A 58,742-nucleotide genomic window follows, 5' to 3' on the forward strand; every position below is an offset into this window, starting at 1 on the left:
CCATTATATAATTTTAGTCCAAGATGTATTAATTATATGTATGTACCCTAGCTTTCTTGGGGCAGTAAGTGATAAATACGGCAAGGTAAATGGTCTCAATCACGCAACCGAATGCATTGATGGTGATAAGAAGCATTTCTCCGGTCTTCACATAGGCATAAAAGATCCAAAGCATTGCACTGAAGAGTGCAGCCACATATGGAATTGATTGGAACCCTTCGGTTGATTTCTTCTTACAAACTCTATAAAATGTCGGTCTGTAACATATGTATTAATATTTTTATTAGTAAAGATCAATGTCTGAAGATTAATTATATAGTTTATGAACCGAAAAGTTGATTGAATGAACATTTAGACTTACAGTGGTGCCAGAAAGCACACGAAGGAGGCGATGTTACCTGCAACATTTACAAGAAAATAAGGAACGAATTTAAAAGAATGTCACATCTTCTGTAACCTTAATTCATATGAAGTAGCGGGAAAGAAGAGAATGCAAATGATCAAGTTTCTGTGTAGATACCTAGAACCCCAAAGGCGAAACTTAGATGACTGTGGGACGACATGGTTTTGGAATTTCTCTCTCTCTCTCTCTCTCTCTCTCTGATTTTTCGTCCCTTGTCTGAAGGGAGAGAAGGAAGGTGAGAAAAGAAAAAAACTATGTAGCTCTAGCTTAATTTCTGTGTCACACAACTACCACGAGTATAGAGGATGATAGAACCCCCTATATATAAGGTTGTGGCTAGCTCATGCATGATGGAGTGGGGATGGACAAGTAACAAGTTTGCATGGAGATTATGAAACTATGAATAATTGTTTTCCAATACATAGCTTTGAAAGCCACACAAAAGCCAAAACCAAATTTGATACTGTGGAAAAAAATAATCATATCTTATATTATATTATTTAAGGTTATCTTTTTATATTTTGAAAATCAAAGTATTTAAAATAAAATATATTTAATTATTCTTTAATAATTATGTAAGTTTTTAAAAACTAGGAAACTTCTAGAAAAATTATTCAATCTTTTTACGAAGTAAAATTAATAACTTCCTAAAATAATTATTTTAAAAAAAAAATAGGCCTTTAATGTATACTACTTCATGCGCGAGATTAAAAGCGTTATTAAATCAAGAAATAATAACGATGAATCTATATAAGTAAATGAAAAATAACAATGATCTATACGATGCCAACTCAATATATTATTATTATTGTAAGTGTAGGTGCAATGTCGTTCTACAATTAATACTTGGGCCAACCGTTTACTCAAAATCGCTTACGTACCTAATATGTCTCTTTTGAAGTTTTTCTTTTCTTTTCTTTTCACAGCCTTAAACACCACCCTCCCCCCTTCCTAGCGAGACACATCACCATTATTTCGATTCTTCAACACTCAAAAAACATTCTTTTTAGACATTTTTTCAAGGAATCCAAATTTTATTTTCATTGTTCTTGTTCAAATAATGTTAATAAACAGAGAATTATGCTTCTCTTAATTGATAACAAAAAATTTGTTTAATGATATTTTATAACAACGGGATAAAAATGAAAATATAAGAAAGGTAATAAAAAATTTGATATCTACTATTTTTTTTATTGGTAATAATCTCCCTTTTAATTTATATATTTGTGTTACTTCGATGTAGACCAGGCCGCCAAACTGCCCTAGCCGAATCACCTGCACTATTAATCAAAAGGTGACTCATTAGGTCAACAAAATTTCATGATTTAGAGATGAAAACAGGACACCTGTAAAAAATGAGATTAGATTTATTCACTATTGCTTTACATGTTTGTGATTCATTTTTTAAAAATTTGTTTGCTGAATGGTTTATGATTCATATATATCATACATATCTTGATCAAACTGTTTTTGTTATTGCGCTCTATCTCATAGCTTTTGACTGTGCACGCGTGAACAGTGGAATTCAAAGTCCTTCTGATGATTAAACCAAGTGGCACCCTCTCATCCGATGATAGTTATATGTATCTACTAGTTTGATAATATATTATGGAGGAAACTCACTTGCTTTGAAGCTGCTTTGTTCGACAGTACACAAAGGATTGTGTCCGGATGAATAAAAAATTTCAAAGAAGAAAAAAGTGATATTTTTTTAAAGGAAGGAAATAGAAAGATATTTAAAAGGTATGATAGTGCATGCTGTTAGTTACATGATAAAAAGAATCGACTTTAATTTTTATATATTGTTAGTTTAAGAATTTACAGTAACAACTAATTAGAGATTATAAGGATATATGATTTTTAAGATAATTGTATAAGAAAAAAAAAGTATATTACACATGACAGTTTTAGTAATTAGATGTTAATGTAAAACTTTTTGTGTATAGTTAATTGATTGATTATTTGAAGTTATATATAAAATTGACTTAATGGTTAAATGGATTAAATGGAAAGATCATGAATTTAAATTTATCTCACTAACAAAATTTAACAAATTAACAACTAATATATTTATTGATAAAAAAATGACAAATTATTTATTCTAAGAAATAAAAAATAATTATTTGTTTAACATATTTGTTTAAATAATTATGATGATATATAGAAACAGTACATATTATTTTTATGTTGCAGCATGTACCTCATGATACACGATAACAGAAGAACCCCCTGAAAATCCAATTTATAAATTGCACTTGGTGACGGGTAACTTTAGTAGGTATAATTGGACTCCAAAGTGGTGGGTACAAAAACAAGTCTTAAAATGAGGTATAACAAGGTGGATAACATTTTAAGATTTAATAAATATATCGATCGGTGTTGTTATTGGTAGTTAAGGGGATTTTTTTATGTTAAATTTCACATGATTCTATTCTTAAGAAATGAATAAATTACTCGATCTAACATACTTTTTCATTTTACACTTCCTATATAATATATCTTTTATTTTTAAAAGCTATATAATTTTTTATTATTTTTGTAATGTACTACTAAAGCCTTTATTTTTACATAGATTTTAACAAAAATGTTTTTACTATAGATTTTGATTCATTACACAAAACTCTTTCTGTTTTAAAAATATATTACGATTAATCTCTGTTTAATAGAAAAACTTTGAAATTAGTAATGTAATATTCAATAATTTCAACATCTTCAAGATAACAAAAACTATTTCAAGATTTATTTAGATTTGCATTCAACCATTAAAAATAATCTTAATTATATGTTTTGAAGATACAAAGTTATTAATTATTTTTGCATGTTATTCCAACTATATTTTTCTTATTTGAATATTTAATAATTTTAAATGTCCCTATAGTATAAAAATTAAGTTGCAACGCATTTATAAAATAAAGGGGAATTTTTAATGTTTAAAAAATAGAAAAGGTTTTTGTATAATGAGCCAAAATCTATAATAAGGATATTTTTATTAAATTCACGTAAAAATAAATGTTTTAAATTTAAGCGTCGCATTTTCGTAAATAAGAAAGATTTTGTGTAGTTTTCTTAAAAATAGAAAAATTAATGTGTTGTAACAAGCAAAAAATAGAAACAAAGTTAAAATAATTCACTGGAAAAAATTTAGTTAGTTTATCTTTTAATAAATATTTATAAACTTTATAAAATTCTATTTATTTAATTCTTCTGAAAAAAAATAAATGCTATATTATTAGTCGATCAATTACTAGTGCTTAATTAGCATATCATGTAAAAATTTAACACGCAAAGATTCTTTCCCAACAATTAATCCATATCTTAGCGAATCCCCCATGATTAGCATTAATTGCGTTTCACCGCAGATTTCAATAATTTATTCAGATTAAAATTATAAGACTGGGATATTTTGGGCTAAGAGGCCAACCCTATCCTGCTGGTGTTCGTGCACGTACGGGTTATTATTATTATTTTTTCAGATAAACGTACGTATGGGTTATTATTATTTTTTTAGAATGTCTAAATTCTGTTTAAAAATCTTAAACATCATCACATTTTTATTAACATCGTTTAGAAAATAAAGTACTTACAAAACATTAATAACTGTGTTATATTTTTAATAATGAATTTCATAAAAAAAATATTTAAAAAACTATTGAGAGATTAATATTTAAAAAAATTAAACATTAACTCTGAGGGAAAAAATAAAGTTGATAGCATCTATGATAAAAAGGTATTCTCAAAACATTGCCAATTTGGTAGTGATTTTAGAATGTTTGAACGAAACTTGTACTGATAACAAAAGTAGATTAAATGGAATATAACCCAACTCTAGAAACAAAGGGAGAAACATTATTAATAATGATTTGGAAGGTTAATAATTTATCTTTTTCCATAATTTATGATAAAACATTATACCATTATTTAATTCATGTAACCGGTATTACTCATTGATCGAGAAATCATTTGTGGGTTGTTGTTTAATTCATTTGTATTACTTAATGTATTTAGATAAAAACAAATTATCAAATCATTGTCACTTTTAAAATATAATACTTCTAATAAAACTAATGTAATATTTTTCATGCGTGGTAACTGTAATACTAATATATATGTTATGGTGTCGCGTTCAAACTTCAGAGACTCGAAACAATTATTGATTAACAGTCTCTATGGCTCAGCTGGATTCAACACAGCGTCCCGAACTAACTCCACTTTAGAAAGTTGTCAGAGTTCAAAGGTTTTACCTTACACTTTTTGTAGAGAAAGTGTGTTTAAAATGATGTTAACAGCCACAAACAAGGAAGTCTCCGTCTAATAATGATCAATATATGGTGAACTTATGTTAAATGTGTTCCATGGGGCTTGTTTTAAAGAACAAATATTAGACGTCAAAATATATTTTTGGTTTATTATGGACATTTGTGGGATTGTTTCATCGTCATGTGCATGCATGTGTTTTATAATTCGTACGGAAATTTATATTCCTTTACGCCAACTACCTACGTACGTGTTCATTCAAACCAGCAATTACCAAATTAATTTTGAACAATACTAATTTAGTAAAATTGATTTTAGCTAAAAACAAAGTAAAGTAAAATATTTTTGTCTAAAAACTCGTTTAAAATAATTTGTTTTTACATTTCCAAATTCTTTCTTTTAATCCTCATTGATCCGATACAAACATAAAGGCAAATTATTTTTCAGATTTTCCTGTTTTACCCATGCAAATTCTATTAATAAAAACAATATAATTTGATAAGTAAAATGTACTTCTACCCACCAATCATGCACTACGGATGATTTGGGCCAAAAAAAAAAAAAAACAGCTAAAGAAAACGAGTTTCGTATCGTGTTGGGTCCTTATTATTTTTCTGAGTGGTAAATTACCTGACGATATTATTTATAATTAAAATTCATACGTGTACATACTCATGTGGTTAGAACTGCTAAGATGGTTCCATCATATTTTTGCATCACTAACCATATATGATTGAATGATTTTTTTTATGTCTACACATAACTGAATATATAATAATTGTTGTGAATGATTTTGGCTTTTCTAATTATGTGGCTAATAAGTCTGAGAACGTTGTCTTGCATGGTTTCTTTTTCTGTTGCTGAATATATCGTAGGAGTGTGTACGTGGAGGGACACCTGGAACAAGCTGGAGATTACTGAAATAGTGTCACCATTCGATGACTTGATTGAATTGAACATTGACCAATGCCGTCGTGCTAGCTAATGCTCGAACTCTCGTCATCTCTCCAACATGCACCATGTTTTGGAATTACAAAGAATGCGACACTTTTCTGAATATGAATGAATGGAAAAATTGGCTATTTTTTTTTTTGGATTCTTGTCCACGTTTGGAGACAGATCAGGGGCTAATGGCAATAGATACCATATATGGTGAGATTTTTTTTTCTCTTTCTCAATCGGGTGTTAGTTCGTGCACGTTCATTGATTAGAGGTTTGCGCTATGATTAATTGGGAGGAAATAAAAGAGAAATAGGTTATCATTTTTTATTGTCTAATTCGAAAGATAAGAAAGAAAAACCACGTCATTATTTTTTTCTCTTTCCGTGAATAGAAAATGAAAATGAGAGAAAATTTAATTTAAAACGATGAATTTGTCTATTTATTTACCATTGTATTAAAAAGATCAATATAGAAATTCTTTAATGCAAACATATTTCCTCACATTTTTTAACCAAATTAAAAATTAATGTTTATCAATTTTCCTCTCTTCAAATAATAAAAGAAGAAACGAAACTATACTTTTCTATTTATTTTTTCTTGTTTTTCTATTTATCTTCTTTTGTCACGTTTTCTTTAATTATATGTATCTAACTAGCTAGAGTGGCGGTATATAATTAGGAGGGCAGTCAAGCTATTCAGTACGAATTATGTTGTACGAATTCGTAAAAAGGCTTATTGTACTATTAATCATTTCTTCATCAGGTGAAACTCTTTTTAAAATGATGACGCCAAAATTAAACACCTAATAATATGCTATAATTATTATCAATTGTGAATTCTATTTCTAAATTATTTGTTAAAATTTTCCTAAATAATTTTATTTTTAATAACTATATTAATTATCATTTACAAGCTAAATATTATAAGTTTTTTCTATTAAACGGTTGTATCTGTATGATATTTTTTTATGATGATGTGACCGCTAATAATTATTATATGTCATTTATCTAATCGTCACTTGTCATTTATATTTTTAGTTATTTTAAATTTAAACCATTATCAATTGTCAATTCTATTCTAAATTATTTGTTAAAATTTTTCTAAATAATTTTATTTTTAATAGCTATATTAATTATCATTTAGAAGCTAAACATTATAGGCTATTTTTCTCTTAATTTTTCTCTCTTATAAATTAATTACTACTATTATCGAATATAATAAATAGTATTTTATTAAACAGTTTTTTTTTCAAACAAAATAAGGTTGTTCAATTTTTAAATTTTTGTATTTCTTTTATTCTTCTTTATCATTGTACAATTGAAGTGAGACTAAATATTTATTTTTGTTTTTGAATTTGTTAGGTTTTAACAATTAAGACTAAAGATAAAAAATTAAAATTTTGTCTTTGAATTTATAAGAAGTGAGACAAATTAATTTTACCATTAATTTTCCCCATTAACTTAAATGGGCTATTCATGCATGACACTTTTCTAATAATGATGTGACAGTTAACTATTGTCATATGTTATCCATTTGGTTGTTACATGTCAAAAAGTTAATTTTGATTTGGTCTTCAAATTTAATCACTTATTGATATTTTGGTTCCTAAACTTAACACGTATTGTCAACTTTGTCTCTAAAAGTACTTCTAAATTTTCAATTAAATCTCATATTACATGAAATTATTAGCATAAATATTATCATATTTTGATCTCACTTCTATTTTTTTGTAATTCTGTCATTTAAATTATATTATAAATATGAAACTAATTTATGAGTGATTACATCATCATAGTAAGTGTTAAATCTAGGACATTACTAACAAGATTATATAAGGTTTCAAACCAAATATTTTATGTAAATTAAGTTATTATCTTATATATTATTAATATGTATAGAATGTTAGATTAATTAATTAATTAATCTATTTTATTAAAAAATATTAATGATGAAAAGATACTTAAAATAAACTTGACCCATTATAACGATTGAATATAAGGGAACATGAAAAATAAAAGTGTTAAAATGATTTTCTTATATATTCTTTTGCAAATTTTACATCGTTGTTCAACTATTGAGTATTAGAGAACATGACTCATTATAAATTAAAAACATGACCTAAAAAATTGAGCATAAAATATAATTTATCCAATATATTCTTAATGAATAAGGTACTTGTCGCCTGTCTTGTTGGAGTATACAATATATACTATCTACAAAATTAAGTATAAAATATAGTTTACTCATTATATTAGTTATGTTACAGTATACAAAATAAAAAAATACAATAAAAGGTGAAAAACAAAGATATCTAATTTAGTCTTAAATTTTGGTCGAATAAAATAATTCACTTTGTATCTCTGCTTTTTAATTTCCTACTTAATTAAATAAATATATTGACTTTTAAAAATAAATTATTTGTTAGTATTTAAACATTTACACAATATACATTTTTAATTTGATTCTTATGAAAACTAATTTAATTTTCTTATGTTTATTTCATTTCAATTCAGTTATATTATTGTGTGTCACTGTCATAATATTATTTGTTAGAATTTTAACTTAATAAATTATAATAAATAAATTAATTAATAGTGATGTCAAATATAAAATATAACACTTCTGATTTCTATATTTGACAATTATTTTTCATTTAATTTTCATCACCATAAATAATTGTTATAACTATAGACAAATGTCATATATACTATCGCTATGATAACTCTTATATGAAGTGTGACACTTAATTAAAAATTTAAAAATACTTTCATGGACCAAAATGATAATATATAGTTAAGTTTAGAAATCAAAATGTCACTAAGTAGTTAAGTTCTGTAATTAAAATGACAATAAATTGTTAAATTCAAAGACTAAATCAAAAAGTTAATTTTTTGACACGTGATAGTGATGTAGATAATGACACATGGTAACGGTCAATTGTCACATCATTGCCTGCTAGGTAGACACAATCGTTTCAATTAATGAAAAAAACTAATGATAGAATTAATTTATTTCATATTTTATAAATTTAAAGAAAATTTTAATTTTTCATCTTTCACATACCTAACCGTTAGCGCATAACAAATTTAATGATAAAAATATTAATCTCTTGAAGTGAATTATCTATATCACACTCCCTCCATTAATAAGACATAGTTGACTAAATTACACTTATTAAGAAAACTAGTTGATTTAAGTATTGACATTAAATTTATTTTTAAATGTAATATTTTTTTCAAAGTAGCATTTAATTATAGATTAAAATAAATAAGAATATATTAAGTCAAAAATTAAGTAATTCACAATAAAGATAAAATAAAGTGTTATAATAAGGGGAAAATCTGTTAATTATATCTTATAAATAAAGACCGATTGAGTAATATGATCTATGTATATAATTTGATCACTTTCAATTTTTCATAGTCAATTAAAAGTGAAATTAGAATTATTTAATTATAAAATTTTCATAAAAAGATCCGTGGCTATAAAAATAAAAAAAATAGAATAATAATGAAATTGATGTATGGTGAAGTTACATTCATCTTCCAAATAACTCTTGGAAATTCTAGAGATAGCGTTGGCTACCCATTGCTGTCTTTTGACTCACATTGAAACTTAATTGCGTTGAGTGGTGCTTGTGTACGTCAAAGATCTAGTAACTTGGTCTTTCTTTCTTTCACTACCAAGAAACAAAGTACGGTGTTTAAATCAGCTGATAAATTTGGGTGCTTACTGTTATAATTATTGGGTTGGCATTTGTGGCGAACATTAGATATCATCTCATGACTCCGAATCTATATCTGTTTCCACAATGATAGGAGGGGGACCCACATCTTAACATGAACCTCTTCTTAATGTCAACCATGCAAATGCTTTTCATACAATTAATTAATTGGTTAATTGCATCATTTTTTACTGCTCCCTCTCGTAACTGTGTACCTATTAACTAATACCCTTGTAACATTATTGTCACGTACACGTAGGACTGAGCTCGATTCAATCTTATTTTGACATATTCATCTTAAATAATAATTAAAAATAGAATTCATCGCTTATATATGAAATTTTATATTTTTTTATTTTCATAAAAATGACAGATAATAAATGTACGAGTGATGGATTACATCAATATAATATTTAAGACTGAACTATTAAAATATAAATAGAATACTGATAAGTAACCTTTAACACCTTACACAAACAAAATTAAAAGTGAAAAAAAAATGAAAAGTTACTGCTAATTCCGAATTTTAAACTCGACTCAAACCTAATTGCTGGACCATCCCAATTTGACTGGAAACTGTCTCATAGTTTATTCAATTTAATAGTTGGATCAAATGTGTTTATAATTTCACATTGATGTCATCAAACTAGCCATAAACTAGATTGACCTATGTGATTTAATTTCCTTCCAGCGGAGCCCAAAGAAGAATCGTTTCACAACAGTCAAAGGTCTGTTACACGCTGCAGTCTGTCTCCCATTGTTTCAGTCTTCTGACAAACTCAGTACTGAATTACTGATCACACAATGTAGAAACGAGTTTCATCATTGTTTAGTATATGAAATCAATGTTTTACCAATTTGATGAGTTTGTTTTATTTTGTTTTTTAACTCATCAGGAATTAAAATTTCTCAAAATATTAAAATTTACTATATTTATTTAAGAGATCAAATCTTTAATTGTATATATAAAAAATAAAGTTATCTGTGAACTACACTATATCATATTGATTATCCATGTATTTAATCAATGATCCATTGATATAATATTAACTCTTTCTAATTTAATTACTAGTTTGATTTCTATAAAAAAATATATATTTATTAATCTCTTAACTTTACATATGCATTTAAGATACTAGTTAACTTGACTTTAAGTATAATTACTCCTAACATAATTCATGATAACACTTCAATATCATGAAATAATTGGAAGCCACCTGGACCATTCACAAGTTGCCGCTTCGCAATTCCTGCGATCAACAACTTGAACTCGTGTCCATTTTCGTTCTCGTATATAGAATCAAGTAACCAATAGGATGTATCTGCTAGCTAACCCAAAGTACTATAACTTGATGCATTAACCAAAACCATTGAAATGCAATAGACCAATTTAGATACTACTACAGTAGGTAGTATATTCATTATTACTAAAAAATTGCGAAGACATGGATTGCTTGACGTAGGAAGAATAACGAGGGTTTTGCAAAGTCCTATATTACAGAGTTAATAATAGGGTTAGCTAGGTGCCTTTATGAGTGAGTTAATGTGGGTGTTGTTTGAGAGAGATCAGAGAGTGTTGGTAAACATCAATGCCCTAAATGTGAGGCTATGAAATAGATTACTTTGGCGGAGGGTTAAGGCAATTTACTATCACCTCCAATTCATCCACTTGAAACCAATTCATTTAAGGGCAATGCAATGTGACACATATTTTTTGGATTCTTTTTCTTGCAGATAGCCTTTGCTTAATGGAAGTTTATAAAAGAGTCTCATTCAGAGGGAATTAATTAATGAGAAGGTCCCATGAACCTGTCATGCCATGTGCGCAAAGATTTACTATATGATGAAATATCAATAGATCTTATCTAATTATCGTGTACCTGACGAGGCTACGGTAGCAACAAATTAAGACCTATCGAAAACAAAATGTAATACAATGAAGTCCAAACCACATAGACTCATGTCTCATGGTATTCATGGACAGGTCAGCCTTGAAATTTCAGAAGAAAATTCCACGTGACTGTAGAGTTCCGGCATAATAATGGCAAAGACAATTCCAGAATTTTTTTCTGAATTGTTCTTTTCTTCAATTGGAATTAGGTAACGACCATGATTATATACATCAATATATACTTCCATTCCATTTCAGTTTTCCTATTTTTCATAATTTAGATCCATTGCAGAGAACAAGAGAGAATTTTTTTTTTTTTTTTTGCGTGGTGTAGGTTATGATTCGGAAAATTTTTGCTTTGATCATGAAATCATTCTCATTCCGTTGTTTTTCTCTTGGTGTCTAGTTGGGCGTATTGAAATTGGATCATTTCGTAGTACGTTTATTGTAGTGGGCCATCCTTTTTCTCTCTCTTTGGATTTTCTGTTCACTTCTCAGGCCGACCTCGTTCTATCCACATCTGTTGGCCCAAACAACAAAAACAAGAACATAAATAATGAAATAAAATTCTGGAGCAAAAAATAAAATCAACTTGACAATTTGAAAAAAGAAATTATAGTTGCACCAATATCCTTTGAATTAATAATTGCAGTTGAAATTGAAAAGGAAATCTCAGTCGGCCCATTTTTTTAAAAAAATAATATTTGAAATAGATTAAATAAATTTACACTAACAAGTTGTTAATTTCAATACATAATTCATTATCTTTAATCATTCAAATTTTATGGATAAAAAAAATTAAACGTCAATGAAAGAACAAACCTTATCATACTATAAATACTTTTGACTTGAACAAGATAACTTATAGAAAATATGTGGTCAAGGATTTGAAAGAAAGAAAAAAACACACACACACACACAATTTTTAGAGAGAGAATGTTTTTCTCGCTAATTCTTCGTCAATTAGTGAAACATTCATGAAGGAAAAATCACCTACTAATCCATCACAAATTGGTGAAGAATTAGCTAAGAAACATTTTTCCCTTGCTATTCCCATGCAAGCATAGAAAATTATTTAGTGAAGGAATTTTTCCCTCACAAATCCTTTGCTAATGGAAACATGATAATTGAAAACAAAAAAATTTAAAGTTAGTGAGGGCTTGTTTTCCTCTTGATTCCATTGTTGTTTTGTAAAAGTAGTATCCCATGCAAAACCCTTGCAAGATAGATCACCAAATTGAGTTTAACGAGGGACATTTTCTTTTCAAATCTGACACAAGTTTGTGAAGGATAATTAATTTGTCTTGTAAACCCCTCGTACATGTAGAATCTAAAAATTGTAATTTATCAAGGGGATATTTTCCCTTGCAATTCCTTCTCTATTCAATTATGACAAAAAAATAATTAAAGTTTAAAATGAATTTAAATCATTTAGTTGATAACATAATTTAGGAGATGAATTGAAATTTTAAAATAAGTTAAAGTATAACATAAATTTATATGTGTATCTATTAGTGATATGAAAATTTAAAAGTGGAGTGGTATTTCTTAACGGTTACTTAACGTGTGCAACATTGTACACAATAAGAAAAATTAATTACTTATGTTTACATAATTTAGATCAATATATTATTAATGATTCTTTCAAAATTTAATATATTTTTCTTATTTAGATCAATAGAATCACTTTCAATCAAAATAAATCATCTCTCTTATTTATTAAAAAGATTCATTTTTTCATTAAAAAAAAAAGATAATATATCTTTCTTATTTGTTAAATATATTCAATTCCACAAAAAAGGTATTGTTATTTTTATTTCTTATAATATAATTTATTCTCTTTAATAGCATTCTTACTATGTTCCGATAGATTTATTTTATTGAGTGCGTTGAAGTCAAATATTCCTACTTGAGTATGGTATCATTTTTATTTTTTTTGGATATGATTATGATATCCATTGATCCATAGTGATTAGTGACTAGTGATGAGTAACGTGATACATTATTGATGGAAAAATATATTTATTATGTTGATTAAAAAAATTCAGAAAGAGAAAAATAGGAATTGAATTTATTTAACAAATGAAAAAGAGATATTATCTTTTTATTGGAAGGCTAACCAGTAACATATTGTTTGAAAGATACTTTACATAGACAACTAATACATCTCTACATTTTACCACGTCATGTAACACTGTTTTAATTAAATAACAACTAATTAAAAACTTTAATTGCGTCATGTTCTCTACTTTTCACGCTCTCGACTCAAGGCACTGTTGTTGCCTCTGCCCTAATTCGCTGGGAGAGGGAATCATGAGAAAACCGACACTCGACAACGTTGTTGGGCATGTGACCAACACATGCATGAGACTGAGTCGTTATCTCTGTCCTTTTGAGGTTGTGACGTCGAAGTTGGGCATGCCGTGAAGATTTTCTTCTTTGGAAATCAATCAAAAATGTTTTGGGCTTCTGTCGTTCGAATGTTATATTGAAAGCAATGTTTCACTTTCGGCATTGGATCAGGGGAAACATCTATCTTTTTGGCATAAGCATGGCTGAAAGAAGCTAAGGCCCTCTATGTACAAAGGTCTTCTATATTGATATCCAAGACATTTGTTTTAGGATAAATGATGTTTTCCAACATGGGGCATCTCAAATTCCTTCAACGCTGAAACAACGCAATCTCAATATTAATCCACATGTCCCTGACATGATTATTTGGAGTGAGAACATAAATGGAGTTTGCACTACTAAGTCGGGTTCTGCAGCACCAAACTCATCATGGTCAAGTTTTTTAAGAGTCGTTTCCAAACATCTCGTTCCTTGATCCCACTGCTTCTGACTCTTCTCTCTTTTTCTTTTTGTTTTTCCATTATTTTCGTTTTAATCACTACTGATATCATTTGAGCTGCTAAAAACCTTGCACAGTTTGCTTTGTTGCCACTTCTTTTTATTTCATTTAGTGTTTTGTTTGTTTGTTTTTCTTTCGTTCTTTCATTCTATAAATATTATTACTTCATATATATATCCTCCCATGCTCAATTGGCGTGCCATTCTGTACTGCTTGCTTAGGTTGCCATTTTATTTTCTTTTAACTGTTTTATGATTTCAATATTTTATTTTATGTACGGGTACGTACTTTTGTTTGGTGAATATATTTTACTTTGTTTTTTCTTCTCTCATAAAATCATAAAAAAGTTACAGTGACATAAAAATATTTCAAACTTTCACATAAATTATCTGAATTCCTTTTCTTAAAAAAATTGTTAATGTGAAATAGAAGTTTGATTTGATATAAAAAAGGTAAAATATGTTTTTAATTCTTAAATTATTTATTATTTTTGTTTTTAGTCCCTCAATTTAACATTGAGGGATCATGATAAATTATTTTTTGGTTTAATTTTTTTTCTCTATCATTAAGTTTTTCCAGTGGTGACAATCAATTGTTACAATTTTTTTCTAGAGGTTAAAATTCCGCAAAAATAATTTACAGCATCATTCAAAATTTGGTTTGGTTACCATTTTCAAGCAGCCAAAAATTGCTTTGTTTACTTCAATATCAAAGGCAAGTGTATCATCTATTAAATTAATCTAATATGAAAGAAGAATTTAAACCACTTTATAAGTTTATTAAAAGGATGAAAACAAAAGATGATAAACATTAGAAATAGAAAAAAATAGAAATCGAAAAAAAGAAAAAGCAAACCTAGGTTTTATGTTTTTAAGAGAGAAAAATGAGTTTAGATCGAGGAGGGATGAATCGGCACCACCGCCACGGACTCCTCAATCACCACCGTCATGGTCGTTGCCTACATCAGTTGACCTAGCAGATCATTCTCGCAAACACTCATATCTAACTCCTTTGTCCTCAAATTTCAGTCCCATGAGATCTGGAAAACATGAAGCAGGGTCCTTTCCTTCTTCCTCTTCTTCTGTGAGGTCGTCACGCTCCGCCGCCTCAGACTCCACGATGTCACCGGAGAAGAGATCCTCAAGTAGCCATCGCTTGTTTGTAATGCCAATCTTCCACTAACCCATTTTCTATCATTCTCTCCCTTGCTTCTTTTTTTTTTTTTTCTTTCTAATTCTCAATCCCATCATCAACGTACCCAAATTTCTTCAATTAGCCACAATCTCATCTAATTTTTTTCTTGGGATTGCAACGAAAGTGAAACTGTCAGGTCATTCCACCACTTCAACCATTTTTATTTTGTTTTTATCATTGTTATCATTCTTGTTGTGAGTTGAAAAACAAAACATATCTAGTTATGAGAAAGCAGTTACTTTCGGATGTTTTCTTTTTGGTTCTTTTCTCTTTCAATATCTTAAAAAGAATCAGACTTTTTTTTTTTACACATTTCCATAAAATTCTGAATATACGTATAATAAAATAAAATAGGAAATAATTAAAATTTGTAAGCTGTTTTGCATAGAGGATTGAGGTTAAATTTGAAACTTTTAGTGCTATTGTTATGGAAGTAATTTCTGATGATTTTTAGTGGTGCTAGAAAATGATAATTAGAATGATTCTGTACGTAATTTCTAATAGTTAAAAATCATTAGAAAAATGTTACAAATTGATTATCACACCATCATTTGATAGAAAAATTTAAGGATATAAACAAAAATGAAACAAAAAAATGGTTTGAGGATCAAGACCAGTCAATATTTAGTTGAAGGACAAAAAATAAAAACGGTAAATAATTTAGGGACTAAAAACACATTTTATTTTATATCTTTTTTACCTTCCAAAATTTTGGAGATAAGTTATGACAACTTTGTGTATTCAAATTTCTCCCTTAATCAATTTCAATCATAATTAATGTAAAAATTTCCTACACAAATAATACATAATTCATAACTATTAAAATCTTTTTACTTTTTTAATCATAATGATAACCAAAATGATTATTAGAGGAATGATTAATTGGATGTTACATCTTCTTAATCCTAAAATTTTAGAACACAAGACATGATGACTTGATGTTTTAATTTTAAAACTTATCTCTAAATTGAAACTATTAAATCAAATTTAAATTACTAAAAAAATCACAATTAAAAAAAACATAAAACTAATAACAAAATTAAAAATATCAATACACAAATATTTTCTACAAAAGAACTATGTAACTTTGATTTTTCCATTGGACCTAGAGATACATAGAAGCAAGGATCACTCACCTCCTCTTTCCATTCCATCAAATCAAACTAATTCTCTCCTTTCCTCTTCTAAACTCAAATCACCCTATGGCCGATGAAGTCAAAGCCAAAGGCAACGTAACTTACTCCAACAACGACTATGCCACCGCCATCCGCTAGTATTCTGACATGGGATAAGGGCCAGAGCCATGGCAAATGCAAGATGGTCGTGACGTAGTTGTCGAAGGAGTAAGTTGCATTGCCTTTGGTTTTTACTTCGCCGGCCATATGGTGGTTTAAGTTTAGGAGAAGGAAGGAAATGAATTAGTTTTATTTGATGGAATGGAAAAGGGACACAAGGAGAAAAAAGGCTTAAAGGAAACAAAAAGTGTTTTAGATACTAGAGAGTTTTGAGATGCAAGAAGAGAGAATGCTCTCCAGTCATGACTCCTAATCGCCCCCTTCTTCATTTGTCTTTATTCACGACTTTTACTCTTTTCTTCTCTCTTCACTACCAAGTTAACCTTATAAGTTCTTATATTGTTATTACAAATTGCTACATATGATAAGTTTATCCATTTTAACAATAACTTATTAAAAGTCATATTGCCTTCATTTTCAATTGGTTGATAGTATAAAAGCTTTTACCGTAATAGTATTTAAAAATTAAGAGATAAAATATATTTTTTGTCTCTATAAAATTTTAAAAGTTCAGTTTTAGTCCCTCTAAATTTTTCTTTCCCATTTTTGGTCTCTCTAATTTTGAAATGAACCACTTTTAATACCCCAATTGATTTAAAAAGTGCTTTAATAGAGACAAAAGTTGATTCAGATACAGTCTAAAGGACAAAAAATGATAGAGTTTAAAATTAAAAGGAATAAAAATGGACAAAAGATTTTAGAGAACTAGAACTTAACTATTAAAATTTTAGAGGAATTAAAAAATATTTTAGTCAATATTAAACTTTATCCTTATTCTATTACAACATTCTCCCCCCGGTACATAAAAGATGATAGTTAATTCGTTATTCTTTGTTTAGTTTATTTATTATTTTCTTTATTATTTAGTATTTTACTCTCCTTTTAATGATATAAGTTTAAAAAATAACAATTATATTATTTAATAACGATAAAAAAAAGATAAAACTATTTTATTTATGAAAATAACGAAAAGCTAAAACCCTATGATTTAAAAATCGAACCAAACCAGTTGGTTGGACCGAGAATTTTGTGAACCAATCTAGAATTTAGTTTGAATAAACCACTTGAGAAAGAGAAAAATGGTAAAAAAAAACTAAAAAAATGAGTCAAAAACAAGTAAAACTTATAAAAATTAGAGAAAAAAAAAACTCACTACATGCTCTTAATAGGACATTGTTTTTTTTATTTATTTAGATGTAAACTTTGATATTATTATATGTACTACATTAATAAAACTTAGATCTAAGTATTATAATATATTTCATTTAGACATTTGTATATATTTTGAATGTGAAGAATCAATAAAACAATAATTTAATTTTTATTTTTAATGTTATAAAGATATGATTTATAATATATTTAATTATTACTGCTATTATTTTACTACGCCACGATTAAACAATTCTTAACCATTTGCTAATTTGTTTTGAAATGAGTAGAGTTTTGTGTTTTGTAGTATTAATTGACTGGCGGTTCAACAAGGACGGTGGATCTGCCAAATTATTGGTGGGTTCGCAATCTAACAAGTAAGCCACATTGTTTCAAGAAAGTCAACTAATTAACCTATCCAACCCAACTAACACAACTGTTCCTTTTGGCAGTTGCAATAAATCACATTTTTTTCCAAATTAAATAAAATAAAGATGACACACAAAAAAACCGACTTTGACCTTTCCTTTTTTTTATAGGCGAAAATAAAATATAATATTAAATTTATAATAACTTATGTATCATCCTAAATCAAAAGGTAGACTTTTATCTTGTTCTTTGAATTAACATAGTAATAATCGTGATTATTCATTCAATCATTCACATGCAAATCTCAAAACCAATGCTTGCAGTGCAGCCTCTGGTGCCGGCGAACTCCAACTGCGGCGGTTGCCGGAGATACTCCTCTGGTCAGAACTTACTGTGCTTGGAAAGGCAATAATGTAAGTTTACGTGATATTCTATCACTGTTTCTATTCCACCACCAGTTTTAAGCTCAATTACCCTTTTTAAGTTTCTTCTACCTGTGTACAAATTCAATTCTGAATTGATTTATGTGTGTGCTTGTGCCTGGATTCTTATTCTATTAGACCATGTTTTAGTAATAAACTAAAGGGTATTATTGATTGTCAAGTTTCCCTTGGTGTGTTGATAATTTAGATATTTACTTTTGAGGGTCTCATAACTAGAAAACTCACATCTTAAAACTTACTTTTCTATTATATTCAAAGATAAGCTTTTGTACTGTTTGAATGCAGTTAAGTGTTATTATTTGTGTCTTGAATTTTTGTGGCTGCTGAATTTTTTTTCAGGAATTTTGTCTTAGGGGGAGGCTTATATTTGGACCTGATGGGAAATCTATATTTTTGACAATATTTCTTATCGTTGCCCCTGTTGCTGTTTTCTCTGCTTTTGTGGCGAGGAATTTGTTGGATGATTTTCCTCATCACTGGGGATATTCAATATTGATCGTTGTTATTCTTCACAGTGTTTGTAAGTCCTTCTATTCTGTAACCGTGATTTGTTTAATATGCCCACTCATTAATTGTTCTTGTCCCCTAATAGAAGAGGTTTTCCATGGCCTAGCTTTTCCATTTAAGTTTTGCAGAATCATAATGTTTCTGGTTTTACATGTGAAGCGCTATTGCTATATATCTTGCTTCGAGATGCAAATTGTTGAAGGGAAAACCTTGCACAATTTCACAATTTTTGGTAACTGTTTTTAGACTTAGACCTCATAGGCCTACCTAAACTTTAACCTACAAAATACAGAAGCAGAACTTCAAGACTTTCACATTTAGAAATAGCTTCTCTCTTGAAAATCCTACAACGAATCTTGGATGACTTGACATTTAGAAATAGGCTTGAAACCATCCAGAAAGACTCATTTTGCCATCTTCATCCATTAGTACTATGTTTACATTACCACTATCACACTGTATATTTTACAAAGCCTGCATCGGATTATTGTAGTGCTTGCCATCATGAGAATTTTTGTTCTAACCTTGTCGATTAACTTGTCATCATTGGACATTGTCATTTATAGCTATTTCAAATATTTTATACAAGAGAATGGCTGAAGAGGCCTAATGAACTAATCATTGCTTAATTTTATATTGGAATTGCAGCGTTGAATTCCAATTGTTATCACGTATGGTTCTGACATTGACAGCTTCCATATTTTCTCTATATAAATAATATTTATAGGCATTATATCTGGATTATGCTAAGAGTCCTAAATGATTTTATAAACTTTGTGAATTTCTTATATTAAAATTATACTGCTGCCCTGTCACATAAATACCAATTGCTGACAGAATTTGGTATTTATTTGTGAGGTAGACGGAAGGAGGGTGGGAATTGGAAGGAAAAGGAATGGGAGGCCGGAGGAGGCAGCCAATTTGAAGTGAAGCAAAACCTGTTGGGTTCTGATATAATCATAGTTGAATAAAGTTATACCAACTTAAAAGGGCAGTAGAAAATCCAAGTGGTTGGATAAGTTGGGATGCTCATGGTTTGATTATTTAAATAACCATAATTAATAAATAACTAGATTATAAATGGTTATAATAATTATAACTATAATCATATCTAATTTTATATAACTAATTATAATTTGATATAATTGATTATTATTTTTAAAGATCGATTTAATACAACTAGTTATAACTAGTTATAATTATGGATGAATAAAATTAAGTTATTTGAAATGACTATTTTTATAAAACTAGTTAAAGTTTCATAATTATAATTATTTTTTAAATAAAAATAAATTATTTAAAATAATTATTTTTATAAAATTGATTATGATTTTATAATTACTTTTTTATATAACTAGTTATTGTTAGTTATGGTTATTTTTTTCAAAACTAGTTTTTTTTAAACACCCCTATACCAGGTGGTGATGGGTTGGAGTCCCTTAATTAAGCAAGTAGTGAAGGGTTCAAGAATAATAATAGACTTGAATAGTTTACCTTTAAGTGTCTTTAGATCTTTTGAAAGAAATTATTCTTAATAATTTTAATATAATGTTCTATGGTCCAAATAATAATAGACTTGAATCAAGGAAGGAGTCAAGAATTTGAATTTTGTATATAAAAAAAAAATCTTATTAGAAGAAAAAAAAAACCACCTTTAACTTTAAGTCTCTTCGAATCTCATAAAAAATATCAGTCTTAATAATATTTAAGATAATATTTTACTCCTTCCAATCATACGCATAAAAAAGAAAAAAGAAATAGTAGAAAACAACTAAGGGTAACATAAGATGGCCTAAATCTTTTTAAGAGCATTCTACCCGTAATCCTAACCAAGGTGAGATATCTTTATACATCCCCCTTATGTCCAAGATCGGATATTTTGGTGCTTTCGGAATAGACATTTGCAAATAGCCCAACATTAAAAATAGATGGATAAATTACTATATTAAAAACGGACCTAGCTGGTTGGCTTAACCCATTCTTAAAAACTAGTTCAAAGAAGAAGAATTACCCAAGTCCTTTAAGAAGTCTTTTGACCATATTTTTAATTAACGTGGGAAGTCTTAACAAAGAGGATTACATAACTTATTTTTTTCAGCTGAGCAACCATTTCATACATGGTCGACCTAACATTTCATTTAAGCAATAATATTATATTGTAGAAGAAATCGTTGCATGACATAAAAGATGGTCCAAAATTGTACAGTCATTCTCATTACTCTCTGGAACAAGATTGTGGAACTACTCTAATGAGACTCTGCTTTTATTAAAACATGTAATGTAATTCGGATTTGATTTATTTATTAGCATGAATAGTGAAAATATTACTTTTTATGTAGTTTGCCATGTATAGTGAAGGAATAGGGTTATGGATCAAAACCAAATTAAAAAAGAGAATTAAAATAAGAGATAATTTGTGGTGTCTATTTAGTGAATTCTATAGAATTGGCTTTTAGAGAAAAAAATGATTAAGCAGTTGTACCAATATAGTTCCTTGTTTGCAACTCTGGTACATAATTTTACACAGTATTCTAATCTAGTGCAATGCTTCTGATTTTGATGTAGATTACATTTTGAATACAATTATTCTAATCTTTTTCATTCACCCCTGTACTCCTAAAGTCTTAAAAACGTATTCCCAGGTTCTGATCACCCTTCTACTGACCTCAGGAAGAGATCCTGGCATAGTGCCCCGTAATGCTAATCCTCCAATTCTGGATGAATATGAAGGGGGTGCCAATGTCAACAATGAACAAACCCTACGGCCACATTTGCCGCGAGCAAAGGAAGTAGTTGTCAATGAAGTATCTGTGAAGATAAAATATTGACACCTGCATGCTGTATAGATCTCCCCGTTGTTCTCATTGTTCAGTATGTGATAACTGCGTGGAGCGATTTGATCTTCACTGCCCTTGGGTTGGTCATTGCATTGGATTGGTAAGGGACTAATGTTTACATATCCCAATCTCACAGTCTTTTTCTATCATTATATTATGATCTAGAAGAACAATTCTTGTGTTTTTCCTTTTAATGTTCATTTTATCTATAATGTTCATTCTTTGGTCTGTGTTTCTGTTTTTCATTGCAACTATTGCATAAAAATAGATATGAATAGATTCAAAATTGCTATTGAAAAGGGGTATGCAATTAAATGAATATACTACTTGTAGAGATGTCTTTAGTACTTGGAGGCAGAAAGCCGAGAATATTGTAGTACGTTGATGGAAAGCATCAAGTAGTTCTTAAAACTACATGTGATTTACAAACAACAGAAATTGCTACCGAACTAGGGATAGAAACGGCTCATAGATTGTAGAATCATCATAGCTTCAGCTCCCTCTAAGTTTTGTGTTTCTATTTAAATTCTTACTATTGCTTTGTATCATATTCCTGAATACACTTTTCTTCTAGTTTGTAAAAAATTAGCAATGGAGTGTTCTTTACATGTAAGCTGGTATTGTCTGATTTCATACATGTATAGTTAATAATACACAATTATATTTGTAGTCGATATGATCAAGAAGTTGCTAATTCAGAATTATTTTTTGCTTCTTTGCTTTTATGTATGGTGGCAGAGAAATTACAGATTCTACTACATGTTTGTTTTCTCTGCAACCCTTCTTTGTTTATATGTTCATGGCTTTTGCTGGGTCTACATTAAGAGAATCATGGACTCAGAGGAGATATCAATTTGGAAAGCAATGATCAAAACTCCTGCTTCCATTGCACTAATAATATACTCCTTCATTTCTGTCTGGTTTGTTGGTGGCCTCACTGTTTTCCACACATATCTAATTAGCAAAAACCAGGTTCGGACATCATTTAACTAACAACCCCTTTTAGTTTTTACTTTTTTTCTGGTTGTTTCCGAATAATTCTGATCACCTCCTGCGTTCCACATTTGGAAACCTTAATATAATGAAGAGTGCTAGTAACACACTCTCTATCACACTCCTTATAACATACTCTTTACAATTGGTTAAAACTTATTAGAAACTACAAAATGATAAGTGAAACTCGTTAAATAAGATGTGAGACCCACAAAATTAATATTTTTCAACAAATTTCAGCCAATAACAAAGAGTGTGATAAAAAATGAATTGCTAGCATTTCTCTAACATAATATATGTAATGGTATGCATGCTTTATCTATGAAAAACTAATGTGCATTTCTAGTACAGTTTTCTTACACACTTAATGACTGTTCCTTTTGTTTCATATGCAGTCTACTTATGAAAATTTTAGATACCGGTATGATCAACAATCCAACCCTTATAACAAAGGAGTAGCTGCAAACTTCAGAGAAATATTTTGCTCCTGCATTCCTCCATCCAAGAACAACGTCAGGTCCAAGATTCCAATTCCAAAGGAACCATCAGATTCATCTAGAAGAAGAGTTGTTAAATCCCTGAGCCCTATGATGAGAAAAACAGCAGGAGACCTTTAACTAGGGACCACCCGAGTGTACAATGAATTTGAGGAAGAGGAGGAGGAAAGTGATTATGCAGATGAGTTTACCAATGATGAGGAACATGGAAAGGGCAGTGGAATAGGTGATAATATGTCTGTGGATTTGAGCAGGATGCTTCACACAGAAGGGGGGCAAACAGAAGTTGCTTCATTTCTAAGGCTCTCGTTGTGGGACAGAAGCAGCAAAGAAAATGGGACATAAGTCCTGATGTTTAAGACAGGATTACCAGTGATGGTAGTAGTGAGTCTAGTGGCAACTCAACAGAAGGGACTCCATAATGTTAATGTCAGAAAAATTCAAAATGTAAATTATAAGAGAAATATTATTTGTATAACTAAAAGAGAGAAAGAAAAAAAATTGAGATGTAATAAATGATGTGATGGAGAAAGATAAATATAAAAAATAATGTGTGAATGATTGTATGTCACATCTCAAATTAAAACTACAAGAATTTTGGGTGGAAAAATGGGAGGTAATGCATGTGTTTTGGTTAAATATGAGATTTAACTGGACCTTGTAGCATTGATTGATTGTTAGGTATTGGATTATTTGGAGTTAATGTGGTGATATAATATAGTTCTTTTGAAAGTGGAAGTTGTGTACAATTGAAGAATAATAGAAGTAGTGGAAAGTGATCCTGCCAAGTTCCAACATGTGCATTTTATTTTATTTTTTATTTTTTTTGCTTTTTTCTTTTATTATTTGAGAATTTCATTGATAGCATAACTTGATATCATTGTGTTTGTTAGTTTGGTTTACTTTATTTTATGTTTTAATTATGTAAGCAACATAAGTCTTATTTCATAACTCTTTGTTTGGATACGATGAATTATGATGAAAAATATTAAAGAGAAAAATGAAGAAGAAATAAAATATTTTTATTCTTTGGATGGTAGAATTACGAAGGAAACAAGAGGTGATTAGAATTCAAAAACTCGTAGACCTTAATACTACTAACTATATTAATTAGTTTATATAATCTTGATAAATTAGTTAATTAGATTTTATAAAAATAATTGAATGAAATGTGTGATTTGAAAGCCACACATAATCATGATTTCAATCAATCTCTATCCAGCAAAAAAAATCTCAATCAATTTCTACGAAACAAGTAGCTTATTGTTTCAATTTATCAAAAAAAGTTTATATATATATATATATATATACTTACAAAGATAACAAAGTTTGTCTATAGAGGTTATAGTCTATTGCCACCTACATGAAAATGGATTCAGTGTAGTCACACCACCATGCATTATTTATAACTGTTGAATGAAGATCGAACGGTTAAATTTTGAATGTATTTTAAGTTGATTGACCAAGATAAAATATGAATCTTCATCTAATGATTTTGCGTAATAATCTGTAAATTATAATAACATTTTGGGTCATGTTCATGCTACAAATTATAAAAGGTATGCCTTATTAGTCTCCCTGCCAAACGTTTGACCTCCACATCGCACTAAGCTCAAATGGTCATACAAAAAGCACGAAATTGAAAGACAGAACCCTCGGTTTCAACAATTTTCCAGATTCATGTCCAAGTTTTTTCTCATAGCAGAGAATCCTCCAATTGACAAATACAAAATAGCAGAGAAAGAATGCCATTTTCCAAATGCTGGAAATGGATATTAAAATTCATGCAATCCTTCTTCAAAACTTCTTCTCCTTGTGCCTCTCCTCCACCGCCACCAGTGGAGCTGTGCAACGATGCTCTGTTCGAAATCTTTCTGCGGCTTCCTCCAGAAGTGCTACCACGTTTCAGCACCCTCAACAAACAATCCAATGAAATCATCAACAGCCCTTTGTTCCAAACAACGTATTGGACACAAACGCTTGGCCTCCCTCGTCTTTGTGGTATTGTGTATTTCCAGCGTAAGTTGACCAAACGGAGGAGCGTGCCTTAACAATCGAATATTATTAAAAAGGTTGGACTTGAACAAGAGTTTGTTCCATGATGATTCAAAGGTCCCTCAATTTCGATTTCCTTCCGGTTCCAGTCCAGTTCCTACACTGGGCTCCTCCAATGGGCATGTCCCATGCTTCAGTACTATTACATGGAACCGAATGTTGTCAAGATTTATAAGCAAAGTGTTAATATCCAGGGAATACAACGAAATTGCTATTCAAGCAGTAGGAAGCAAAGTTTTGCGGGCTGCGAGGTAGGAAGAGAAAGTGTTTGATTGCTCGATTATTGTAGTATACGATTCAGAAGTTTCATTTATGGAATTTACCATTTTGATCAAACTACACCACTTTGAAGATTCATAAAAATCAATAAAATTCGATTGCACTGAAAAACCAAATAAGAGTTCGCCACACGGCATAATCAGGATCTTTGACCCCTTTCGCACGAAAAGGGAAAAAGGAAACACCAATTTCAGTTCACTAATTTTCTATTTTACAGGTTTCATGAACTACTTTTAACCCAGTGCTTGATAACAAAAATAATATCATGACTGCATTTGCGGAACCACCCAAACTCCTCATTTATCTGTGAAGCAACAAAACTACTGTAGAAGCCTAACAAGATTTTCTAATTTAAATTTCATCATGATATAAACTTTCTATAATTTAAAAGTATATGCATGTAGTATAAATTATTTGTTTTTGCTTGCTTGACTGACAATTTGAAATTGCAAAAAGCTATAGATTTCAGTCACATAAGCTATACGTTATCCGCCATAACCATAGGCACAGCATTATTTGTCTCTAAATTTCAGGAACGCCAAAAAGCAAACTAAATATTTTGACCCAACAGTCTCAACAAATATATATTAATCCAAAGAAAAAAAAGCTGCCAAATAATAAGATTCCAATATGAATGATCATGCAAAAGAGAAATTCAATATTACATTTGTTAACTGACAAAGCGCGTTGATATCCCTCGATCTTCATTGCATACTCTGAAACCTTTTCATGATAAGCATGCTCATTTCCAAGTAACGGTGAGCACAGTTTGAAAGACAATTAGATTCACTGGAACTGAATTTATTCCCAGGTGTACCCGTGATGCATTTATCCCAGCATTCACTCGTTAGCTTTGCCACCATTTCATTAACCATGGCTCTTTGCTGTTCTTCCTGCAATTTGGATGCATAATTAAGGGCATTATACTTCAATGGGGTGCAGGGAAAAAAATTTGTTTATACTGAAAGCAGGAGAAAAAAAAAACTAAGAGAAGGGATTGCCTACTAATAAGTGGTACGTACAGGAGTACCATTATAATCCTCCAAGCAATAACAATAATAATAATAATAAACTGACTGTGGCCAACTAATGAAACTTAAGCATCATGATCCTCACAAAAACGAAGGAAGGATAGAAGTACTAAATCAGATTTGTTTAAAACTTTCATTATTGTAAGGTATACATACAACAATAGCGAAAATAAAAATTAAACACAGAGCAGAACTAGGGGTGGTAAATGGAGGGATAGGATAAATCCTAATAATTCATATCCTAATGGATTGGATTAAAATAATCCATTAAAAAATATTTCATGGATCCGATCCAATTTGATCCATTTAATAAAAAAAATCCATTCAATCCATCTACGAATATAAAATTTAAACTTAATTATTTTTAATAAAAATTTAAAACTTAATTGTTTTGGCTAACCTCGATCGAGATTAATTTTTTGTCAACATCGGTCGGGACTATTTTTCATTTAACGTTGATCGATGTTTTTTTGTTTGACATCAACTAAGTTTTTTTGCCGATGTCGACTTGTGCTATTTTTCCACTGGTGTCAGCCATAAATATTTTTTTGGTCATGGTCGGCTAGGTTTTTCTGGTTAATGTTGGTCGTTAATGTTTTTGGGCGGACATTAGTTAGGGTTTTATGGTCGACAACAGCCAAAACTATTTTTTGGCCGACATCAGCTAGGTTTTATTGCTGACATTAGCCAGGACTTGGTTTTGCTGGCATCGACTAAGATTTTCTTATTGACGTCAGCTAAGGCTATTTTTAGGCCGACATCAGACCAAGGCTATGTTTTTGGCCGATGTCGACTAGGTTTTTTTTTTCCGGCATTGGTCGGGATTATTTTTTGCTGGCATCAACTGGGTTTTTGCGGTCGACATCCACTGAGGCTACTTTTTTACCCACATCGACTGATGATGATTTTTGGCACACAACATTTTTTGGTTGATATTGACTAGGATTTTTTTGGTCGGGATTGACCAAGGCTATTTTTTTACTAACATCAACTAGGGTTTATTTGATTGATTGTCAGATGAGACAATTTTATGGTCGACATAGGGTTTTTTTGGACGATGTCAGTCAGTGATATTTTTTAGTCAACTTCAACCAAAAAATAACTCCAACTAACGTTGATAAAAAAAACATTGGTTGATGTCAGCCATTAAAAAGCCTTAACCGACATCAACAAAAAAAAAACCTAGTTGATGACAACAAAAAATAGACATGATCGATGTCAACCAAAAACCCTAACCAATGTCAGCAAAAAAATAACCATGATCCATGTCTACCAAAAACCCTAGTCAACGTCGGCCAAAAAATGGCCTCGCAAGACATCTACCGAAATAAAACCCTAGCTGGCATCATCCAAAAATAGCCTCGACCAATGTCGATCGAAAAATTCATCAACCGACATTGGCCCAAAAAAGCTCTAGAAGACGTCAACTAAAAAATATCCCTGACCAAAGAAGATCGAAAGAATCCTAGGCGGCATCTTCCGAAAAATAGCATCGATTGATGTCAATTGAAAAACATCATTAATTGATGTTAGCCAAAAAACTTTGGACGACATAGGCCAAAAAATAGTCCCAAACAAAGTTGGCTAAATAATATCCTAGCAGACATCGTCTAAAAAATAGCATTGGTTGACGTCGACTAAAAAACATCATCAGCCAAAGTCGACAAAAAAAACTCTGGACGACATCGGCCAAAAAATAACATAGACCAAAATCAGCCAAAAAAACCTAACCAACATCGCCCGAACGATAGCATCGACCAACGTTGGCTGAAAAAACATCAGCAGCCAAAGTCAGCCAAAAAATAGTCTTACCCAAAGTCGACCAAAAAAACCATAGCTAACATCGTCTGAAAAATAGCATCAGTTGACGTCAATTGAAAAACATCATCAGCCAATGTCTATCGAAAAATAACCTCAATCAAAGTCAGCTGAAAAATAATCTTGACCAATATCAAGCAAAAAACATTATCGGCCAAAAAATTTAGGCCAATGTCTGCCAAAAAATTGTCCCAGTCAACTACGACCGAAAAAAATCCTAGTCGACGTTGGTCGAATATTATCCACAAATTATTTTATTATTAATTTGGATCAATTTTAATCCATTAAGTATTGATTAAAAGATCCGTTGGATTTTGAAAAATAACGGATGAATCATTAACCATCCATAAAATTAAATGGATGAATTGGATGAATTTATTGTGGATGGATAATGGATAAATGGATTCATTTGTCACCACTAAACACAACACAAGAAGATGAAAGGTGTAGCTTATAAATGCAAAATTTTCCATCTATCTTCCGATTTCTTCAAACTCTAAGTAGAATCCGATTTTAGGTAAAGCGAGGATTTAACCAACTGAAATTATAGTCAAGCATAACTCCCAAAAGCCACAGTCAAGAAAAAAAATCGCCAAGGCTGAAACAGCTAATCATCTTAACTTTCTTAAATTCTGAAAACTAACGGATGATTAAATAGCACTGTCATAACTTCATCACCTATTACCTAACTAATAGGTGCCTCCACTAATCTATATAAGAATGTTTGTTCATTTTGCAATTTGGATGACAATTCATATGAATTTTGTAGCTATAATAAACATAATCAAATTTCATGTAATTTATAACTAACAACGATGACCACTCAAATCCAAAGTTAAAGTCAGAAAACAAGCATAAGCATACACTGATGTCAATGAAGAAAACAGTGTTATTTACTGAAATCAGTAAAGAAATACACGTTTTCATAGAAATATGCAGCGTAAAACACAATACACTAACAAGAGGTTCGAAGATGTGTAAAATGGAACCGAAACAGAGATTTTGGAATTTGGAAATTCATATAAAGATAGGCTACACCGAAACGAATCAACCACCACTATTTTTTATTAACAAAAGTCAGAAGAGAAGAAATTAAACTTACAGAGTAGAACTTCTGCATTTCAGCGGAATTAAGGTCTGAAAGATCCATGGAGAGAGAAAGTCTTCAACCAAACGTCACAAAAACCCTAATGCCACAAGTGAAAAGAACTGGCGCTATAAAAACCTAAAACCTCTATGCTTTGGTCCGAAACCTTTTCTAGAACCTTAAACACTGCCGAAATGGCAGAAAAAAGAAACCAATCAAGAAGGGCCCATTACGCTGCGTCATAATTTTCAAGGCCCAATTCAAATAACGTATTAGAATTAGCCCACCAATGCCAACACTCAAGAGATACACCCTTCTCTGGGTCCAAGAGGAACATAAACAGAGGCTAGTCTTGGAACAAACAATTAAAACAAGGGATTGTAATTCTCACCCTGCTTTTGCTATTTACACCACCATACCCTTTTCACCCCTTCCTAATTTCATTCACAAAATACACAATAAAATCACAGTAAAACTTAAAAAAATTACACAACAAAAATATCATTTTGTTGACAAAATACACAGCAAAATCATGTTTTTGATGTGTATTTTTTATGGTATTATAAATTTTTTAAAAAAATTAAAACTAAATTAATTAAGAAAAAATTTATCTTTTTTAATAGTATTTAGTATCATATAGATTATCTTTTTTAATTAAAATTGAAATAATTATATAGAATTTAATATTTATAAAATTAATCAAATTAATTATTATATGAAATTAAGATATTAATTTACATCACAATTAATTTTATTACAATTCAAAAGAGTAACTTGTATCATCATTAATTTAAATTGAATTTTTATATGAAATTTTTTTGAAAAATATATTAAATAACCCTTACATAAGCACGTTGGATTAAAAGTAAATTAAATAATCTCAATTGTAATAAGAAAATTTACATTGAATATTATTATACATGCATAACATATCGTTAATGTGTTAAAATATTGACGTCAACAACTAAAATATTTTACTTTATTCTTCCTTGGTTTAGAGAAGCTAAATTCTTCACAATTTGTATATTACTTGATAATATAGATTTTCTTGTTAAATAAATACTACTATGTTAATGAATGCAAACCTAACTGATAATCATTTTTCATAACGAAACTTTGCAGTCCTACCTTAGGTTTCTATTGCATTGAGATATATTGATACACTATTACGCCATAACGAAACCCTTTTCTTTGATTTATTTATTAAACAATGAGTTGAATAAAGACTAATTAATAGGTACATACATTGCCTATAAAGCATATAATCAAACGTTGAAATGATATATATTTGGATTTTTTTTTCCTTATTTGATATCGTAAACAATCAGGCAATCATCATAACTCATCAAAAATCATAACTCATCAAAAGTTGTAATGATATATATCAACTATTTGTTTGCGATATCAAATTATCAATTACCAGAATGACGAAGTTTCTTATGCGTTAAGCATCACTTGCCTTTTCTGTTGTATTGGTTGGAGGAGATCATGCAACACATGATTATTAATTGGAGGGAAAAAGTTAACTATTCAAAAGCAAGTACAAGTCAGCAACATCTTCTTAGTGAAGTAAAGTACCAAATTTTTGCTAAACAAAAAAAAAAAAAAAACAGTGTCAATAATCTTTTCTGTTCTTGTTACAGGAAAGAACCTTTCTATCTAAGTTGACTATATATGCCGGTTGTGGTTTTGCTTTCTTTTCTGAAAGCTTGGGCAATTTGATTTTCCATTCTTTGTTCATCCAAATTTTGATTTCTCCAAAAAGTTTACAATCAACAAATTAAGACTATACATTTATTCAAATTAATTAAACTAAATCGCGGTGAAGAAAACTACTATTACAAAGGAAATTCAAAAAAGGACTCTTCTTTAGAAACACCTGCAGGAGACATAAATTAAAGTGTGAGTGGCTGAGTCATTTATCCACCAATAATATATTGAAATTCGTATATAAAAATTAAAGAATAAGGAGAGAAAGCCTAGTTTATTTAAATATCAAACCCAGGTAGATAACTTTAAACCTAGTAAATTTCGATTGTTTTTTATTAAAAAAAAAAGGCAAATCAAAGGTAATTAGTTATTGGTTATGAAGCTTTGTAGCCCCACATGTCAAGGAAAAATAAGAAAAAAGCTGAGTCAGTTCTACACGAATTCTTGGGCATGTTGTCAATATCACATAAGAGCTCCACTAACCCCGGTACAATGCTTATTTTAAATTGTATAAACTAAATAAAAAAAAATACAAGCAAAGTGTAACAGGAAGGCATCCCTAAGGTGAAAAAATTGAATGGGTTTATAAAAAAAGGGGGCGAAATTGTCTTTTTGGTTAATGAAATTTCAGTTAAATTTTATTTTGGTTTCAATGATTTTAAATGGTTTAAATATTTTTTATATTTATAATATATACAGTCTATTTTGATTTTATTACTTAAATTTTATTTTACTGCATGAAAGATTTTTATGTTTGATTTTAATACATATCATCAATTAATATTCTTTAAGATGACATGATTTGGTTTGGATTTATCAATAAAATTACACAAACTTGATTCAATCCAACCCGCAAGACAACCCGTGAATATTCCTACATATTATATTAATAGAATTATGGTCCCTCTAATTCTTGTTCTACAATTTTGGTTCTTTTTTTTTATTTTACAAAATTTACATTTTTGTTCAATCTAATTTTGCAGATCCTTATTTATTTTTTTTATATTTTAATTAATTAAATTATTTTTTTATAATATCTTAAATAAATATGTTAGGTCTAGAATTTTAATTTAACCAAAATAAAACAAACAAAATATATACAATTGACTACTGAATCAAAATTAAGAACATTTTAATACAGGAGAATAAAACTGCAGGAAAAAGAATAGTGTGACTGAAATTACGAATAAAAAACAAAAAAGAAACTAAAATTATAATTTAACTAATAATTTATTACTCCATTCACAACTGTTAGGATCTCGTATAATAATAATGTCACTTGAAAGAATCCATTCGCAACTATAACCCATGACAACTTTAATTTGTACTAATTCATAGATTAATTAGTAGCCGGTAATAGAATAACTATAAAGTTGGCCTAAGTCCTAACCTTTGTCCTACATGCAAGACTTTCATATAAAAAAAGCAGTAAGGATGATAACGGATAGGGTATAGGTACGATTGTATAGTATTTTTTTTCATATTTATATATGAAAATAATTCAGACCTTATATCTATTGGAATAATAATTTTAATTTTTATACTTAATGAATATCTATATATTCGTACTTACATGATTCACACTTTACTTATATATAAAGTTAATAATAATATATCAATAAAAAAATTAATCAAAACAATTACTATATTTATGATAAAAAAAAAAGCCATTCTTAAATAATTCAAACATAACAACATACAACATAATATTAAAAACAAATAAACATAATATTATTCGTCCAAATTCAAATCATAAATCAACAAAATTACAAAAATAATCATCTCATATTTTAATTGTTATGGTTAATATTTTAATCTCTTAATAAAAATTCTTATTAAAAGTTTAAGGTTTTTTACTATCGGATAATCATCAAACAAAATGATTTAAGATTTTTTACTATTTGATAGTTGTACTGTTAGAGATTAAAATCTTAAAATATTTTTCATCAAATATAATTCTTTTTCACAAAAATTATATACGAATAATATATATATATATATATATATATATATATATATATATATATATATATATATATATATTAATTAGATATGTGAATGGTCGTATAAACAGATCGACCATGAGAGATAGTTTGTTACAATTTTCACCTGCATTTTGTTAACATTTTTATAATATGTGAATGATCTTCTTTTTTTTTCTTTTAGAGACAGAGAAAAGAAATTACCAACATGGCACCATTATCCCTCTATTGAAAAACACTTAATATCAAAGCCCTATATACAGTGCTACCTAAGGAGGCAATAACACTAATTAAAATAGAAAATAAATATTAACTCAAAATAAGTTGGTCGAGAGTTGTTCTATTTAACGATTTTGAGTTCCAGTCTTAAAAGTATAGTTATATTAAAATTTAATGAGAAAAAAATTGCTACTCATATTTAAACTCGAAATAAACTCAACTATGGCAGATGGATAATCACTTTATTACAATACAAAAGGTTAGGCATATAGAAAGACAAAGAAAAAGCTCTTTGAAGCTAATTAACGCTGATAAGTATTGTCGCCTTTACATGTTTGTTCTCGCTTCTTCCCTCAACCAGTTTTGCTTTCTCATTCCGTGCCATAGCCTATATAATACGTACGCATTCATGTGCCTCTCATCAGCCTCACTTTGAGTTGAAGAGAATTGAAGAAGGATTGATATAAGCAAATGGAAAGGATAAATTTTATTGAAAATGGAGTGAGTGGATTGCCTCCAGGTTTTCGTTTCCAGCCAACAGATGAAGAGCTTGTGTTTCAGTATTTGAAATGACAGATTTTCTCGTGCCAGTTGCCTGCTTCAATCATTCCTGAGATTAATGTCAGCAAATATGATCCTTGGGATTTGCCAGGTACCAAAGTTAGCTGTAACTTCCCAAACAAAATTTCTTTTTGTGCCTATTTTTTCCTAGAAGAATTCATTAATTGTTAATTATAATATATAGCTGTAACTTCCCAAACACAAGAATATGAAGAAGATTTTAAAGGTGTAACACAAAATCATTCATATTTCTTTTACTTAATGTGTAAGGTTTTAGAATATATATATAGCTGGCTCGTGATATGGTATCAAAGTATTTAACCATTTATTGACCAATCACGTGTGGTTTTAGAATATATTTTTAATATATTATTTTTTTCAGTTTATTCCTAAAAAATATTTTTTTTATTTTACTACATGATATTTTTAAAATTTTGTTTCTAATATTTTTTAAATAATAATGTAATAATCTAAGAAGACTGACACGTCTCATTATTTAATGGACTTACTAACCACAGATAACAGAAATAAAAATTTAAAAATATCATATAGTAAAATAAATATATATATATATATATATATATATATTGAATAATAAACTAAAAAATATATGTATTATATATATGAAAAATATATTTAAACCTTAATTTATATATACACACGTAAGAGACCGGTGCAACTTCAATCTTAAGCTAGCTAAAAAAAATACAAATAGAGCCAAACAAAACGAAACAGAAAAGTAATCAATCATTAACATGCCCTAATAAACGAAAATGTGTGCTTACAATATGCTGAGCTCTTATAGTAGTCTACTGCATGCCATTATAACTTGACTGTTCTAGTTTTGTGTGTGTATTTATTTAGGAAATTGTGATGTGCAAGAGAGGTACTTTTTCAGCTCCAAGGAAGCCAAGTATCGAAACGGCAATCGCATGAACCGAACAACTAACTCTGGCTACTGAAAGGCAACAGGATCAGACAAAATAATTTCATCATCAGTAAGTAATATTGGTTTTGCAGGGCTAAGAAAAACTCTAGTATTTTATGAAGGAAAATCTCCAAATGGGTCTCGAACTGATTGGGTCATGCATGAATATCGACTCGTCAGCTTAGAAACTATTGCTTCCAATTCATCCCAGGAAAATTTCAATCATTAATTCTTAATTTGAGCTTCTGTGAAAACTTATATTATTATAAAAAAAAATCCCAGCAATATTGTATATATATATATATATATATATATATATATATATATATATATATATATATATATATATATATATATCACGCATATAAATGACAAATAATATTTATTTGTCAAATGCTTTTGGGTTGGCAGAACTATGCAAACGAGATAGGGGAATGGATTCTGTGTCGCATATTCATGAAGAAAAGAAATATAGAAAGTGATAACAACACTACTGCTCCCAGGAAGAACAATAATGCAGTGATGAATAATGTTGAGGTGGCTCAGCCAAGATTCTTTGATTTTTTGAGTGTTCACAATTCAGCTCCTCCGGCTCCTATACAATATTCTTCTACATCCTCATCTTGTTCAAGTTCCAATAACGTTGTAGAGGCTTCTTCACCTAACCACGAAGAAACAAGCGGCTATGCTGATTTTTGCTGATTTTTAAGTGCAATTAATGTGTTAATTAATTAAGTAACTGATATCTTCCTTCTACCCTGCATATTTGTTTCCAATTTTAAGGAAAATGAATCATATGCAATTCACGCTGATCATGCTCGATCCCTATCATGCAAGGAACCAGCAGGATTTCATGTTTTTCTAGTAATTTTTCTCCTTTAATTTTTTATTTTTCAAGTCGTGTCTCGTATATAATTTCTATATATTGCACTATATATGGCTGTTATTATAACAACGTGTTATAGATGGTCGGTTATTTAATATTCAGTGTTGATTATTTTCTTATCCCAAAAAGGTTAGTTTGGGGGAGGAATTACCATGTGATATGTTTGGATAAGCTGGTCACAGGATCGAAAGAGAGTTTCTTAAATGGGCATGATCTAACATATATAAGGCGCTCAAACCAATTATGGAAATTTGCAATGTACAATTAATGTTTAAAAAATGCACTTGCATTAAAAAAAATTACATTTGCACATGTATATTTTTTTATGATCAAATTTAATAGTTATACACTGATAATATAAAATAAATTTATTCCATTAATATTAATTAATTATAAATTATTGTTAATATAACTTTAAGCTAGTTAGTATAAAAATTAGTAATTGTTTAGGATTGAAAGTTAATATAAAATTATTTTATATGTTATTATATAATTATTTTTTTAATTTTTATTACTTCATCAATATTTTTATATTGGGATAAATATTTATTTTTGTCTTTGAATTTGTTAAATGTTAATCGTTATTGAAAGATGAAAAATTAAAATTATCTCTAGATTTGTTAAAAGTGTGATAAATTAAACATACAATTAGTTTTTTCCATTAACTCAAACGATTATGCCAACATGACACTTCAATAATAATGTGGCAGCTGACAATTATCACGTATCATTTATGTGACTTGTCATGTGTCAAAAAATGGATTTTTAATTTGGTCTCTGAACTTAACGACTTGATGTTATTTTAATCTGAATTTAACCACCTAGTGATATTTTGGTCTTAAAGTTAACAAGTTTTGTCAATTTGGTCCCTAAAAGCATTTTTAAATTTTTAATTAAGTATCATGTTACATGAAATTATTAGTATAGACAATACCATATTCTTTCACTTCTATTATTTTTCCAATCCCCATTTAAATTATGCTATAAATATAAAATTAATTTATGAGTGATTATATCACAATAGTAAGTGTTAAATCTAGGACATTACTAATAAGATTATGTAAGGTTCCAAACTAGATATTATGCCCAAATTAAGTTATTTATCTTATATGCTATTAATATGTATAAAATATTAGATTAACTAATTAATTAATTTTATGAAATGATATTTATGACAAAAAGATAGTTAAAAAAACTTGACTCATTATAACAATAGAATATAAAAAGACATGAAAAATAAAAATGTTAGAACCATTTTCTTATATATTCTTTTGTAGTTTTCACATCATTGTTTATTGACATAATATTAAAGGACATAACACATTATTAGTTAAAAATATATTACCTATAAAATTGAGCATAAAATATACTTTATCCATTATATTCTCAATGAAAAAGATAGTTGTCATATGTTATGTTGTAGTATACAATATACACAACCTACAAAATTGAGTGTGAAATATAATTCGTCCATTATACTAGTCATGTTAGAGTATACAAAATAAAAGAAAATACAATAAATAAGGTGAAAAACAAAAATATTTAATTTCATCTTAAATTTTGGTCTAATAAAATGATTCGTTTTGTATCTCTTTGCGTTTTAATTTTCTCCTTAATTAAATAAATATACTGTATTTTAAAAATAAAGTATTTGTAAGTATTTACATATTTACATAATACTAAGGGTGTATCTGAATCAAACCTAATTCATGAACTCGTCCAATCTAATACAACTCAATTAGATTCTTGTGAGTTGGATTGGATCATTAGATTAGATTGATTTTAGTTTAATGAATTCAAATAAAATTGGGTTGAGTGACGAGTTTAGAATTTTGAACCCAACCAAGACCTAATTCAACCAACCCACATACAATAAAATTATTAATATAGAAATCCTAAACTAAGAATACTTCTTTCTCAATGTAATACATTGTTTTAAAATTTATCTTTTTCTGTTTATTTTAAGGTAATAACATTGTTTTATATGAACAATTATGTGAGCATTTATTTATTTATTTTTCTGTTTATCATATAAATAATACAATATTTTATGAATGATGATTTTTAAAATATCCTTACTATTATGTCAAAAAAAATATCCTTACTATTTATTGAGTTTGAGGAATTTTTTAATTTTTTAAGACTTAAAGAGGTAACATTTTTTTAATGATCGAACATGATAATCAACCTAATCTAGTCTAATTAGAGTTGGATTGGGTTGACAAAATAAAAAACATAAACTCAATATGTTCCATCCCAATTAAGTTTAATTGTATTGGATTAAAAAGTAGACAAAACTCAACCAAATTTGGACCAATTACTCCCTACATAATAAACATTTTTAATTTGATTCTTATGAAAAATTAATTTAATTTTCATATGTTTATTTATTTTTAATTTAGTTATATTGTTGTTTTTCGTTGTTATAATATTATTTGTTATAATTTTTACTTGATATAGTGATTTAAAATATAAAATATAATATTGTTGACTTCCATACTTTGACAATTAATTTTCATTCAATTTTATCATTATAAATAATTATTATTACTATAAAGAAATGTCATTTATTACCATTATGATAACAATTTATGTATAGAGTGACACTTAACTAAAATTCAAAAATGCTTTAAGGGATCAAAGTGACTATATATATAGTTAAGTTCAAGGACCAAAATATCATTAAGTGATTAAATTTAAAGACTAAGATGATAGAAAATTCTTAAGTTTAGAGACCAAATAAAAAAGTTAACTTTTTGACACATGATATTCACATAGATGACACATAATAACAATCAGATACTACATCATCACCAAGGTACACCGTTTGAGTTAATGAAAAAAATTAATAATAAAACTAATTTATTGTACTTTTTACAAATTCAACAACAAAATTTTAATTTTTCATTAATCTATCACCGCATAATAAATTTACAAATAAAAATAAGTATTAGGCTTTTAGATTGTCTATTTAAGGTCAATCTAAAGTAAAAAAAGTATCTTTATACATTAAATTCCTAACTTTGTTAATTAGGATGGATGATCTCATCTCATTTGACCAAAACGAAAGGTAAAATAATCAAAATACACGCACCACCTGAATAGTATATTATTAAATATATTAATAATCTATTCAAAATTAAATTTTAATAATTTAGACCATTAAATTAAAAACTATTATTAAATAAATTAAATTTAGAATTTTTTATAACTTTTGAAACTTTATTAAATAAATTTCATATAATATATTTTAAATATATAAATAAATGTCAACTATAAAATTATTTAATTATAAATGTTCAATATATTTAAAAATTGATGTAAATGATTATTGAGATAATATAAAAATTAATGCATAAGGTTTTTTGAAATTTAATATATATTCAAAAATTTATTAAAAGGAATAACTACTTTATTCGTGGAGTAACTTAATCTCCTCTTATTGTTATATAGATAATTAATCAAAATGCAATTCAGATTATTCAAAATGTGATAATAATTGAGGGAAATGATAAAAAAAATAATATTATTTTTCTTAGATTCAGTACCTATTGAGACTTCTAAGAAAAACAAAAATAAATACCTATTGAGGGAAAATAATGGTAATTTTGAAAAATAGTATTATTTTACCCCCAAATGATTATAAAACTTCCATATTTTTATCATGAATATTATAAATGTCGTTCCACAAAAATCATTTTGGTGTGAAATTAATCCTCCTTAAAAGGTATTGGGTTTAGTCTGATAGAAACATCTTAGATGACATTGTAAATGTTTGTCAATTATTGAGTTTAAATTATTTTGTTTTCGACGTACGCATATGAGTATCTATTTAATTATACAATTGATTAAAACCAACTAATTATTTAATTAAATAACAATTACAATTTGTAATTCCTGACAAATAAATGAAATATATATATATATATATATATATATATATATATATATATAGAGAGAGAGAGAGAGAGAGAGAGAGAGAGAGAGAGAGAGAGATTTTGCAAATGCACCTTAATTACCATTTCATTACAATATCTAATTGGTTTTAGTATTTTTAACATATATTCTTTTTAATTTCTAATTTGAATTTGGTAATTAATTTATTGAAATCTATAATAATGGCGAATAGTAGTTATTTAAATTTTCTAATCGAGGAGAGAAAAACATATAAGGTTGATAACCTTAGGATTTTTTACTGACCAAGTAGCCAAGTATATGTATTTTAATTAGTTAATTTCTCTTTTAATTCCATAATGTATACAAAATAGCGATGACGAATAACAGAATCGCTGCTTTTAGAAAGCAAAAGTTGATAACAAATTGGGCGTAAAGGATACTGAACTGTTCTTAAGAAAAGATAAATTAAGGTTTAAGTATCATGTATACATTACTTATAAAGAAAGAATATTATTCGGTATTTTAAAGTGGAGAAATGTTAATCACACATTTTTTTATAAAACATTTTTTACTATTCACTAAAATTTATTAAAAATTACAAAATCATGTAGGTTTTACTCCTTTTACTTTTTCAATAAATTTTAATAAACAAGAGAGTGTATTAAAAGAAGTACAGTAAAAGAGTGCGTTGCTCCTCTTTAAAGTTTGATTATTGAAAGAAGTTTTTAAACTGTAAAAGAAGATTTGAATTAAAAGACAATATGTAAAAATTAACAAATTTATTCTTGAATTAAAAGTTAAATATTTTTTAATCAAGTTTTCAATTTATAAAAAAAGGATTTCAAAAACATTAAAAAAAGTGTTGGTTTTAATATTAATAAATTCTATTTTTTTTAAAGTGATTTTTATCATCACCTAGTGATCATGTGATGGAGTTTAACGATGTTACATGCAATTAAAATCATCATCTTGAGATAACATATACCATCACATGGTTAAAATATGCATGTTTCATTAATGTTACTAATAACAAAACTTTTAAAATTTATCAAAATTGAAGTTAATAAAAAATTAAAAATAATTAATAAAATTATATTTATAAGGGTTAAAAATAAAATTATATACATTCTTAGGAGTTTTAATTAATCTTAAAAAAGGGAAAAAAAAATAGAGTAGGAAGTTGAAAATAGAAATTCACGAATCAGGAGAAATTTCTGTGTGACGATCAGTAGGGGTGGGAATAGGCCAGGACGGTCTACAGGAGCCTACGACCTAGCATACATAAAGTCTGGCCTGAACTGACCTATTTAATTAAAAGGTTAGGTTTAGACTTTTTTAAAAGCCTATTAAATTAAATAGACCAGGCTTAGGCTTATTAAAAAGCCTTATAAGCCTAATAGACCGGTCTATATATATATATATATATATACTTATATTATTTTTTGGGTACCAATATATAATATTATTTTTTGGATACAATTAATTTTTTTTTAAAACTATCAGACTTTGATTGATTACATATTAGTGCTCCATAGCTTCTATTCCTATAATCAAGTAAGACTTTAATTACAATTTAGGTGTGAGTTATGTGCCCTTTTATATTCTTCATTATTTTGATTGACTTTTTTTTTTTTTAACTTTCCTACTCCATAAAATATTAAATATTTATTATAAAGAAAGTTTTTAAAAAGGCTATCAGGTCAGACTAGATTTTTGAAAAGGACAGGCCGAGCCAAAATAAAAGCCTTTGACATGGCCTATTCCCACTCCTAACAACGAATGAGCTAGGAAATTTTTTTTTTCTTTCATAACAACTTATCCATTATTCAATAATGTGATAGTTACATACTGGTTCCTTGCATGTATTCAAAGACAAAGATATTTTTATTAAGGGAAAAAATCCCCCGTTTAGAAAGTATCGTTGTGTTGACCAAAAAGGGTCAAGTTGTGCCGATCGAGCAAAAGGAGGAGAAAGTCTTAATTTAAGAAAATGAACAGATAAGCAACAACCTAGTTTGAGGCTATATGGCTTAATATATGTTTCAATCGACAACGTTAATTTGTGATCAAGTTGTGTTAGTGCATGCCTTATCCTAACACTAGCTAGACGTACAGCACACATAACAATCAATGATGCATGTTTTGGTGCTATATTTGACCACCAACAAATCAAACAACTGTAAACACAAACTGTAGTTTGTTACTTCAACTACCACATGCATACAATTACAATCTACAACCCCTTCATAATCCTTCACCTTCTTCCAACTTTGCACTGTGTCATAATAATAATTCTGATTAAAATGGGGGGAAATAATTCAAGGCTGAATGGAAATGGGGGAGAGGTGTTGCCTGCTAGAATCCGCAACCGATGGGAAGAGTTGAGAAAACGCAAGAGTGGGGAAGATGGCACCCTCTTAAAGAAAGAGTTGCTGAATTCTGATGGTGTTGATGAAGGAAACTCTCAATCTTCCGAAGAAAATGGAAGTGAGCACAAAAGGGATTCTCTGAATGATGCTCAACAAGCCAAAGGGGTGGAAAAGCTCTCGAAAGTGGTTCCTTTGCCGGTTTCCGAACCTGGAAATGAGGAGCAGCGTAATGAGTTACACAATGAAGAGAAAGGGAAAGATGCTGAGAAGAAGGGTGAGGTTGTTGAGCTCAAAACAGGGAAGGTGCAGAGTACTGCAGGGCTGCAGCCAGAGATTAAACATGAGGAATCAAATGTAAAAAATGATAGCAGCGACGACGACGACGAAGACGAAGACGAAGACGAAGATGAGGAGGATGACATTCAAAGACTTATAGGTCCATCATCACCCAGCTTCAAAATTTATTGCACTGAAGCCGATAAGATAAAGGAGGAAGAACTACATGATTCAAAGGCTCTAGGTACCATTTTACAAGTTCTTTCTTATTGATCTGGATTACATTTTTTAACACTTTCTTTGCAGCTCATTTTTTATTAGGTGAAATTTAGGTAAGTCTCGTTGAATATGTGGGTATCATTTTTTATTGAGTAGGTCTCATCATTAGAGAAATTATGGCATGTATAATCTCAGTCGATCTTCACATCACATATAATTAACTATTTTAACTCATTAAAAAATTCGGTCATATGTCACATAAAAATTGACTGAAATTATAGACATATCATAATCTTAAATTATACAATAACTTCTTCTTTTCATTGCCAAACTTGTGGAAGAGTCACTAGTTTCAATCATGAAGTGTTTTCATTCGAAAACAATGCTAAAAGTATTTATATATAACTTTTTTCCCAACTGAAACGACAAGACTTGCATGTTATTCTATATATGCTTCCGACACAACAAATTATAACAATTCATCAATGAAAATATCAACAAATGTAATAGCTATTACACACGTTGTGTTTTCATTAGAAAATAAATTAAAATAACTTCCAAATCAGCAATTAAATAGGTCGTAGGTGAATTGTCACATCTTACCTTTTCGGCTGGAAAATTAAACGGTGTTTGACATTGCCAAATGCAGGTGATGAGAACCAAACCGTTGCCTTGCTCCAAAAGTCATCCAGTACTAATAGCATTGATGAAAGCTCTACATCAGCTTCAGGGAACACAGGAAACTCCAACGAGGCAAATATATATGAAAATTGTTTCAGTGTTTTGTGAATTGTGATTTCATTTATCTCCCATTTTCCCTATCCTCTCATTTTTTTTTTTTACTAGCTATAGCTCTCACAACATTTACAAGTTACATAAAACACCAAGGAATGACTCATCTAACTAAGTGTAGTTGTAGTAAAATAATTGAACATTAATTCTTATCTCCACCAAAAGAGTAATTAATAATGACAGGAAATTACAAAAACTATTAATTTGAGTTTAATCTCATAATCTCTCATTTTGGATGCTTCAGATTGTTGAAATCAAATCAGCTTCTTCGAAGAGAAAAGGAAATAAGAAAAAGAAATTCGGGGCAATGAAGAAGAATCTACTCCAAGTTAAGCATCTAAATATGAACCGAATGAACCCAATTTTGGCTTGCACGGGCAATGACAGAAGACGTCTTCTTTCAGAGGATTGATTAATTAATTAATGATTACTACACTTAGCTGCTAGAAAGAATGAAGACAATTTATAATACATTTTTTCTTTGTTGGGGCATCTTTTATTTAGGAACTTATTCAGTTTCTTCTTAATCGTCATTCACTGGTTATTGACCATAGTTACTGAATAATATCTGTTTTTCAATTTGTAAAATAAAAATTTCAGAAAATCTTAAAATCATTTTAATCAGTTTTTTTTTCTTGCATTGTTTCGTCTTCTTTCCTCACTCCTATTTTTTTAAAATTTATTTTTTGAAAATTATTTTATAAAATAACTCTTAAAAAGTATAAAACAAAAATAGAATCAAACACAATAATCCTCAATCAATGTGTAATCCAAAATATTTACGAGGAGAATCCAAATAATGTATTTTTTAAGATAACAGCCAAAAAGAAGAGGTAAGGAGATATAGATCCCTTTGTTTAAGGCCTTTGTGAAGGATAATTTTTCTATTGATATGTAACATCCCAGGCATTGATGAGGAACTTTCCATTTAGTCTGAAGGTTGGCGCAAAGGAGATAATACAAACAATGAACAATTTAGGGTATTTCAAGATTTGATCAATTTAACTTTTCTCAACTTCCTAATTTTTTTTTACAAAATTTTGAAACACACTAAATTAGGAACTTTAGAAGCTAAATTGATGGGCAACTAATGCATTAAGCCAATATAACTCTTTTCATGCACTATTTGACAATCAATGTCCAATTGCATAGTACGTTCGCATAACACTGGATTGGCAACTATATATATGCAATGCTCTTTGGCTATCGTAATTTAAAATAGAATAATGAGAAAGAGACCAACACAAATCCTAAAGCAAGTAAGTACGCCATTGAAGCTCCTTAGTGGGCTAGTGGCTGCTCCTAGCACATGATATTTACACTTTCAAGCAATAAGAGAAGGTTCAACAAAAAAAACATAATCCATAAATAGAGCAGTGAATGTCTAAGTAGCCCCTCTATCTCAAGCTCCTTTTTCTATTTTGTAATAGTGTTCAAAATATTTCAAATGAAGAACACAAAGGAAAACTGGGTTTGATTTTCAAATATTTCAAAACTGAAAATGGAAAAATACCTTAAACAGAGCCTAAGCAACTGAAGTTTTGAGTTTCTAGGAAAGAAAAAACCACGCCTAGATGATCTTTTGAAACAATGAAGAACACAAAGGGGTGCACAATGATGAGCATCTGTTGGACAAGCCATGAATTGGTTAAGCTTTTGGATTGCAAAAGCTTTATCCAGATATGTGGTGATATGGTGGATCACTATGGCCTTTTTTAAATCCGCAATCAAGAAGAAAAGAGGTCATTGTTTCAACCTTTTAAAAATTAATAATATTAACAATTAACATTTATCAATAAATAAATAAAAGTCAACCTCTCAAACCATTTCTACCGGATTGTTTGATATCATGGAGTGATTTGTGTAGTTTACAAACTTGCCCTGCCGTTGGAGCTACAATATAAACATCTTCATCTAATTTTTCATGTAAAACACGTTAAAATTTAGTTGTCGCAGATTTCATCTATTCATACTCTTAGCGCTATCCATTGTAACTAATATTGTAACTAATCCAGCTTTTCATTGTAACCATTTTCTGTTACTGGTCAACTGCTTTTCCCGCGCTTGTGTTTTCATCATTGTATAAATAACTTCTCTCCATCAATAAAGCTAAGCTAGTTTGATCATTCTGCTGTTTTATATTTTGCCAACTTTTTGTTATTTGGTTTCGTTTTATTATGGTATCATAGCTCTGCTGCGCACTCGATATTTCCATCTTCTTTTTGTTTTTCAGTTCAGCCATGAGCGAGAGAGTAGAACAAACACCTAGCATGGATAGTTGTCTTTACCTTCATCCGAGCGAGAACCCAGCGGTAGCTCTTGTTTCTCCAGTTCTAGATTCTTTCAACTACCATTCATGGAGCAGATCGATGATGACAGCTTTGAGTGCCAAAAACAAGGTGGAGTTCATCGATGGAAGTGTGCCTGAACCACCAAAAACAGATCGAACGCATGGTGCATGGCGTTGTTGCAACAACATGGTTGTATCATGAATCGTGCATTCAATATCCACTTCCATTAGACAGAGTATTCTATGGATGGACAAAGCAGAAGAAATATGGCGTGATCTGAAATCGCGATATTCACAAGGCGATCTTCTTCGAATCTCCGATCTTCAGCAAGAGGCAGCTTCGATGAAGCAAGGTGATCTTTCCATTTCCGAATATTTCACTAAATTGCGCATTGTATGGGATGAATTGGAGAATTTCAGGCCAGATCCTACTTGCTCTTGTACTCTGCGATGTACATGTTCAACTTTTACTACCATTGCGCAAAGAAAACTCGAAGATCGAGCGATATAGTTTCTTCGCGGTTTGAACGAACAATACAACAATGTCCGATCACATGTCTTGCTCATGGATCCATTGCCTACGATATCAAAGATTTTTTCATACGTAGCACAACAAGAACGACAGCTTTTTGGAAACAATCTTATGGCAGGTATCAGTCCTGAACCTAAGGGAAGCATGATCAATGCTGTAAAATCAACTTGCGATTTTGTGGAAGAACTAGACACACTGAGAACGTGTGTTACAAGAAGCACGGTGTTCCTTCCAATTATGAAGGGAGAAGCAAAACGACTAGCATCAAGAATGGAAGGACATGCACTCATTATGGGAAAATCGGACACACCATTGATGTATGTTATAGGAAGCATGACTTTCCCCCAGGATACAGGTTTTCTAACACAAGAAGCATTGCAAACAGCTTAGTGACAGTGGATAGCAAAGTCACTGATGATCAAACGCAGCACCACGAGTCTCAAGAAGTTCATTTTTCACCCGAGTAATACAAGGCATTGCTTGCTTTAATCCAACAACCATCCCATGGGAACTCAGCTTCCACTTCATCTAATGTCAAACAAATAGCTTCTGTCTCCTCATGTTCTATCCCAGCTTCAATCACGGGTAAATTCTTACCTTCTGTAAATCACACACACACACACACACACTCACTTCTTGGATATTGGACTCCGGAGCAACTGATCATGTATCAGCTTCGTTAACTCACTTTCGTTCCTATAACCAACTGAATCCTCCCATTATGGTAAAGCTACCAAATGGTCACTACGTCCCTGCTACCCATTCAGGTGACATATGTCTTTCAGCCTCCATAATTTTGTCAGATGTCCTTTACATTCCTTCGTTTACCTTTAATCTCATTTCCATATCCAAGCTTGTTTCTTCTACCAATTGTAAACTTATTTTCTTTTCCACTTCATGCATATTACAGGATACGAACACTCAAGCGAGGATTGGTACAGTTGAAGTGAGAAACGGGCTTTATCACCTTACTCCAAATCATATAACAACACCCACTGTTCAAACTGCCATCACTCACCCACAATGTATCATCACCCTTATCGATCTTTGGCATTTCCGCATGGGGCATCTTTCTTTTGAACGCTTACAACACATGCAGTCATCTTATCCTCTTGAAACACAATAAAAACTTTGTATGTAATACATGTCATTATGCAAAGCATAAAAAGTTGCCCTTTCCCTCTAGCAATTCTTATGCATCATGCTGTTTTGATCTTTTACACATAGACATATGGAGGCCATGTTCAAAGCTTTCTATGCATGGTCATCGCTATTTTCTCACCATAGTAGATTATCATTCTCGATTTACTTGGATTTTTCTCATGCATACAAAAGCTGAAGCACGTAAAAACATTATAGATTTTACTGCATATGTTGAAACTCAGTTTAGCAGCAAAATTAAAACTATACGAACTGACAATGGTTTTGAGTTTTCCATGCATGATTTTTACGCACTTAAAGGAATTATTCATCAAACATCTTGTGTTGAAACTCCTGAACAAAATGGCATTGTTGAACGCAAACACCAACACCTTTTAAATGTAACTCGAGCTCTCCTTTTTCAGGCTAATCTTCCTCATAGCTTTTGGTGCTTTGCTTTAATTCATGCTGCATATTTAATAAACTGCATCCCCACTCCTTTTTTGCAACGAAAGTACACTTTGGATATTCTCTCAGATTCGGGTATGCTTGGTTCTCACCCTATCACCACTCCTATGGACTATTCTACTCAATTACAGGCCACAATGGGTGATCCATTATCTGCTGAAGCTTCCTCTTCTTATCATCATCTGGTTGGTCGCCTTATTTACCTCATGAACACACGCCCCGACATAGCTCATGTTGTTCAGCAATTGAGCCAATACATGGCTCATCCAACTACTGCTCACTCTCAAGCTGCCTCTCGTGTTCTTCGTTACCTTAAGGGTACTCCAGGTTCTGGAATTTTCGCCACTGGTTCTCTCCAGTTCAAAGCATTCAGTGATTCTGATTGGGCCGGTTGTCGTGACACTCGACGTTCCATCACCGACTTCTCCGTCTATCTCGGCAATTCCATTATTTCTTGGCGCTCAAAGAAACAGCCCACGGTGTCTCGCAGCTCCTCCGAAGCTGAGTATCGAGCCTTGGCCTCCACTACTTGTGAGCTCCAATGGCTTACATATCTCCTTCAAGATTTACGTGTTTTGTTTGTTCAACCCGCCAATCTTTACTGTGACAATCAATCTGCTATCCAGATCGCCTCTAACCAAGTTTTTCACGAGCGTACTAAACACATTGACTTAGATTTTCATATTGTTCGTGAAAAAGTTCAAAGTGGTCTCCTTAAGCTTCTTCCTATCTCATCTTCGATGCAACTGGCTGACATTTTTACTAAATCTTTACCTCCGACTATGTTTCAGCTTCTGGTTTCCAAGCTGGGAATGTTGAATATCCATTCCCAGCTTGAGGGGGGCTCTTAGCGCTATCCGTTGTAACTAATATTGTAACTAATTCAGCTTTTCATTGTAACCATTTTCTGTTATTGCTCAACCATTTTATGTTACTGCTCAACTGCTTTTCCTGCGCTTATGTTTTCATCATTGTATAAATAACTTCTCTCCATCAATAAAGCTAAGCTGGTTTGATCGTTTTGCTGTTTTACATTTTGCCAACTTTCTGTTATTTGGTTTCGTTTTATTAGATACATGCTAAAGCAATGGGGAATGGAAATCTTAGAAACCAGGGAAAAGGTATAAAAAAAGTCCAAGTCTTTAGTTTGATTATAACCTAATTGAGAAACTGGCAAGAAGGAATAACAACTTAGCATACCTAGCAATGCGATATCAATCTAAAAAATTCCTCTTCATAAGGAGTTCAAAGGTCAGAATAGAAATATGAACCATTAGGCACGATTTCATACAAAAAATTAATGAAGTCACCAAATTTTCTCTTCAAGTGTAATTTGAGAATCATCACATTAAACTGTAGAGGCGAAAGGTATATACAATTACTCTAATCTTAATTTAATCTTGACTCTTTTATTTATGTTTCCACAATTTCTTTATTGACCTTTTTATTTCTTGTATAATTTTTGTTTTGTTTAAATATGTTTTTTTTGTATATTTTTTCTTCAAATTGGTCATTGTAATTGTTTTTTTCTTTTTGTTTCTTGTTATTTTATTTTGTCCATGTAATATATTTATTTTTTAGTTTTAGTCTCTATATTATTTGGCTCATTTAAATAGTCCCTAAAAAAATTATCTATATATTACATATTACAAGAAAAAAATATTAAGTGGACATAAAAAAATATATCTAATTCTTATATATAAATAATGCGTAGTGATAGCTAGGGTAGCTTTTTTATATAAGGGGATAAGGGTTTTATTCCTTTTGTTTACGCTCCATAAAAAAAAAGTTGTGAAGCCTTCTTACGGAAAATTGGAAATTACATTAAAATATACACGGTGGATTAAATTAAAATCAAACACTTTGCTCGGGTCTCAACAAAAAATATAGTGAAAATGTAAAAACAGAAAGAAATCCAGATTGCAAGAGAAGCCTCGCATCATTTCATTGCACTCATTCACCGCACATGTCCGGCAAGGGCCGAAAGAAAATTAAAACGGCGTTTCGATAACTGCCACAAAAAAGTACAAATAAAATAAGAAAAAGAAAACCAACATACATCAGTCACTAGTGTGTGAAAAGCGACACAACACAACATAAGCTTTATTCTTTTTTCTTCGCTTCTTCTGTACAGCACCCAAGGTGAGTTAGTGACTGAACAAGGAACGCCTTCTTCTTCTTCTTCTTCTTCTTCTTCGTATCGTTGACATTTGTTTTTCAGTTTTCACGATTTGTTGTTCTCCCCGTCTGTGACTCACTGCCTAGGGTTTGGTTAATCGGTGACAGATTGAAGATGATAGACCTTGCGCGCGTGCAGAAGGAGCTCGTGGAATGCAGCAAGGACGCGGAGGGATCGGGCATCAAAGTCTGCCCCAAAAGCGACAACCTTGTTCTCTTGATCGGCACCATTCCTGGCCCTGTCGGAACTCCTTATGAAGGGGGCATTTTCCAGATTGATATCACATTGCCAGGTACCATAATCTGTTGTTTTCTTTCTCGATTTCCCTAAATTGTCGTTTTTTTTAATCACCCTAGGTTTTCATTTTGCAATTCCGCTCAATTTAGGCTCTTGATTAGCTTCCCTTTCTTTTTTCTTTTTTTTTTTTTTTGCAGATGGGTACCCGTTTGAACCCCCCAAGATGAAGTTTAAAACCAAAGTTTGGTACGAAAAAGAATTGTTATTAACTATTCTGTTTTTTTTTTTTGTTGAAAAAAATGGCTTGAATTCGATGTGGGGGTGTGGGGGCATGGAGTCCTTGAAGAAGTTGATCTCGTGAAAATTTTGGTTTTTTGTTTCTGTGCGACTCTCTATTGGATATGGAAAAGGGGAGAAAGTGTGTGGTTTTTGTTTAGTGTGGAAACAGCTTTGTTGTTTGGGAGATTGATAATTTATAATGTGATTCAAGGATGTAGTTAGGGTTTGGATGGGGGAAAATTAGCTTTTCCTAACCTATAAGTTTTCGTTTATTTGTTGATGACGTGGAAAATTGACGTGAGGTCTTGTGCTAGGGTTCCATCTGTTTCGATTTTGTCATTGATGCCGCTTCAGGTTCATTTTAACCTACTAGAGAAGCTTAATATGCTAATTCTCTTCATAGGATATAGAATATGGTAGTGTGGCACTTTTTGACTGGAAATCTGTTGATAATTGCGGGTTCTGTATTTCATCTTGTGTCCCCTTTCACTGTCTCATTGATTATTTCAACAACAAAAATCTTACTTATCCCACTAAGTGACATCAGCCACATGGATCACCTAACGGCATTTGACTCAATTTCTACTGTGAGTGATCCATGTCGGGTATATTGACAGTTTTACATTGACTGTTGAGGACCTAACATAACGCCTTTCCGTTACCTGGGCTTGGGAGCAGTTATCATACCATAGATGGAGTTCTCTCATTAATTATTAAATAAACTGGCAAAATATATATCTTGTGCTTGTTTCGAGGTTCTACCAAATTGGGGAATATCCCCTCCTTTCACTGTCTTTCATTGATTATTACAACAACAGAAAGCCTTATTCCACTATGTGTGGTTGCCTACTTGAATAACACAACAATATTCAGTTCAGTTTCTGTTCTGAGTGGTTCATGCTAGGTATATTGATGAGTTTTATGTTGGTTACCGAGGGTTTAACACAACCCTCCTCCTTTACCTGGGCAGAGTTCTCTCATTGATTGGTAAACTGACATAATATATATCTCATGCTTGTTTTGATGTTCTATCAATTGGAGAATAGTGAGTTTGCCACTAGTTCTGTGGCAAACTTGAGGTTTCAATTGCTCTGTGTTAGGAGTTCTGGCTTCTGGATAAGCTTTTCATGTTTGATTTTATTTTCTATCTCAACCTCTATAAAATGAACAATTTCTTATGCATTGCAAATATAGCAATTAATGCATTACTATGGGAAAATAGTCTGTTTGGTTGATTAATGTATGGATTTTTGTGTGTATGTTAAACATTGAAGGCATCCTAATATCAGCAGCCAAAGTGGAGCTATTTGCCTGGATATCTTGAAGGACCAGTGGAGCCCAGCACTCACTCTGAAGACTGCACTTCTTTCTGTGCAAGCACTTCTCTCTGCTCCACAGCCTGATGATCCTCAAGATGCCGTGGTGGCACAGCAGGTCTGACTCTTTCTGTTGTGTAGTTGTGTCTCTACTCTTAGGAAAAGTTTCTTCTTATATCCTTTGCTTATGGAACTGCCAAAGCACAGTATATTGAAGATTATATTCCTGTGTAGGTTTTGCTAGATCAACATCTGTTAATATTGCTTATTCTTTTTAAGTCCTTCTATCATTATAATCCTTGTCTATCTATGGATAATGCAGTATCTGAAAGACTATCAGACATTTGTTAACACTGCTCGCTACTGGACAGAAAGTTTTGCCAAGGAATCGTCTCGCGGGATTGAAGACAAGGTGCTAAGCTTGTTTTCTTTATTATTGGAGTACTATTATGGATGCACATTATTGAGCGTATTTAAATTGGCCTGACCAACATGTGACATTGTCATAACATTCACGCAGGGCATTCTTTATTACTTTCTTACATGGATTTGTTTTGCATAAATTGGCGGTTAAGTTTTATTGCTTTACACAAGCATCTATTTTTATGTATTTTGTTGTCAAATACTTTATTTACTAAGGAGATTTTAACAATATCCTGCTGATCTAGTTAGTATTAGACAGTGCTTTTATGATAACTTTATAAGAAAATGATAAACCCAAAACTTCTATTTACAATCAATCATTTTATGTATTAATTTTATACCAAAATTGTGTTTTGTATTTGAAGAATGATTTGCATTGCTGCCTATAACCTGTTTAAGAATATTGACATACTTTTGATTTGAAAAGTGCATAATTATGAAATTTAATATCCATTGCTAATGAGTCAAATATGACCATAGTATATATGATAATTTTCTAACGCTTGCAGTTTCTTTTATTTTTGCTACAGGTACAGAAACTCGTTGAGATGGGATTTCCAGAAGCTCAAGTAAGGAGCATTTTGGAAGCTGTTGGTGGTGATGAAAACTTGGCTCTTGAAAGGTTGCTGTAGATCATGGTCAAGTTTAGGATGACATGTCTCCATAATATGATGGAACCATATAGACAAAAAGTTTAAATTGAATATAGAGTCATATAAATCTACTTGGCACATCGTATAGTCCTTTTGTTTTACTCTGCCTTTTTTTTCTCCTTGGATACTACGGTACTCGACTATTTCCTAGTGATTATATCCGTTATGAAATTAAATACCTTATTGCCAAGGTTTCTGCAATTCTGCTTCACGGATGAATTATTTAGTTACTGCGTTGATCGGTGTATTAAGCAGGTTTACGAGACTCAAGTGGATCGAAGTGTTTGTTGAGGATGAAAGGCAAAATACATTGATGATTTAGTTGTAAGTTTGTCTTACATAATTTAACAAGATGTTATTCTGAATGTGAGGCGAAATGCAATTATGCCCATTTAAACCAAGAGCTTGTAAGTTGAAATACATAAATGAATCCTAATGTTGCATTTTCACATTAACCCACTACTTGCAATAAATTATGAATTAAATTATGCCGACACCCAAATTCAAAACAAAAATGCAATTCCCTGATATGTTATAATTAGTTATGTCTTTGAAGCCATGAATGACATTAGAAGGTTTCTTAACTATGATTTAGAATTGTAGCTAGAGTTGGTTCATATCATTGGGATTTGACAATTTGTTTTTCGGTACTTGGATTTGACAATTAAATTCCTTTTCTTAATTGAGGGCTTAAGGCCCAAGAACAAAAGCACTAAACACTACGGGGATGGGGAAAACCCATTACATCTCGCAAAAGGAGAAGGACACATTGTTGGGACAGTCCAAAAACAAGTTGAACTTGAACATCAAGAGGACTAGAGTGTGCAAAGTTTGCCGTCCAATCTGCAGCACTATGAGCTTCTTTCTATAATTGTTTTTGCATGTTTTCATCAAATCATTTATACTGTTCAAAAATACATTCTTGTAATACTTCAAATCGATTAAAAACAAGCACATGCCCACTATTTGCGTATTTTTCCACTTAATGGCTACGAAAGTGGCATCATTTATGTCACTTTTATTCACTAAGTATCGTTAAACGGTCAAAACATGATTCATTTATGCGAATTAACCTTAATGCTAGCAAAGATCAAGAACATGATTCAACAGTAGTACTTCTTTATTATACCCCAAAAAAAACACAACAATATGGAAAAAAAATACTTTTACGTACAAAAGTAAAACAATAAAAATAAAACAATGAGCACTAATAGTCAATATTAGATCATTAAATCTACAAAAGGAAATAAACCTGCAATAATTTTTGTTTGTTTCGCTACTGTCATTGTTGAACCAGCTTCATGCTTACCATGAGTCTGCTTAATGCCAACCTCTGTTGTTTCTTGATCTTCTTGCGAATCCAGCAAAATTAGATAGATAACCAAGCCTTTGACTAAAAAAAAAGATAGATAACAAAGCTATCATAGTTATAATAATAAATGCAAATATATACAAGAGGTTTTGGGGAAAAAATTATTAGCAAAATATAGAAACAAACTTTGCTAATTTACCAATGTTACTAGGATCCGTAAAAGAGGTGGCGAGGAAATAAATTCTTTCAGGAATTTAGGTGCGATGATTTTAATGGACTACAACCAATGGCGAACGTAGTTAATGTTTTCAACTCGAATTGAAGTTTCTTCTATCAAATCCTTTGACAAAATGAAGCATGGATTTGGTATTACCTTGATCATCACGCATGGTCTCACAAGTCACAAATACTACCTGCTATTTTGGGTAAGTCATTTTTTAAACATTACTTGTTAATCTTTTATACGTAACGATAGATAGGTCCAAATATTTCACAAGTTACGGATATCCAACCACTTTAAAAACTTGATGGGTTTCTATTAGGTATAGAACAACAAATAAACTTGAAATTTGAAAGGAATATATCATCTCGAGTATTTGAGCCATGCACGTTCATTAAGTACTAGGTGGAATTTAAGTGACTGCGTTGTTGTTATGCCCGTGTTTGTTGCCCTTGGACTCTCACTAGTACGGTAACCTAACACATGGAACTTAATTTCCTATCACGAGTTGATTCTTGAGTCAAGTCTAACAAGAGTATGGTCACCCAACAAACGGACCATGTTTCATCACCTCCACATTTTCCTATCACCATGAGTCATGACCCAAGTCTTCCCATGAAACCTTATAAATTAATAGGAACTATAACAAATCATTTTCACCCTTCTACCATGGATTCCATCTTATGTAAAGAATGCACAATCAGAAAAGCAAACAACTTTGGCCATGTTCCAAAACACCGCTTTGTGATAAGCAACAAATTGTTACTTCTCTTTGAATCATCCATTTGGAGGGTGTTGACGAAAAGACAACCACACACTTTACTGTTCCTATAAACCAAAAGCAAAGCTCAATAAAAGAAAATCCTACTTGCAGCACACAATTCTAATTTTAATTCCAAACACCAATAGTTATTTCTACAAGTTACAAGCATTCTTTCAGAGATATCAAGGACCATTCTTAAATAAATCATGGAGATATGAAAATTAACATGTTAATTACTCGAGAAATAGCATTTAAGTATATTGCTTATATACACCTTTTTTATTTTGTTAGGAAACTTGTATACAGTCAAACGTCATCCGTTCTAAATTAAAATTTGTCGGCAAAGATTCAATGGCGAGTTTTCTGGGCCTGTACCTGCCTCCTAAAGCTCATCATCGAACTTGACCCAACAACTAGTTGGTCCTACAAATTTTATTTTATGATGGGAGATTTATCCTACAAACAATTTAGCCATTTCTTTTTTTCTCCGCCCAAGCCATTGATTTATTCTTTTCACTATAATAATAGGCATCCTCGAAGCCTTACTTTTTAGTTTGAGCTCATGAATATTTATACAAATTATTTCTAAATGGAATCGGCGAAAAATAGTGTTAACCAAATTCAGTTAAAAAAATCCTAACCAACATTGTCTAAAAAATAACATTGGAGAACGTTGGTTGAAAAACATTATCAACTCACATAGGCCAAAAAAATCTCTAGACAACATTAGCAAAAAAAAAAACCTTAACCAAGGTCGATAAAAAAAAAACCTTAGTCAACATTGTTTGAAAAATAAAATTGATTGATGTTGGTTGAAAAACATCATCAATCGAAGTTGGTGGAAAAAACTTAGGAAAACCCTAGCCGACATCGTTAAAAAAGTAGCATCAACCTATTTTGGCTGAAAAATATCATTAGCCAATGTCGAACAAAAAAATACTCTAGTCGACGTTGGACAAAAAAAAATTACCAAACAACATCAACCAAGATACTCGAGTGGATGTCTATCAAAAAAATAATCTTGATTGATGACGACAAAAAAAAATCATGGTCAACATTGGTAAAAAAATTACTCACAATTTTTTTATTAGTAAGTTAGATCAATTTTAATCCATTAAATATTGATTAAAGGATTCATTGATTTTGAAAAAATAATGAATAGATCATTAACCATCCATAAAATTAAATAGATCCATCCATTTGTTTTATTTTTTTGTAATAGATGGATTGGATGAATTTTTTGTAAATAAACTAGATAGATGATGAATAAATGAATTCATTTGTCACTCATGTAAAATCTATTATCAATAGATTTGTAAAAACCGTCCGGCCTCCAAATTGTTTACTGCAGTTGGCATATCGATTCTTTAGAATATTTTATAGTTTTATACTTTTCGTTCTCTCGCTGAGTCCATACTCAACTATTTTAAGTTTTTTTTTCTTCCATTTGCGCATATCACATGAATTGCTCTAGTTTTCCAATAAAATGGATTAAAAACATTTGGATACCAATGATTAAAAACAAATACATGTATATCTCCACCTTTGTATTTCAATTTTGGATCCCTCACAAAGCACCCCTGTGATGAATGTAGATTAAGAAACTAATGGTCAAAATTACCAAAACAATAAAACAAAAACAACTCAACAACAACATTTAAAAACATCCATTACAAGTAGAAGAATGGTGTATTTATCCTAATGCAAACAAAGTTATCTTCTATTTTGATCGCGATAAAAATGGCTGCATTATCCCAAACATTTAAATAAAGATGAACAACACATATCTTTACACCAAAATCATAATAACTATGCGCAAACAATACCACACACTGTGGACATGCATTTTGACACTAACAATGAACTACATTGTTACAAATAAAAGTTTATCTCTCTTATGTTTAGTGTAGTTTTGACCCAATATCATCTTTGATATCTAGTTTAATTGTTTTGTAAGAGATTTTTTTGTAAGTAAATATATTATTGATATAAAGTATTCATTAATTAATATTTGTTAGAAATTTTTTCAATAAGATATCTCCTTTTTTCAGTTATATTTTTTATCATAAAATTTCAACCTAAGACCTAACTTTATTTCGTGATTGGTTGCACAGACTACACCTTAATAGATATTGACACAGAGAATTGATAGTGTGACATTTTATTATCCGCATCAACACTTAATATTTATAAACATTTTACTATAAAGACCAAGTAAGGATAAGGGCTAAAATAAAACATATTTTAAAAAATGGGTCATTGGAAATATAAAATTAACAAAAATAATCCTGCAGTAATATTTATACAAATTAAAAATATATTTAAGCTTTCATCATTAAATTATTCTACCTAAAGCATTTCTAACCGATAACCAAAGCACATATTTTAATAGAAGAAGCTATTTGCAGTGATGTCCTTGTATTCCTTGCCCGGGCAACTAATGTCATACATCAAAGTTGTTGGGGAATTCGAGTGGAGTAAACACCGGGAGATTTATACCAATGAGTCATGAGCAATCACATAAGAAAACTTAATACTACATTTTAATTCAAAACTTTAAGACTCATGTTTATGAATTTTCTCTTCACTTATATGGTGTTCAACTTTTTCACTTCTACTTTATGTGGGACTTCACCTTACACTTGTACTCTAACAATATCCTCCTCAAGTGTGAGTCTCTTCCACATGGTAATCTTCCCCTTGAGCGAAAGTCATTATCATTCACGAGTATAGCCATTAGAGCACACATGCTCTATCTACTTGCGATACTTGCACCGCTGCTCCATCTGCGAAACACGCTGCCTGGACCCATCGTCCGGAAGATTTTCAATACAAGAGATCCCCAAGGCTAAGGATCCATCTCCGCCATCTTACTTGTTTGAGCCGGTCACCAAGTCGAACCATCGACCCAAATATTAGTTGTTGATACCACTCTGATGAGGGAAATAGGCCAACACAATAATAAACTCTATAACAAAATAAGAACTTGTGAGGAGCACCAATAAAGTATAAAGAGCAAAATAGAAATTAAAGAAAACAGAGATATAATTTGTTTAACGTAAAAAACCTCTCAATGCAAGGGTAAAAACCACGGGTTGTCTAGACCAAAGAAATAACTCCACTATAATAAATAAAGATATAAGAGAACATCCAACAAGTATACTAAAACGTATTACAAACAGTCAAATCAAAACAAACCCTAATTGATACAATAGAGACAAGAAGATAAAATTCTAAAATATGGAATAGATAATGCGAAACACTTCTCTCTCTCTTCAGATATCTTTTTCCCGATTCAACCAGATAATTTGAAGTATCACACGCATAAAACTTGTTGTCCAAAAATTAGCTCGATCTAATGGTGAACGAATCCGTAATTGTAATTTGAAAATGCTCTCTAGTGGGTATGCGAAAATCACAATGATTTTCTCTCTCATTCTTTCTTTCTCAATAATTTGTAACTATTTTTTTC

The 58,742-nt window shown here is 30.3% G+C and overlaps 4 protein-coding genes, 1 long non-coding RNA gene and 2 pseudogenes across 6 annotated transcripts in view; 4 read left to right on the forward strand and 3 right to left on the reverse strand.

The window, feature by feature from the left end:
* Positions 1–796, reverse strand: part of LOC100791106 (bidirectional sugar transporter SWEET12) — a 2,287-nt gene extending 1,491 nt beyond the window's left edge. Inside the window, exons 1-3 of the mRNA XM_041014990.1 lie at positions 521–796; positions 362–398; positions 47–257 (exon numbers count right to left, since the gene is read on the reverse strand). Coding sequence (XP_040870924.1) covers positions 47–257; positions 362–398; positions 521–563 — 291 coding nt within the window. The 5' untranslated portion in view covers positions 564–796. The remainder of the gene's footprint in view (positions 1–46; positions 258–361; positions 399–520) is intronic.
* A 17,554-nt stretch (positions 797–18,350) lies between these two features.
* Positions 18,351–24,313, forward strand: LOC100794957 (probable protein S-acyltransferase 5; annotated as a pseudogene).
* A 1,927-nt stretch (positions 24,314–26,240) lies between these two features.
* On the reverse strand, positions 26,241–29,796 carry LOC100791637 (mitochondrial import inner membrane translocase subunit TIM8). The gene is made up of 2 exons (XM_003523115.5): positions 29,635–29,796; positions 26,241–26,576 (listed from the first exon to the last, which is right to left on the reverse strand). Exons 1-2 carry the CDS (start codon positions 29,680–29,682, stop codon positions 26,388–26,390), a joined length of 237 nt encoding a protein of 78 aa, XP_003523163.1. The 5' UTR covers positions 29,683–29,796; the 3' UTR covers positions 26,241–26,387.
* A 4,015-nt stretch (positions 29,797–33,811) lies between these two features.
* On the forward strand, positions 33,812–35,913 carry LOC100795493 (NAC domain-containing protein 83-like; annotated as a pseudogene).
* A 6,192-nt stretch (positions 35,914–42,105) lies between these two features.
* On the forward strand, positions 42,106–43,870 carry LOC102668230 (nucleolin). The gene is made up of 3 exons (XM_006579258.4): positions 42,106–42,691; positions 43,316–43,419; positions 43,703–43,870. Exons 1-3 carry the CDS (start codon positions 42,106–42,108, stop codon positions 43,868–43,870), a joined length of 858 nt encoding a protein of 285 aa, XP_006579321.3.
* Positions 43,871–49,767: 5,897 nt separating this feature from the next.
* On the forward strand, positions 49,768–53,176 carry LOC100527458 (putative ubiquitin-conjugating enzyme E2). Of its 2 annotated transcripts, none has more exons than XM_026128079.2 (6): positions 49,768–50,030; positions 50,154–50,359; positions 50,502–50,550; positions 51,858–52,017; positions 52,222–52,311; positions 52,853–53,176. In XM_026128079.2, the coding sequence occupies exons 2-6, from the start codon at positions 50,182–50,184 to the stop codon at positions 52,952–52,954; spliced, it is 579 nt and encodes a 192-aa protein (XP_025983864.1). In that variant the 5' UTR covers positions 49,768–50,030; positions 50,154–50,181; the 3' UTR covers positions 52,955–53,176. The 2 variants fall into 2 exon arrangements, with proteins under 2 accessions (XP_025983864.1, NP_001336764.1); NM_001349835.1 differs by having other exon boundaries at positions 49,791–50,030; positions 50,175–50,359; positions 52,853–53,013.
* Positions 53,177–53,785: 609 nt separating this feature from the next.
* Positions 53,786–54,572, reverse strand: LOC121174803 (uncharacterized). Its single transcript, XR_005891208.1, has 2 exons — positions 54,487–54,572; positions 53,786–54,368 (listed from the first exon to the last, which is right to left on the reverse strand). It is a non-coding gene; the product is annotated as an uncharacterized lncRNA (long non-coding RNA).
* Positions 54,573–58,742: the final 4,170 nt, after the last annotated feature.

Source organism: Glycine max, chromosome 4 (assembly GCF_000004515.6).
Source record: "Glycine max cultivar Williams 82 chromosome 4, Glycine_max_v4.0, whole genome shotgun sequence".
NCBI lineage: Eukaryota > Viridiplantae > Streptophyta > Magnoliopsida > Fabales > Fabaceae > Glycine > Glycine max.

What these genes read in the sequence shown, in the direction of transcription:
- LOC100791637 (XM_003523115.5), bottom strand. Translation starts at nt 29,682, where the DNA reads ATGGATCTTTCAGACCTTAATTCCGCTGAAATGCAGAAGTTCTACTCT. An exon ending in AAATGCAGAAGTTCTACTCT is followed by an intron (nt 26,577 to 29,634) that starts GTAAGTTTAATT and finishes TCCAAATTGCAG; the next exon opens with GAAGAACAGCAAAGAGCCAT.
- LOC102668230 (XM_006579258.4), top strand. Translation starts at nt 42,106, where the DNA reads ATGGGGGGAAATAATTCAAGGCTGAATGGAAATGGGGGAGAGGTGTTG. An exon ending in ACATGATTCAAAGGCTCTAG is followed by an intron (nt 42,692 to 43,315) that starts GTACCATTTTAC and finishes TGCCAAATGCAG; the next exon opens with GTGATGAGAACCAAACCGTT. An exon ending in ACACAGGAAACTCCAACGAG is followed by an intron (nt 43,420 to 43,702) that starts GCAAATATATAT and finishes TGGATGCTTCAG; the next exon opens with ATTGTTGAAATCAAATCAGC.
- LOC100527458 (XM_026128079.2), top strand. Translation starts at nt 50,182, where the DNA reads ATGATAGACCTTGCGCGCGTGCAGAAGGAGCTCGTGGAATGCAGCAAG. An exon ending in GATTGATATCACATTGCCAG is followed by an intron (nt 50,360 to 50,501) that starts GTACCATAATCT and finishes TTTTTTTTGCAG; the next exon opens with ATGGGTACCCGTTTGAACCC. An exon ending in CTCGCGGGATTGAAGACAAG is followed by an intron (nt 52,312 to 52,852) that starts GTGCTAAGCTTG and finishes TTTTTGCTACAG; the next exon opens with GTACAGAAACTCGTTGAGAT.